General features: G+C 40.6%; 1 protein-coding gene, 1 non-coding gene and 1 pseudogene across 2 annotated transcripts; 2 read left to right on the plus strand and 1 right to left on the minus strand.

The window, feature by feature from the left end:
- The first annotated feature begins 4188 nt into the window (after positions 1 to 4188).
- LOC127133232 (small nucleolar RNA R71) lies at positions 4189 to 4295 on the plus strand. The gene has a single exon (XR_007807221.1). It is a non-coding gene; the product is annotated as a small nucleolar RNA R71 (small nucleolar RNA).
- A 9474-nt stretch (positions 4296 to 13769) lies between these two features.
- Positions 13770 to 22492, plus strand: LOC127130292 (ribonuclease TUDOR 2-like; annotated as a pseudogene).
- Positions 22493 to 22569: 77 nt separating this feature from the next.
- Positions 22570 to 60181, minus strand: LOC127130293 (uncharacterized). Its single transcript, XM_051059330.1, has 2 exons — positions 57347 to 60181; positions 22570 to 22623 (listed from the first exon to the last, which is right to left on the minus strand). The coding sequence occupies exons 1-2, from the start codon at positions 60179 to 60181 to the stop codon at positions 22570 to 22572; spliced, it is 2889 nt and encodes a 962-aa protein (XP_050915287.1).
- Between the last annotated feature and the right edge of the window lie 11908 nt (positions 60182 to 72089).

Here is a 72089-nt window from a genome sequence, read left to right on the forward strand (position 1 = left end):
CTTGGCCACTAGTTTGTGGGTGGTATGGTGTTACTACTCTATGCCTAACACCATATTTTCTTAAAATTTTGTCAAATATTCTCGATATAAAGTGTGATCCTCCATCGCTTATGACTAAACGTGGTGTTCCAAATCTAGGGAATACATAGTTTTTAAATAGTTTGATTACTACCCTAGTGTCGTTTGTGGGTGCAGCTATAGCTTCAATCCACTTAGACACATAGCCTACAGCTACTAAGATATACATGTTTCCTAAGGATGGTGGAAAAGGTCCCATGAAATCTATACCCCATACGTCAAAGAGTTCTACTTCCTGAATGTTTCTTAGAGGCATTTCATCTCGTCTTGAAATGTTTCCAGTGCATTGGCATCTATCACATTTGACAATGCAAGCATAGACATCGCGCCACATGTTAGGCCAGAATAGGCCAGCTTGAAGAATCTTGGCGTATGTCTTAGAGGTGCTCGCATGTCCACCATATGGTGCAGAATCACAATGCTCGATAATACTATTTACCTCTTCTTCTGGAACGCAACGGCGAAAAATGCCATCTTTACCCCTTTTGAAAAGGAGCGGTTCGTCCCAATAGAAGTTTCTCACATCGTGGAAGACTTTCTTCTTGCGGTGGTAGTCAAGATCAGGGGGTACTATATCAACAGCTAGGTAATTAACAAAATCTGCATATCAGGGTACGTTACTTATTGCTAAGGAATTTTGGGAATGCTCATGAGCATCTAGATTATTATCTTCAATGGTTTCTACCCTAGCGATCAGTCTATCATAGGCGAAATCATCATTTATGGGTACTAGTTCAGGTTTTAGATGTTCTAGCCTAGAAAGGTGATCGGCTACTACATTTTCAGTGCCTCTTTTATCTCTTATATCTAAATCAAACTCTTGTAGTAATAGAATCCATCGGAGTAATCTGGGCTTGGCATCTTTTTTACTTAATAGGTAACGAATGGCAGCATGATCAGTGTAAACAATAATTTTTGCTCCTACTAGATAAGATCTATATTTGTCTATAGCAAAAACTACAGCGGGTAATTCTTTTTCAATTGTTGCGTAGTTAAGTTGGGCAGCATCTAGGGTTCTACTGGCATAATAAATGGCATGTAATTTTTTATCCTTCCTTTGTACTAGAACGGCTCCAACTGCATAATCACTAGCATCGCACATTATCTCAAAAGGTTCTGACCAATCAGGTGGTTTCATAATGGGTGCAGATACTAATGCTTGCTTTAAAAGATTAAATGCGTCATTACATTTTTCGTCGAAAATGAATTCAGCATCTTTCATCAAAAGTCCGGTTAACGGTTTGGTTATTTTGGAGAAGTCCTTAATAAAACGCCGATAGAATCCAGCGTGTCCAAGAAAGCTTCGGACTTCTCTGATGGTTTTTGGGGGTTTTAGGTTTTCTATAACTTCTATTTTAGCTTTATCTACCTCTATACCTTTTTCGGAAACTATATGTCCTAAAACTATTCCTTCGGTCACCATGAAATGACATTTTTCCCAGTTTAGCACGAGGTTCACCTCCACGCATCTCTCTAGGATTCTCTCGAGGTTAGCAAGGCAATTGTGGAAATCAAATCCGCAAACCGAGAAATCATCCATAAACACTTCCATGATACCATCTAGGTAATCTGCAAAGATTGACATCATGCAGCGTTGGAAAGTAGTTGGGGCATTACAGAGGCCGAAAGGCATTCGTCTGTAGGCAAAAGTTCCATAAGGGAATGTAAAGGTAGTTTTTTCTTGATCTTCAGGGTGGATAGGTATTTGGAAGAATCCATAGTATCCATCTAGATAGCAGAAGTAAGAGCGTCTGGCTAGATGCTCCAACATCTGGTCTATAAATGGTAAAGGGAAATGATCCTTCCTAGTTGCTTTATTTAATTTTCTATAGTCTATACACATCCGCCATCCTCCTTCTAAACGTTTTGCTACATGTTCGCCTTTATCGTTTTGCACGGCTGTGATGCCTCCCTTTTTAGGTACTACATGCGCAGGGCTCACCCACTTACTATCCGAGATCTGGTAGATTATACCTTCCTCAAGTAACTTAAGAACTTCCTTTTTAACAACATCACTCATTATAGGGTTTATCCTTCTCTGATGTTCCCTTGAGGGTTTTGAATCTTCTTCGAGCGAAATCCGATGCATCCATACGGATGGGCTTATACCTTTCAGGTCAGAGATATTATATCCTAAGGCTGAGGGATGTCTTCGTAAAAAGTCTAAAAGTTGGTTCGTTTCCTCTTGGCTCAAGGTAGCACTGACTATAACTGGACGGTTCATCTTTTCATCGAGGAACTCATATTTCAGGTTCTTAGGCAGTTCCTTAGGTTCTAAGGTTGGTTTCTTAGGGCATGGCATAGGATCTGGGGTAAGGGATAAACATTCATAAAGGTTATCATCGATGTAAGGTTCTTTAAAGTCATCATCTTCCTTTACGGGGGTTGATGGTAACTTAATTGTTTTTATAATTTCTTTTTGTTCTAATTCTCTAACACATTCATCAATGATATCTAAGGCATAACACGAGTCTCCCATCACAGGTGCCATAAGAAATTTCGAAAGTATAAATTCTATTTTCTCGTCACCTACCTCAAATGTCAACTTTCCTTTCTTGACATCTATTATGGCTCCTGCAGTCGATAAGAATGGTCTACCTAGAAGGATTGGTATATCATTGTCCTCTTTGATGTCCATGACGACAAAATCAGTAGGGATAAATAACTGACCTATCCTAACAGGAATATCTTCTAGGATGCCTATTGGATATTTGACATACCTATCGGTTAACTGAAGTGACATCTTAGTGGGTTGTAATTCTCCTAAGTTTAACCTCTCACAAACCGCTAAAGGCATTAAGCTCACACTAGCTCCTAAGTCTAGAAAAGCTTTTTCGATGACATGATTACCCAAAAGGCAAGGAATGTAGAAATTTCCAGGATCTTTATCTTTCTTTGCTAATTTGTTCTCAGAAATAGCATTACATTCCAAAGGCTTCGGATCGTCAAGTCTACGTTTGTTGGTAAGGATGTCTTTGAGAAACTTTGCATAAGAAGGTATTTGGGTGATGGCTTCTATGAAAGGGATTTCTACATGAAGTTTTTCTATAACTTTCATAAATTTTTTATACTGTTTATTGATTTGGGTTTGTTTGAGTCTTTGCGGATATGGTATAGGTGGTTTATATGGCGGGGGTGGTACGTAAATTTTATCTTTAGGTTCTTCTCCTTTCTCTCGACCATCCTGGTTTTTGGATTCCTCTTGTTCCTTTACTTTGTCCAGGGGTTTGGTACATTCCTTAGATGTTTCGGGTTCACTCAATCTTGGGTTTGGTGGCTCATCATAAGCGTTCCCACTTCGTAGGGTAATGGCATTGGCTTGTCCTCTCGGATTTTGTTGAGGTTGTCCATGGAATTGTCCTCCAGGTGTAGTCTGAGGGGCTTGGTTTAAAGCTACCTGAGATATCTGGGTTTCAAACATCTTGGTATGAGTAACTATTTGGTCAACCTTGGTACCTAACTGAGTAATCAATTCGTTGACATGAATGTTTTGGTTCATGAACTCCTTGTTTTATTGGGTTTGAGCGGTGATAAAATTTTCCATAATTTTCTCAAGGCTCGGCTTTGGTGGTACAGGTTGCATAGATTAATTTGATCTAGGGGCTTGATAACTAGGCCTCGGAGGTGCATTATTTTGGATAGGGTTATTGTTTTTATAGGAGAAGTTCGGGTGATTCCTCCATCCAGGGTTATAGGTATTTGAATATGGGTTCCCTTGGGTGTAGTTCACTTGCTCGGAGTGGGTTTCGTTCAATAGACTGCATTCTGCGGATTGGTGTCCTTTGGTTCCACATATCTCATAAACCGACGAAACTGCGGCTATAGTATTCGGGTTTGTGTACATATGCTCGACCTTGAGGGCTAATGCGTCCATTTTATCTTGCATCATGTCTATAAAGCTTAGTTCATGCACTTCTCCTTGGGCTTCCTTCTTCTCAACTTTCTCGTTCGACTCCCTATGATTGATGGTTTTGAGCCATATCTTCGATGAAGGCACTAGCTTCAGGATAAGGTTTGTTCATCAGAGCACCGCCTGCGGCAGCATCGATGGTCATCTTCGTGTTATAGTGAAGTCCATTATAAAAGGTTTGAATGATTAACCAATTTTCAAAACCATGATGTGGGCATGCTCGTAACAACTCTTTATATCTCTCCCAAGCTTCGAACAACGATTCTCCTTGGTTTTGGGTAAATCTAGTTATATGGTTTCGAAGAACGGCGGTCTTACTCGGGGGTAAGTATCTAGCAAGAAAGACTCTTCTAAGGTTATCCCAAGTCGTAATGGAATTGGGTGGAAGGGAATCTAACCACGATAGGGCTTTATCTCTGAGGGAAAAAGGGAATAATCTTAAACGTATTGCCTCAGGAGAAGCTCCATTAGTTTTAAAAGTATCTGCTAATTGAAGAAATATTTTTAAATGTTGGTTTGGGTTCTCAGTAGCGAGACCTGCGAATTGTCTCTGTTGCACTAGTTGCAACAGGGATGATTTAAGTTCAAAATTATTAGCTGGGATAGTTGGGTTTACTATACTAGAACTAGGTTCTTCATTTGATGGTTGAGCGAAGTCCTTAAGAGGTCTTTTGTTTTGATCTTCGGTCATAGCTCTCTTAATTCTATGAAAGAATAAACGTGCGCGAGCGTAACGTTCGGGTTCCGCTAAAGGGTATACTAAACTTAAACTTCCGGTTGCTGCGAGTTCTTCGCATTGACCGGTGGGAAATAACCTAAGTCTAAACGATACAACAACAGGAAAATGAAATTTGACGAAATTGGTCCCCGGCAACGGCGCCAAAAACTTGATGCGTTGTTTTTCGCAAGTATACGAACGCGTCAGAGTAATATAAAAGATTATCGAATCCACAGAGACCAAGTGTCAATCTATTGTTATCTGTTGTTATGGTGTTTATCAAAGGCAATTAAAATAGGTGTTTTTAGAGTGTGCAATGAAAAGTAAAGTGTTGAATAAAGATTAATTAATAAAGACAGGATCAAATGTAATTCACGTAATCAATTAATAATCCAAGTACTTGCTAATAGAACTACTTATGGGCAACGTTTACTACTTTGAAAAGAACTAATTTAATGGGAACGGTCGCTTTCGCGTATTCAAAACCGAGTTGTACTCCGTAATCAAACCCTCTTATTGTCACTTATAAAAAGGTGCGCATTGCGTTAGAGTAGTAAACCTATTTTTAAGAAATATAGTATCTTGACTAAGTTGAAAAGTATTATAACCTGGATTTCTTAACCAAAAGAGGTTCTTACGAACCAGACTCTAAACTTATAAACGCGTCCGAAAATAGTTTAAAAATCTCTTTTCTTCTTAAGTTAAAAACTCCTAATGAACTAGACAAAGCGCTTTTGCTGTTTTTGAAATAGTTAAAAACAATTAAGTTTATAAATACGTTGGACGGCTTTCGATCTTACCCAATGGAATTGAAGTACGGGAAAACTTAAGTTGAAAGTTAAAATAGCCCTTAAGTGTTTCTACGAAGAATTGTACGGATTATCGGTTTAATTACGATCCTTACATTCTAACCTTTTAGATTTAGTTAGACATGGTAAAGTAAAAGTGCATTAATTTAAATAAAAGTAGTGCGAGTGCGGAAAGTAAATAAAAGTAGTGCGAGTGCGGGAAATAAATAATTTAAAGCGAGTGCGAGAAATAAATGATTTAAAGCGAGTGCGGGAAATAAAATGAAAGTAAAGCGAGTGCAGGAAATAAACAAAATAAAGCGAGTGCGGGAAATAAACAAAATAAAGCGAGTGCGGGAAATTAAATAAGATAAAGACAAGTAATAAAAACCTGCTCCAATCGGAGGGCTGAGTAAATTGCAATGCGGAAATGAAAATGGCGGCAGGATTAACTTCCTTCCAAAGTGCTCCAAACTCGATTACAGACTCTACCACAGACTCAATTACACAATTGTGGTAACACTCCAATGCGAAGCAGTTACCACTTTAAAATACTGAATATATGCCTAAGTGAAACAATGTTGCTTCTGAGTTTGCCTCTTCTCTATGTTTGGATGATTGTAAAAGTGAATTCGCGTTTCTATTTATAAGCAAGTAAAAAGATGGAAATGACTTGGATGCCATTCAACTTGAAAATAGGAGGGAACCGTTTTTCCTCTTGTGGCGCCCGCCACAAGGCCATGGCACCCGCCACAAGCACAATATGGGGTGCCTTAGTGGAAGTAGTGGGGAAACGTGGAAGTTGATGGAAGTTGAGTTTGACACGTCATGGCAGGGTCTATGGCGCCAGCCATGGGGTAGGCCACAAGAACAAAATGCTGAATTTTAGGGTTTTTAGCCCTTTTTCACTCCTTTTCTCGATCGGGGCTCCGATTAAAGTAAAAACCTAAAAACAAAGGAAAACACAGTAATAACACAACAAAATAATAATAAAACAACTAGAATGCATGTGAAATCGGAGTCGAAAATACGTAAATTTTAGTGTTATCAGTCTCCTATAATGAGATCTTTAGGATGATCCTTCTGAATTCTGATAAAGGGTCCCTTATTAATTTTATCAGCTTCAGGTTCCAGCTTGAGTGGACTCACTCTCATTACTTTTGTCCAGGAGGTCAGTTGGACCATCATTCAGAAATGTTTCAACATCGTCTGTGACATCAGTCTCTTGATCATCAACAACAACATTGATAGATTCCATCATAACTTTTGTTCTGGAATTAAAAACTCTAAACGCTCTGCTGTTTGTTGAGTAGCCCAGAAATATTCCTTCATCACTCTTGGGGTCCATTTTCCTTCTTTGTTCACGATCAGCCAGGATATAACATTTACTACCAAACACATGGAAGTATTTGACAGTAGGTCTTCTTCCCTTCCAGACTTCATATAAAGTGGTTGGGGTCCCTTTATTCAAGGTTACTGTGTTGTGAACATAGCAGGTTGTGTTCATAGCTTCAACCCAGAAGTGGTAAGGCAACTTCTTAGCATGAATCATAGCTCTAGAAGATTCTTGGAGAGTTCTATTTTTCCTTTCTACCACACCATTCTGCTGAGGGGTAATGGGAGAGGAGAACTCATGACCAATTCCTTCAGATGAACAGAATTCAGCAAATTTACTGTTCTCAAATTCTTTCCCATGATCACTTCTGATTCTGATAACATGACTCTCTCTTTCTCTTTAAAGTCTTAGGAAAAGATCTTTGAACACATCAAACACATCAGATTTTTCCCTTATAAAACTTACCCAGGTATATCTGGAGAAGTTCCAGCACTCTAGATGTGGTGTCATGTTTGATCTTCTGATGTGACATCTTTGTCTGCTTTCCAATCTGACAATCACCACAAAATCTTCCTTCATCAATCTTTAATTTTGGGATTCCTCTAAGAGCTTCAACAAATATAATCCCCTTCATTCCTTTAAGATGCAGATGGCCCAGTTTTTGATGCCATAGTTTCACTTCTTCTTCTTTAGCTAGAGTACACATTGATGAATAGCTAGTTTCTTGAGAATTCCACATATAGCAGTTGTCCTTAGACCTGACTCCTTTCATGATCACCTCTTTTTTTTCATTAGTAATCAAGCATTCAGTTTTTGTGAAGTTCACATTTAGACCTTGGTCGCATAGTTGACTGATACTGATCAGGTTTGCAGTCAATCCTTTAGCAAGAAGCACATTATCAAGATTAGGGACTCCAGGACAGTTCATCTTTCCAATCCCCTTGATTTCACCCTTTGCTTCATCACCAAAAGTTACATTGCTGGTGGCATGAGGTTGGAGGTTAATTAGTGGGTTTTTGCTTCCAGACATGTGTCTAGAGCATCCACTGTCAAAGTACCAGTCTTCTTTGGCTGAAACTCTGAAGGAAGTGTGAGCTATCAAGTTAGTACCACCAGCCCTAGGAATCCACTATTTTCTGTTAACAGGGATGTGTTGTTTGGGTCTAGGTTGATGATGAGTAGGATAACCATAAAACTTAAAGTAGAATGGTTTTATGTGGCCAAATTTCTCACAGTAATGACATCTCAATCTTTGGTGTTTTCCTTTATGTTGTCTTTCCTTGTGATGTTGAGACACCTGATGTGACATCTTTCGTTTGCTACCAGTGGGACTACACTCAGGAGAGGATTCATTGAACCCAAGGCCAGTCATGTCTCCTACCATCTTTCCAGTTTGGAGGATTTTGTCTAAGGTGTCAGATCCATTATTTAGAATTCTGACATACTTCGTCATCTCATCCAGTTTGGAGTTTAGGAACTCGGCTTCGATCTTCAACTTAGAAATGATTTCTAAGTGTTCTGTCTTCTCATCCTCTAGTAGGGTTATCAATTTTTTCTAATTCTCCACTTGTTGACACACTTCTTCACTTCTGAAACACAACTTCCTGTAGGTAGTATCTAATTCATCAAAGGTTACTTCATCATCACTGGAGTCTTCATCAGAATCCCATCTTCCAGTCAAGGCAGTCACAAGATTGGCAGACTCTCCTTCTGTTTCACTTTCATCAAACCAAGTAGCAGCAAGACTCTTCTTCTATTTCTTGAGATACGTCCCACATTCAGCTCTAATGTGTCCATACGTTTCACATTCACGGCACTGAATTCCTTTGCCCCGTTTGGATTTTTCCTCAGATTTTGTTCTTCTTCCAGCATCATTGGACCTACTAATGTCAAATGATTTGTTCTTGACATTAGACTTTGACCTTACATCCATCCTCTTCATGAGTTTGTTGAATTGTCTCCCAAGTAATGCTACATCATTTGCTAGATCTTCATCAGTATCCTGACTACTGTCTTCCTCTTTCTCTTCAGTGTTTGACATAAAGGCTATGCTTTTGACTTTCTTTTCAGATCCATCACTCATTCCCAACTCGAATGTTTGGGGGGATCCAATTAACTCATCCATTCTCATCTTGCAGATATCTTGAGATTCTTCTATGGTTGTCACTTTCATGGCAAATCTCTTGGGAAGTGACCTGAGAATTTTCCTCACAAGATTTTCATCTGACATCTTCTTACCCAGGGCTCCTGAGGTATTAGCAATTTCAAGGATATTCATATGGAAGTCATGAATACTTTCATCTTCTTTCATCCTCAAATTCTCAAACTTAGTAGTAAGCAGCTGCAATCTAGACATCTTCACTCTAGAGGTACCTTCATGAGTGGTTTTGAGAATATTCCAAGAATCTTTAGCCACCTCACAGTTGTTCACCAGTCTGAAGATGTTCTTATCAACTCCATTGAATATAGAATTTAATGCTTTAGGGTTTCCAAGAGCTAGTTCATCCTCCTCCTTGGTCCATTCTTCCTCATCCTTCTTATCAGTTGTAACTTCTCCTTCCATAGTAATGAAGGGATGTTCCCAGCCTGTTAGAACAGCCTTCCAAGCCTTATTATCCAAAGATTTCAAGAAGGCTACCATTCTAGGTTTCCAGTAGTCATAGTTAGATCCATCCAGAATTGGTGGTCTGTGTACAGATCCTCCGTCTCTATCCATAGTACCAGAAAGTAACGTCCCAAGATCTCACCCAGAACCAGAGCAGGATGCCTGCTCTGATACCAATTGAAATTCTAGTATCAGATATGAGATGTCGAAGGTAATGTCACGACACTAATATTTGAACAACAACTAACATATAAACATGATAAAAAACAAAGAAACAATTGAACAAGTGACACAAGCAATTGTTAATCGAGTTCGGTGCAAACTCACCTACATCTGGGGGCTACCAAGCCAGGAAGGAAATCCACTAAACAGAATTAGTTCAAAGACTCTCAGTAAACAACTTCAAGTTACAGTCTTTTCACCTAATCTCTACCTGTGTGACTTCTATCTAAGAACTCTTAGATATGAGACTCTACTCACTCCCCCTCAATCACAACAATGATATAAAAACAAATATTACAAAGAAAGAAGACACTCTTCAAGGACATATACTTGATCTTGCTTAAAAGCTTCAACCAAGTAAACATACACTAGTGCTTCAAAGCTTAGAATGGACAAGTTACAACATAAAAGTCAGTCCAATTCAAACATCAATAAGATAAATGAATGGCTCATAATACACAAGCTCACACAAGACTAAAACCCTAAAACTCTCTCACTCTTTCGTTCGTTTCTTTTGTGTTTAAACCAAGTTTTACATGGTCTTTAAAAAGAAGCTTTTGAATGGGCCTGGGCAGCATAAAACCCTAATTCTATTTTCCTTGCATATCTTCTAAGTAACGACAGCTAATCATCCCTTATTGGAAAATAGATCATTTTGGTTTCAAATCAAATTACTCCTTGAATAGCGCATTCAATCTCCATATCATCACACACAGATTTGCATGAAAAGCGCAATATTAAAATACATAACATTCAGACTGAATGTTTTGTATACACATGTCTTAATATTGGGGCTGACATCTTAGCTAAATCCTGCACAACTATATTTAAACATCCTGCAGGAAGCTGATATCACATGTCAAGACAACTCACGTGACAACTTGTGATAACTCTAAGTTTTACCAAAATTGATGCCAACACATAGAACCAATAGGATAAAATTAGCACTTTCCTTGCATGGGTGCATGGGCGCATGGGAAATCATTTGGGCCTTAAGAGTGATGCAATCCACTTCCACATCGTGTACAAAGTCTGCTGAAACCATCATGTGCAAGCATGTAAATGGAAATGATCATGTGAAGTTCAATCTTGCCAAAACACTTCCCATAATGAAGCCATGTGAAAGTTCCTCAAATTTAGTCCAAATGAGATGATCTTGGATATTTTAGAAAGGTGAGATCAAAGGGAAAATAATTTATCTTGAACACTTTTTCATTTGAAGCTTGGATCATGACGAATTTTGAGGTGGAAGTTTGGGAAATCAAACATATTTGAAAAATTTCTAAGTCCCAAGTCAAATTTTCACTTCTTCCACCTTGAATAACTTTTTATATGGACTTCAAATGAGAAATGTTCCTTTATAAAAGTTGTAGCAATTTCAAACCTCTTCAATTTTGTCACCAATTTTACCTCATTTGAATTTGGCACGAAGGAGTTATGCATTTTAGAAGTTGAGGGAAATCACTTGTTCAATGGTAATGGTCCAAAATGACATATATAATTCCTCTTGGCACATGAATTTGCAAGTTGAATTTGAAATTTATCCAAACATAAAAGTTGAAAGGCATCTTGAATTTATCATGCAATTTGAATGGCTTTCATCTCATAAACATTTAGCAAGTTAATGTCATGGGAAGTTGACCTCCAAACTAGGGTTTAGACAAAATGACTTATAATCTTTCACCATAAAAAATGACTTTCCAAGAAAACTTAGCTCTTGACCTCAACATGAAAGTTTTTTGGAATGTCATTTATAGTAAATTTTATCTTGGAATAAGTTTCATATGACAAATATTGTAGGAGAGAGGGTCTAGGGAACCCCAGTTTTAACTAGTTGACTTTCTTTGGTCAACCACCATGAACCAACTTGCTAGCTTGACATTCTCTTGACTTTTGGTATTCATGGAGGATAATATGTGCATAATATGATATAATGTGCAGCATTCAGTGAAATATTTGATCAATTGTTGAAAAAACTTGTTGAAGAAGTCACACAAGATACCCAGATAAATTAGGGTTTCAAAGGCTAACAAACTCCAAACTCTTGATGATTTCTTGATCAAAATAACATGTGAGGGTCATGGGGATCCATATATGATACTTAGAGCCATAGTAAACCAATTCTTGATTGAGCTCTTTGCATTGAGGGTCTCAACCCCTAGATATGAGCTTGCTAGAGCATAGGTGAGCATACATACTACCTACAAAAGAATTAAACTAACAATGGCATATTTTTGGTATTTTGGTTAGTAAATAATGAAAAATGAAGTATTATACAATAAAATGTGCTTGGTGATCTCTCCCAATCTAAACCCAATGAATGAGGGGTAAGGAGGATACCAAGGTGTGATCCCAATGCTAATGCTTATTATGGGAATAACATGAGGGATCTTAGGGTCAAAATTGGGGTCTTACACAAGGGAGTAGCATCAAACAATGGATCGTGTTAATAAAGTCTTGGGTTCAACAAGTGTGCGCTTAGGATTAATTCAATCGGGTGAAAGTCTTAAGACAAGGAGGTCATGCAAGGAAGCAACAACAACAGGTGAATTGAAGCGGAATTGTTGGTGTCTTAATCAATCTTTGATCAAAGTTTTTGGAGGTGCTAGAGTTAAGAATAAATTTGGGGTTTGTGGTATTTGATCTCTCATCTCTTGTATACATACATTTGCAAATTAAGATTTATAATAAGAATATCTCAATTCCAATTTGAATTGAGGGCAGACGTACCCATAGAGAGGTCGATTGGAGAACTGCCTAAACAAATCCTCGTGTACTCTCTCTCTCTCTCTCTCTCTCTCTCTCTCTCTCTCTTTCTCTCTCTCTCTCTCTCTCTCTCTCTCTCTCTCTCTCTCTCTCTCTCTCGTTCTCTCCCTCTCTCTCTCTCTCTCTCTTTTTATTTTTTTATTCGCAAATTATCGATTGATATGATCACCGGATCAACATACTTTGGATCATAATTTTGATTGCATTTTGAATCTTGTGTTTGTTGTATTGATCACTAATCATTTGGTTGTGATTGGATTTGTTAGAACAACAAACACAATATAAAATTACAAACTTTTTTTTCGCACACCAAGTGTTCGACAAATTGTTTTACTTAGTTTTTTTGTGTGTGGATATCATTGGAGATAGACTTTTACTAATGTAGAGTATTCAATTAGTTGTGTTTAATTGTTCTTGATTGACTAGTGGATTATTATCATAACGTTGACCCCTTTACGCATACCCAGGCTATTCATTAGTAGGTTCGGTTAGACGATTTTTAATTCGAGAAATATTTTAAACTTGCTTATGCAGTATAAATTTTTCTAAGTCAAATTTTCGGATAAATTTTTAACTTAGGATATAGTCACCCCCTCTAGATCTAAGCCTATCGTCTAACAAGTGGCATCAGGAGCTCTAGTTGTTTCGGGTCTTAAGGTTTGATTATTATATAATTACTACCTAACCTAAAGGAGCGTATGATAAAGCACCTATTTTTATCGGAGAGTATTATGGCTATTGGAAAGCTCGTATGTGTATCCATGTCAACTCCGTTGACAAGGGTATATGGGATGCAATCATCAATGGTCCAAATGAAATTATAATGATCAATGATGAAGGTATCACCATACCAAAATCGGAAAGTCAATGGAATGATAATGATAAGAGGTTATGGTCAAGTGATTAGAAAGCAAAAAGTATTCTCATATGCTCTTTAGGTGTTGACGAGTATTATTGTGTTTGTCAATATTGTACCACCAAAGCTATGTGTGATGCATTAGAAGTTTCCCATGAGGGAATTAATAAGGTAAAACAAGCTAGAATAAATACATTAAAACAAGAGTTTGAACTCTTTCGCAAGAAGCATGGTGAAACCATTTCTGACATGCAAAAGAGATTCACACATCTTATTAATATAAGGGATGCTCTTGGTAATCATATCTTCAATTTTATTGCTACTAACAAGGTTTTAAGATGTCTTAATAGGGAATGGAAACCCAAGGTCACCACGATTAAAGAGTCGAATGATCTTAAAGCACTTGATCTCACTACCTTGTTTGGAAAATTGAAAGAACATGAGCAAGAACTCACTTTCTTGGAAAACATGAAAAGACTATGAAAAGAAGATGAAGAAAGAGATAGGTAAAGACAAGGTGGAAGAGAAGAAGTCCATTTCTCTAAAGACTTCTAGTTTAAAGTCCTCAATGAATGAGCTTAGTTATTGTGAAAATAAAGATGATAAAGATTCCAATAAAGAAGATATGGGATTGTTCATCAAGAGGTACACTAAGTATATGTGGGAATAAGAAAATGAGTACCCTGAAAAGGATGATTACAACAAATCCAGAAGGTTGTCAAATTCCTCAAAGGAAGATGAGAAAAAGAAAAGTAAAGGTAGAAGTACATGCTCTAATTGTGGCAAAGAAGGTCACATTAGTCTGAAGTGTCCTAAGATCATGAAAGTAAAGGAGAGAGGTCATCACAAAAGGTCCAATAAGTCTAGAAGGGCTTATATTGCTTGGGAAAGCGAAAGTGGTTCTTCAAGTGGAGAAAGTTCAAACTCAAGCGACAAATCGACAAAGATGTGTTACATGGCCAACAAAGGAAAGAAAAAGAATGTAAGTCACTCTAAGCCTAAATTTATGTATGACTTATCTTATTCTCAATTGCAAGAATCCTTTGAAAATCTACAAAGACAAGCCATATAAGCTTTCAAATATCTAACTTCAAATATTTTTTTTTCTCTCATTTGCAAATTATGTTATTTATGTTCATTTGGAAATAATGAATTCAAGTTGTCTTTCGATTCATATATTATTGGAACTGGTTCACTTATGGGTTAGGATAATCTATATTTGTTGGGCACCGTAGCTACCTACGATGCATCCTTAAGTTTGGAATCACGTGGTACTAAGCGTAAAATTGACAATAACAATTCAGGAACATTATGGCATGAGTGTCTAGGTTACATATCTAAAATATAGTTGAGCGACTAGTGTAAGGTGGAATTTTAGATTCTGTTGACTTCACAAACTTTGATGTTTGTGTTGAATGTGTTAAAGGTAAACAAACCAAAACAAGGAAGTTTGGTGCATATAGAACTATAATTTTTTTAGAGTTGATGTAGCGGGGTATTCGTTACCATTAGACATATTGATTAAATCCAAGGTAAACCATACAATTCGAGTCGCCACCGCACTTCTATTTATCCAAAGGAATGGTTAGAAAGCGAACAAAAACCTAATAGTTTTATCAAGCCGAAAACTAGTAAAAATGTTAGAGATCGGGGTAAGGGGGTTGGTTATGCAATAGGAAGGTTTTAAGCACCCAAAACATCCTAGGTACTCCTAGGGAGCCCTTTTCACACTTGTTGTAAGGTTGGCATTTTGTGAAAAAAAAATTGTGCAAACATGATTGAAGAGATGAGAAGAGAATATACAAGTTATTTACAATTTTGTGTTTGGATGGATAAACCCATTGCCTATGTACCATCTTAAAAAAGATTAGGATCAAAACCTCGTAGTTCGGGGTAAAAATTTCAAAACAAGTTGGTGAATTGATTGGTCCAAAAGCCTTAAGGTCTTTTGTTATCCAAGGGAGAAAACTCAACCTAAAACCACAAATCCACCATGTGAGGATATCTTCAACATGCTAGTGAGGGGTTAACCCTATAATAAGCATGGAAGACTCATTGTCCATCACTTAGGATATAGGTGAGTATTACATCTATCTCAAGGATAACTCAAACCTAATAGCTAAAGGTTATGAAAAGTTTTTGATAAGAAGTGGCCATTGAAACCACAAAAAGGTATTTGAATGAGTTATATTTACCAATGAAAAGTATTTACAAAATATGGTCAAAGTTGACTTAAAGATTCAATTCAAAATAAGTGTTATGAAAAGAAAGTTTGAAAATTAAAAGCATAAGGCTTAGGTTTCTAATGTTTGAAGACAAGTGTTAAATGTTTGCACAAAAGTTTTGGCTTGGGTTAGAGTGGAGGGAAGAAGAAGAATGACTAAGGTCCTAATCATACAAGAGATGAAGGATAAGAAACAACACCACAAATGGAGTTCCTCTCTTGAGATCATATTGATGATCCAAGTAGCTCCCATCCTTTGGAATATGCAAGCAAGTAAGTAAAAGCTCAAGCAATCAAATCAATCAAGCAATCTCTTAGAAGATCCCCAATGGCTCTTGCATCTTTCTCTTTTGAAGCACAAGTTAATGGTTCTTCAATTTTTGCTCAAATAGGATTCCCTAGCACAAAAGCACAAACATCAAAGAGTTCCATGAAGTAAATCAAGAATGGATAAGAATGAGTTTAGAGACTTGGTCCTTTTAATCCATCTTCAACATTAAGGCTTTTTTACTCCATTTTTGCATAGGGAAAGTCCTAGAATCTAAGTCCGTTTGTCCATTTTTGCATTTGGTCCACAACAATCAAAACAAAAACACAAGCACAATAATATATATACAATTATGTGCTCAAGTGAGCAAAAGGCAAATTGCATTAACATAAACATGTGCTCAAATGAGCAAAGGAAAAAGCAAATGAATAATATGTACAAGAATAGTAAATTGCATAAATGTAAAGAGCAAGAATTAAATGTTAATGGTTAATGGTTAGTGTTAGAGTTAGTGTGCTATAAGGCAATTTAGCGCTATGTTAAGCAATCGTAATTGGAATTATGTAGAAGTCACAACTATCTGAGGTCGGACAACAATAATGTAGGCAACAACACAAGTGAATCAAACTCCTACAACTTGACATGCCAAAAAGAAGATGAGAAATGATCTAGTATTGATTTAGGTTCTTTGCTTGATTAGAAAGCAACCTATCCTTAATGCAAAGCCATTCACTTGATCTTTGATCAAGATGAATTAGATTTGAATCAAGGAAGGTTAAACCTCCCATGTATCAAGGCTAACCACCAATCTTTAACTCATTGATCAAAAAAAAGTAAAGAAGAAGAAGAAGAAGATGAATATTAAAGTACATTAATGGAAATGGAATGAGATAATCAACAAGCATTGACCAAAGATATATGAGATCAAAGTCAAACAATAGAAAACAGAAGCAAAATGAAGATTAGAAGTCAAGAAATAACTAAAATATTTTTGGTATTTTTCAATATTAAAATAAAACTTGAATTAAAATAATAAAGAAAGGTCAAACTTCAAACTCACTTCAAATCAACTTTGAAAAGTCCAAGTGAATTATCCCAAGTTCAACAAGGTCAAACAAAGTTTGACAAAAAATTTCAGCATTTTTAGAAGTCACAAACTATTTTTAATCAATTAAAAATGCATAAAAATAACCTAATTGAATTAAAATCTCAATTAAATCTCAAGTCAATTAATAAATTGATGAGAATATTTTTCATAGATCTATCATCATTCAAATAGGTTAAAAAAATATTTTTGTATTTTTGGAATATCAAAAACTATTTAAAATGAATTAAAAATAAGCAGAAAAGAAACAATTCTTAAAAAATATCAAATGATAAAATAAAAAATATTAAAAATCAATTTTATAAACTAGAAATTAAAAGGAGAAAAATGCAATTGGTCTCATATTTTTTGGACCAAAAATGAAGGAGATATGAATTTTTAAAATGAAATGGAATTAAAAGAAATAAAAGAAAATAGAAATGAGAAATTAAAATGATGAAAATGTGTGGACCGTCTGATGAGACCTCATTAAATGACGTGGATCATCACGCGGCTAGGAAGCGCGCGCTCACCATGCTCTCCTGTCAACTGAAATGCACATGGCCTTTAAAATAGTCATGACAATGAATGGACTAGATTACATCTGGAAAAATAAATGGAAGGCTCAGATTTAATCTGGAGACCAGACGGTGGCCAGCGCCACCGTCTTCTCCGGCCAAGCTCCAAGTTGTAGAGAAACAAATGTTCATGAAAAGCCACGATCCAGATACCAATCAAAAGCTGGGGTGATGTACATTACCCCTGTACCAACCAAATCCACTCTAGGTTTCTACATTGAATTTTAATGGTGTTCAACTGAACTTGCTAGATTTTAAAATTTCAAAGCTCAAGAATGTTTCCTCTATGCAGAGGACTTCAGATCACACAACAACAACAAGAAACAACCAGTATATTAGTTGATTCGAAGAAATTAAAATGTGAAGTGAACCTCTGATTTGCAGAGCTTGGAGTCACAATTCCTTGCTATGGATTCTTGCAGCTTGTTCCTTGGATCAAAGGGAAGAAGGCTAAGGAACTTTAGATCCAAGAAAATAATCGAGGTAATTGAATTCTAGATCTGAAAATTGAGAGAAAAATGAGTGAGTTCCTTTGGTGTGAGGGTGAGGATTCAATTGCACAACATTTAGGGCGCCTTCAGGTTGGTGAAATGAAGAGCATTGGCATTGAATTTATAGGAGAAGCATGGCTGAAATGCATGAACATTCCCTTGCATGAATGGAAAGGGCCTCCATGCATGGGCCTGTACAGGCGCATGGAGGGCCCAATTCCACTTGGATTTGGCAGCTGATCATCACCATGTGCAAACTGGACATGCAAATTGTGCATAATCATCTCATGCAATGCAAATTTTATGAATTTCCAAAATCGTACCATAATGTCTAGGTCTTCGAAAATGCCATGTCCAAAATAGAAACACCACCTCATGAGTAATGGTTGGAAAGATTTTTGCATAAGGATCATTTGTTATGTTTATCAAAACTCCATTTGAGCCTTGGAAATTCATGAAAAGTGGTCATGAAGTGTAGGGTGCAAAACATGTACATGTGAGATTTTCAAAAATGGCCAAAGTTCAAGCCCTTATGTTTCAATGATGCAAGCTCCAAATGACACAATCTTCAACATCAAAGTTGTATATCTTTTCAAGACAATCAATTTGGACTTAAATTTTTCATCATTTGTATTTTTGATGAAGAATTTATGGGCACTTGAAGTTGGACTTTTTCACAATTCAATGCATTTGGTCCAAAGTGACCTATAATGTTTTGCATTATCACATGTATTTATTTTACGATTTTGAACTTTTTCTCAACATAACATCTGAATTATACATCTTAATATTTCCAATGAATTTGATCCCACCTTAAAATCATGAAAAATGAAGGAGTTATGTCCTTGGGAAGTTGACCCAAAATTAGGGTTTCAGTCAAAATGACCTATAATGTCTTGGAATGGAGGATGACCTTCCAAGCTTCAAATAAATTTTTGATGAACATGAAATTTGTTCATATGGTTCTTAAGAACATTTTTTCTCTTGGGGTCATCTCCATTTGACAAACATATCAAAAGTTAGGTCTCAGTGTAATTCAAAATAGCCAGATGAAATGACTGATCAACTTCTCAAGTCCATGCCTCATATCTTGATGAATTGATGATTGAGGACACTCAATTAAGTTCAAATATGCATGAAATGATGAATTAAAGAACTTCCCTTGATTGCAATTAACTATGGGTTGAGGTTGCTTCATGAGCAAGGCACAGTTGATGAACAGATGAATTAGGGTTTCCTTGGGAAACAAGCCTCAAGCCCTTTGGTTTGCTTTGATCAGAATGATGAATTCAGATACTTAGGAGGCATATTTGAAGGATTGGAGCTTTGGTAACCATTGCCATGCTTGCTTTCATCTTCCCTTGACCATATCAATGCACATAGGATCTCCTAGAAGCTTTGGATCTTGTGACTGCTCAAGCTACAAACAAAAGATGTTAGTGACATATTTTTGTGCTTTTGGTTAGTAAATAAAATGATAAAAGCAATAATATACAATTCAATCATGCTTGGTGATCTCAAACCAACTCACAAAAGATCCCACCCAAAGGTAAGGAGCCAAGATGCTATGATCCTTGAGGCAAGATGCAAAAATGCAATGTTATGATGCCATGAGGGATCTTAGGGTCAAAATTAGGGTCTTACAGATTCCCCTTATATATCTTTGTGGACCATTTCCTACACCTTCTTAGAATGCTCAATATTATTTTGTATCATTCATAGACGATTATTGCAGATATGCATACATATTTCTTATACATGAAAAGTCTCAATCATTGGATGTGTTCAAATCATTTAAGGTTGAAGTTGAGAGTTAACTCAACAAAAGAAATAAAAGTGTCAAATCTAATTGTGGCGGTGAATATTCCGAGATATATAACAGTTCAGGTGAACAATGTCCAGGGCCTTTTGTCAAATACCTAGAGGAATGTGGAATTATCCCACAGTACACCTTGTCAGGGTCACCTAGCATGAATGGTGTAGCTGAAAGACAAAACCAGAATCTTAAGGATATGACAAGGAGTATGATTTGTCATTCCTTCTTGTCAAAGTCATTCTAGTCGGAGACACTAAAGATTACAACTTACATTCTACATATAGCACCGACAAAGGCAGCTGCCAAAACACCTTATGAGCTTTGGATTGGGCAAAAGCCTAGTTTGAGCCATTTTTCACGTATGGGGATGTCCAGTTAAGGCAAGGCCTTATAGGAAAAATTAAAAGAAATTCGACTCCCGAATAGTGAGAAACTTCTTTATTATTTATTCTGAAAGATCTAGGAGATACAAATTTTACGATCCCAAATTAAAATCTATTTTTGAGACGGGAGTTGTTGTACCCCAAAATTTTCCCTCCCTTTTTTCTTCTAACCTATAACCTGAGATCCATCTATACCCATCCATGTCTCATTCATATCCATCATTCATTCATGATTAAGAATTTGCCAATGAGTATCATAGATTCAAGGTTTGTGGTCCTCATCATCATATGGGTTAAAGCTCTGAATGTTTGTTTCTTTGGGACCTTAACTCCTGGGGTCTATGCCATGACATTCATCTATACACCCAACCCTAATTCTTGATCTTGAGGGATCTCATTGATTGATCTTCTAAGCCTTAAGTTGACTTATATACCCTAATGATGGGTCCATGGCTTGATATGAGGAGCTTTGGATGTGGTTTGAAACCATAATCAAGGATAGTTGGTGCATGAGTGCCATGTTGGTTGACTTTTGGACTTGGGATTCATCAAAATCCTAGCATTGATCTTTCAGGTTCATGAATCATGTGACGTGCATTGAGGCGTTGGAAACCCTAAGTAGGGTCATTGCATTGACAAACTGTTGGTGTGAACTGTTTCTTGGTTTGAGTTCTTGGTTGTTGCTTAACTTAGAATTGTGACTATTAAACCTTATGTCATGTTTTGTTTCAATGGTCCTTCGATTCCTGCTTGCATTTAGTGCATTGGTATTTTGGTCTTTGGTTTACCTTTGGTCCATTGAAATTCTTAACTCATTTTAGGTCATTCATTAGTGGTTCATCCGTTCATGGTAATCCATTAAGTCAAGGTTAATTTGTTGTTTCTTAGCATTTAGACATAAACCAATGTTTCATTCAGACCAAGTCTTAATTCATTCAAAATAACTTTCATTACATTCACACATATCATGTTACAATGTCATAAAAATTGATTTTTTACTTATGGTTCACTTTGGTCAACTATTGAATTTTTGGTCAACCAGTTGACCAAAGTCAACTCAATCTAGTTCATTCCTAATTCTAGCTTCCATGTTTGAATCTTCATTAATCGCACAGACATTTGGATTTCATGATCAAGTTGCTTCATTTGCAAGTTAAATTTTGTTTTTCTAAATTTTGACCATGGGCCTTAATGATGCCCTTATGCCTTGATCCACATGCCAAGCCTATTTCATATCTAACTCATCTTTTTCATCCAAAGCATTTTAACCATCACATGTTCATCCAATTTGACCATTGATTTTATCTCAATTTCCATTCAATTTAGTACACAATCTTTGAACCATTATTCTCACTACAACCTTAAGTGCATTTCAAACCAAATTCAAATCATAATGTTTCTATTCGATCCATAGTTCATTCCATTAAAAAGCCATTACATGACATACAAACTTTCCAATTTATTCCATTTCATAATTGCAACCTTCCATTCAATTCACATACATTTTGCATCAATCGCTCAAAATTCCATCACAAGCATAAGCCATTTCAATTTCCAAATTATAATACAATAGTTCATTCAAACCAATACATTTTCAAGCCATATCATACAATCCAACAGTTCAATACATAACATTCACTTCATTCACATTATAAACTAACACCGAGCATCATAGCAGGCTAGGTGCATAGCTCACATACCAATATAACAATGCAAACAGTCCATCTATCACCATAAAACAATCATAACAACAGAAAGGCCTAAATCAATGGAGCAAGACTCCTAGCGCCGCTGAGGCATCTATCATAAACCTGCCACCATCAGCCATCGATGACCATGGTAACTTAAATGCAATGGGTTTATTATCTGCAAACAAGGGAAGGCCCATGGAAGGAATTGTTGAGCAGGTTCATGATGGCAGTACCATTCTCGTCTACCTGCTGTCAGAGTTTCAGTTTGTCCAAGTTTTTGTTGCCGAAATTTTGTCTCCACAAATGGGAAAGAGAGTTTCACCCGGAAGTATTGTCGAACCTGAAGTGAAGGTTGGTGAGACTAATTGAGGTGTTAGCGGAGAACCTCGAGCCTCACTCGTAGTTGCCCAAAGACTTGCAGTTTCAACATCTTCTGAAACAGTTGTTGATCCTTCTGCTCTTGAAGTTAAGTTCTTCACTGAGATGAAAGTATTGAATCGATATGGTCGAATTATCCTAGAAGGTGTTGATAAGTCCAGCAACTTGATTGGGTCAGTGTATTATCCTGGTGGTGAATCGGCAAAGGACCTGGCACTAGAGCTTGTGGAAAATGGTTATGCCAAATATGATTGGAGTGCAAATATGTTGGAAGAACAGAAAAACAAAGTGAAATCATAACTACTAATTGATATGTGAATTCAACCACATTTTAACCAACCTAACTAACCCAAAACAGAAAAACAAAGTCTTGCAATTCAAAATGAATTTGAGAAGAATTTCAAGGGCATTTCAAAATCCATACTCACTAACTATTCAAAACAAAATTTGAAATTTTAAACTACATTATGAAGAAAGTTCATTTGAATTTTCATTTGGATTTCACATCCAACTAACAAACTGTAGCGGTAAATTCATGATCATCGAGATATGGATAAGCAAGACATCAAAAAACAAGAGTCACCACCGCGCTTTGATTGTTTCCAAGGGAAAAGGGAAAAGTACGAACAAAACTCATAAATAATAATTTTTTAAATCAAAAATAATAAAATGCCAAAGATTATAGGTAAGGGGGTTGGTTACACAGAGGGAAGATGTTAGCACTCAAAGTGTCCTAGGTACTCCTAGGGAGCCCTTTCTTGTGTGCATATGTGTTTTTGTACAAATGATGTTTGGAAGCAAATAGAATGGGGGGATGAGAAAAGAATTCACTAATTATATTTTTGTGTTTGACAAGACCTTCGGACTTGTGCCTACGTACCAACATAAAGATGAGGGATCAAAACCTCGTAGTTCGTGGTATAAATTTCAAAGTGGATGCATTGCTTTTACCAAAAATTTGGTTTGAAAGGAACAAAGGCCTAAAATGGTTTAAATGAGTGTTAGTTCTTTTTGGCTTTTGAAAATTTTAAGTAAAATATATTTAAGTTTATTTACAAGTTTGATAAAGAAAAGAATGTTGAAAATGCAATGGCATAAGGCCAAAGCTTCTAATTTGCAATATGGTCTTAGCTTAGAAAACAAGCACAAGTAAATAAGTTTTTTTTGAAAGGAGAGAGAGATTTTGAAATTTAAGAAATGGGGAGGAGATGAAGAGACTAATCATAAGCATAAATTTAAAAGTTAAGAGTTGAAAAGATCTGACCAATGGGTTGCAATCCAATAGACAAGAATGTTATGTAGAAACCCAAATTCCCTTGGAATTTAGAATCAAGCAACAAACAATGCACAAAATATCAACTTGAAGAGCAAGGCATCAAATAAAGATAGTCACATCCAAGATTAGCAACTCCATGATCTTCTTCAAATTTGCCCAAGTAGCAGATGAATCTCAAGATGCCATAAGTCACAAGTTCAAAATAACAACTTCATAATGATCATGTTGCGGATGAACTCAAATGGATCTTTAATGATGTATCAGATGAAGTTTTAAACTACAAGCACTTGGTTACATGAAAATTGGCATTGGCCAAGTCCTTTGCATAGGGAGTCTTGCCTAAATTCTAAGTCCAATTGTCTCAGATCAAACCAACAGTCCACACAAGAAGTTTTTTAGGGTTTTTATTCTTATTATGTACATTAGTAGTCAAAGACCACACAAACAAACAAAAAAAATATATCACAAAATATGGTCCAAGTGGACAAAGTGAAAATGACATTAACATAAAAAATTAGAATGGTATGAATAATGGCAAATGAATAAGGCTTAAAAATAAAGTGCATTAAAAGTAAATGACTTGAAATTAAATGTTAGTTGTTAATGAGTTAGAAGTTAATATTGCTTTTGCTTTTTTAAGTCATTCTTTGGAGAACACTCAACCCACTTATCACAAGCATGTATCCTTGAGCCAAGACATCTTCCAAAGGAAGGAAAAAAGGCCAAGTTTCTACACAATATTGTAGCACCTCAAATTTGCACCTACCTTTTGTACATTCATTTCATTTTAGGTCATTAACATAACAAAGTCCATTGCATAGCATTGCATGGCCATTTGCCCAAGTGCAAGTTCCTCAGACAAATTAGGTCAAACTCGTCAAGAGATCAGGTCAAACAAGCAAGCAAGTGCCATTTTCATGGAGACAAGGCCCTAGGGTTGGTTTATCAAGTTCACATGGTCTAAGGATCATTTTGAAGTGGTTTGGCCAAAGATTGGATGATCAAAGCTCAACAGTCAAGCTGAATTGCATCAGAAACCCTAGAAAGTCAACTGTGGTCAACTGTGGTCAACTGTGTCTGATTTTATGGATTGGAAGGTGTGAGATGGGTTGAAAGGCCTCATTCATGTCCATATAAGTCTCATTTGACATTTCAAAGATCAAGGTTGAAGAATTTGAGGTCAGATAAAAAGTTTCCAAAAATAGCAGGTGACCTGTAATTTCAAACTGCCCAAAATGGAAAGTTCTTCTCCTCAAAATTACTTCATCATACAAGCTTCAAATGGAATTTTGTCCAACATGAAAGTTGAAGATCTTGTTCTAACCTTTCCAAAAAGTCCAAGAACATGAAATTCTCATGTGTGGTTGGCAAGTTATGATCAAATCATTTTCAGAAAATGTTGAACTTCAAGGGACCATATCTCATGAACCATTTGGCCAAATTGGGTGATTCTTTTTTGATCAAGTCACATTTGACATGTACTATCACATTGCATCATTACATTTCCTCAAAAATCAACACATCAAAATGGCATTTTTCAAGTGGACTAATTTGTATTTTGGTGGGAAAAAAGGTGATTTTGAGAAATACATGGCATTTGCACTCCAAACCAGTTCTAACACATCATAAACATCATTTTGGACTTGCTTGAATGGTTCTTGCACTGTTACATTGGCTGCATTGGCAAAAGGGCATTTTGGCCAAGTTACTTGAAAATGGCATTTCATTAATCCACTCATATTTGCCTAATCTTGATTAACAAGTTGATTAGCACATGGTATAAAGTTCATAATCATAACTGTTTCTCCTAATCACATTCACTTTTTCAGATCCAAACACAAAAAATCACAAAATTCTCTCAAATCCTCAAGAACTTTTCTTCAACTTTTTGCTTCGAACCTTGATTCTTCTTGTAGGTACTCTATTCCAATCACCAATTCATGCACAAGTGATGATCTGTTGAAGCATTTTTCGAGCAAAATCAGTGGAAATTGCAACTGTTGGAACTTGAAGATTCACAAAACAGTTGGAGATTTCGTGGAACTGGAGCATAATTGAACCATGATCTTCACTTCATTCATCCATTGAAGCATTGATGAACTTCTGTTTTCACCTGTAAAGCTCTGAAGCTGAAGATTCCATTGCTGCTGTTCTTCAAAGGTCAGATTTCGACCATTACATTTCATGCAATTAGTAGGTGCATCTTGTAGATCTCTTCATGACATGAACACTGAGCTTTGAACCTATCGATTTCATGCAATACTCAATTAGTTATGCTGTTTTGAATTTTGACCTAGAAACTTTCTTGTGCTCGATCTGGTTGATAGGAGTAGAATTAGGTTAATTGAAGATTGGATATGTGATGTGTGATGTGTGATGATTCCATTGGTATGCTTTTCTTGAATTTCTGTGAAGTTTCGTTCATCACCTGGAAAAACCTGAAGAACACGATGAACAATTTGAAAAAATCCATTCCAGATCGTGTTTAATCTTGATTGCATGGCCTTGGCACGGTTTGGTTGTTTGTGGCTCATGTAGCCTATCACGCGCTGACACATCACTTAGTGAAACGCAGCGTTTCACTAAGTGGCGCTTTATATTGGTTTTGGACACGGTTCGATTCCGTGTGATGTATTTGTTTTGCATTATTTTCCTTCACATGTCCATATGTTCATCGCCTTTGTTTCATCTTTTTTTTTATTTTCTCTCCATGATTAAAAATCCATAACTCCTTCAATTTTGATCCAAATTTGATGCAATTTTTTGTGCCATTCTCCTTATCATGTGCTGGATTTTATGGTTATTTTTAATAATTTTGTGCACGTGTGGATTTTGAAAATGCCTAGGGTTTGTTTGAATGTGTCCTTTTGTGCATCATGCTCACTCTTTTGTTCATGAAATGATGAGATTTCATTAGAAAGTTTTGAAACTCTGCAATCATGTTCTAGACATCTTAAGGAGCATTTTGATATGTGGTTTGTAATTTTTGAGTTCCTGGATTGAGAGATATGACATGATATTTGAAGGTGTTACACTTTATGCCATGCCATTCATTGTGCAACTTCATGATTTTATTTGCCATGCTTATGGACTTTGGATTAAGCTGGATTTTTGCATGATGGATCATATGGATGTTGAGAATACATGTGAAATTTCTGGATTTATTGAGTTCATTTTCAATTTGTTTGGTAATTTCTCCCCTGTTTGACCAATTGTTGACTTTTTGTGAGTCATGTTTTCATTTGATTTGGGAAATCCTTATGGTTTATTGGATAAACTTGAAATTTGGCATGTGAATTCTAGACATCTTGTAGATTGCCATGGCTTTGATCGCATTCATTTATCATGTTTTGTCACTTTTTTATGATTGGTTGAAGTTGATGCATGTTTTGATGCTTTGTATGAGCTTGCTTGAACTTGCCTTGACTTTTTAAATTTCATTGACCTACTTCCCTTGATCCAAATGAGCTGAAATTTGGTATGCTTATCATGCTGTGGATGATGTTTGATCATGATTTATTTTAGGATTTATTGAAATGTTTGTGATTGGATTTGAGTTGAGCCATTCTGTTGACTTCTTTGAGGTTCTAGATTGCATGTTTGGTGCTATTTTGTTCATGAAATGATATTGATGAATGATATGAACATGAGACCAATTGGATTTGATTCTTAATTGTTTGATCTTGATTTTTGATAAGTTTCATGTTCTGTTTTGTTGATTTGATCTCATTTTGGCCCTAGTCTTGGACTAGTGGTTTGTGCTCTCACTTTTGAGTTGTGTTTCAGGTTAATAGCACAAGTGCTTATGCTTGATGGTGTGCCTCATTTGGAGTTGCTTTCTTGTTTGTTTATGACTAATCATTGGTTTGTTTTGTAGGTTCTAAAACTCGTCCTTGTGCCCCAGGGCTTGCACCTTTGTGCATTGTGATTGTGTTTGACTGTACAGATTAACTGTTAACCTTTTGCTGTTTAATGTTGGTTTGTCTAAGTACTGATTATATTGGATTGATTTCAGGTACCTTAGTTGCTTTAGTTCTATTGAGAACTTGCTTTGCTTTGCTTGATAGCATTAGCATTTGAGGTATAATGACTTCTTCTCCATGTAGTCTGGAAGACCTGGTCTGTTACTTGGCCAGGCACCTGTCTGAAGTCCTCCTTAAGAGGCAATGCTTGTGCTTGTTTATTTTTGTCCCCAAGCAGGAAAAGTCCTTTGATAAGGCAATTGGCAGAACCCAAGGGATGTGCAATCCATCCCCTGCTATTCTGTTGAGTCATCCCTCTGCTCACACCACTGTGTTGATGCATTGGGATACTAACCCAAGATCTTGTACAGTGTACAGTTGAGTCAGTGTCTAAGTGTAGAAGGGTTCCCACTTTCTGAACCCACACTTCATTGTCTGAAGCTCTCCCTGGCCAGGTATAAGAGCTGTGAAGTCTTATCTTCACTCACCTTTCATCTGCTTCACCCTGACTCTCAATGTCAATGGTTAAGAGCAAAACTCACCCTGTACAGTTGGCTTGCTCTTGCAGCCTCACCCTTGTTTGAGCCTCACTTGTGTGCATATAGTGTGTGCTATTTGTGATTGTTTGCTTTGCTGTTTACCTGTGCTGAATAGGATAGGCTTGCTCCCTGTGCAAGTTAGCTAGAAACCTTGACTTAGGGCTGATTAGCATGATAACATCTAGGCTCGAGTCGTAGTCTCCCTAGTTGTGTCTCCCTTTGTTATCTGGTTAGGCTAGTCCTTTTTCCCTGCGTAGGGGAACTACGTCGCCCTGATCCTCATACCAGATGAGGTACGTAGGCAGGAGATTGAGTTGATCTCTCCGGGCAACCTTTGTGTCTTTTGTTTTGTCTCCTTTTGTGTGAGTTGTTGTGTGCTTGGAAGCTGATGTAAGTCCAGTGATTGGCATTCGGGTTCCAGTGTGGGTTTGTTGGTTCGGGCGTCGATATAAGTCCAGTGATTGGCATTCGTGTTCCACGTTTGCCTCTTTGTGTGTGTTTTGGTTCGGGCGCTGATATAAGTCCAGTGATTGGCATTCGGGTCCCATGTTTGCCCGTGTTTGTGTTGTTTTGTTTGGCGTGGGTGAGCCGAGCTACGAATGCTCTGATTCTTCTTCGTCCAAGAAGATACGTATGCATGGGATGCGACATCCTAGCGAGCATGTGTTTTCCCCAGTCCGAACTACTTCGACTCTGATGTCTATGCTTGATAGACTAAGTAGGCCCAGGACGCGATATCCTACCGAGTCAGTCTCATTTGTTTTCTTGTGTCTCTTCCAGCCAGTATGTGTGTGTGAGCAGTGTTTTAGCAACCATTTTCCTTCCTATTATGCGTGGATCCCGTCGAGTACGACGGATGCGTAGGGGTGCTAATACCTTCCCTTCGCATAACCGACTCCCGATCCCATTCTCTTTGGTCGCGAGACCATGTCTTTTCCAGGTTTACTTCGAGCGTTTCCTTTCTCTCTTTTGGGATAAATAACGCACGGTGGCGGCTCTGTTGTTTTCGTTTCCCGCCGGTTTTTCGCGTAATGCAACAGCTGGCGACTCTGTTGGGGACTAGAGAAGTTGACCTCTTGCTGGTCCATCTTCCCTAAGCGAGTCTCTCCTAGCGCTCTCTAGGTTAGGGCTTTGGTTGCTTTGTGCTGTTATTTATTGCATTCATTTCATTTATTTTTTGCATTTAATGTGTGCATTAATGTTTGCATTCATTCATATTCATTTGCTGGTTGTGCTGCGTCTCTCTGATTGGGGGTGGGAGTTACTCGAGGTAAAAGGCCCAATACCCAGGCTATGAGTGAAATCTAGGAAACCTAGGAATAGAGTGATTCATGAGAAGCGGGTGGTATGCGCCACTTAGCGGAACATTGATATCACGAGCAGTTCAGACCCTGGTGGAATGTTATCGTTACATACTTCGGGTGTGTATATGATGATATTCTGCGAAAGGTTATTTATGTTGCGTTTCTTTCGACCTTACCCTGGCTTAGATGACACCCGTGAGTGGGGAGGGAATGATCATTTTAACAGGTACAGATGGTGACTGTTGGTGACCGGTAGGTGACTTGATGGTGACTCAGGGTTCTGTTGGTGACTCAGTTTCTCAGATTGGGTTCAGATGACAGTTGATCAGTTGACTTTGGGTTTCAGAAGATTGTGATCAGAGTTCAAGCCGAAGTTTCGATCCTGTGTTCAGAGATGCACAGCTTGCCAGTCGTGTCTGCATCATGTGCATCATAGCATATTTATTTTTCAAAAGAAATGCAAAAAAAAATTAGTTAAAAAAGAGAAAAAAGGAAAAAGACTAATCCCTGCATGCATATCATTTCTCAGGTACATTCCAGAGCTTGGTTCACTGATAGAGATGGCAACAGTCCCAGAGCTGAAGCGGAAGACCTGTTCCTACAGCTTTCACCGAGAGCCTCTGACGTCTCTGATTGAGTTGAGCAGTCTTGTGACCAGTGATCATCAGAAGAGGTTCGTCGATCAGTATGGGGATCTGTTGACTCGGTTGAAGATGGTAGTCGATCCAGTGTCGTTGCAGACTCTTCTTCAGTTTTACGACCCGGAGCTTAGATGTTTCACTTTTCAGGACTATCAGTTGGCGCCTACTCTCGAGGAGTACTCCATTCTGTTGTGCATCCCGATCCGGCATCAGATTCCTTTCTTGGACGTCCCAAAGGAAGTTGACTTCAGGGTTATTGCTAGAGCTCTTCATCTGAGTATCAGAGAGATCAATGATAGTTGGAAGACCAGTGGGGATACTGTGGGTCTACCTTTGAAGTTTCTGCTGAGAGTTGCTAGAGGAGAAGCAGAGAAGGGGAATTGGGAAGCTTTTCAGGCCCAACTTGCTGTTATGATCTATGGGATCGTTCTGTTTCCGAGTATGCCCAACTTTGTTGACTATGCAGCAGTTTGCATCTTCATTGGAGGGAATCCAGTTCCTACTCTGCTAGCCGACACTTATTATGTTATCCACAGTAGGCATGGTAAGGGTGGTGCTATCAGGTGTTGTCTTCCACTTTTGCTCAGATGGTTCATGTCTCTCCTGCCAGTCAGTGGGCCGTTTGTGGATGCTCAGAGCACTTATAGGTGGACTCAGAGAGTGATGTCTCTTACCTCATATGACATTAGATGGCAGTCATATCGGATGGATGTGCGAGATGTTATTATGAGTTGTGGAGAATTCCGGAACGTGCCACTTGTGGGGACTAGGGGTTGTATCAATTACAACCCAGTTCTTTCTCTTCGCCAGTTAGGGTTTGTGATGAGTGGAAGACCACTTGAAGCTGAGATAGCTGAGAGTGTGTATTTTGAGAAGCGTACTGACCCTGTTAGATTGGAGCAGATTGGAAGAGCTTGGAAGTCCATTGGTGTCAGAAATGGATCTGCCTTAGGGAAGAAGTTTGCCATTGCCATGCCCGATTACATTGATTGGGTGAAGAAGAGAGTGGAAACTTTGTTGCTACCCTATGATAGGATGAGTCCGTTGCAAGTGCAACCACCCTTGATTCTTGCTGAGACTGTGCCTGCTGAGCAGTACAAGCAAGCTCTGATGGAGAATCGTCGCCTGAAGGGGAAGGAGCAGGATGCCCAGATGGAGTTGTATCAAGTCAAAGCTGATAGGTTAAACCTGACTCATCAACTCAGAGGTGCCCAGAGTGCAGATGTTGGTGGAGTGAGGAGCAAGAAGAGATCTTATTCAGATATGGAGACCTTGCTAGATGCAGAGCACAGAGAGTGTTTGAGATTAAAGAGATCTGAGGCCAGTTATCTGAAGAAGATCAGAGACTTGGAGAAACAACTCAGAGACAAAGATATCCAATTGAAGAAGGAAGTCGACCAGAGACATACATCAGAGACCCAACTGGGGGCAGAAGTTGTCGAGCTTAGAAGACAGTTGAAGGAGAAGATCATTCCCTTGCTAGAATGTTCAGAGTGTGAACTATTGATAGACCAGTGTCACTACTTGAAGACGCTCATTCCTGGAAGTCACTTGTCTTAGCTTGTACTTCCTGATGTTTATGTTGAGAATCACCCCTAGGCATGTTGGGTGGGATTCATTTGTTGTACTTTGTTGGATATTTGGATCTTTGTTGTATGATCCAGATTGCTCATTTATAGATGAGATTGTTGTTTCACTCTGTACTCATTGTTCTGTTGTATGCTGTTTCTGTATCTCCCTGTTGCTTTTGTGTTGTTGCAGGTTGCCATCTTTCGAGGATGAATCAGACTCTTTGAATGCCTGAGGAATGATCATTATCATGTGCATCATATGCATTAGCATCATACTCATAACATTTGCATAACAGGTGTTCTTGTGCCCGACTTCTCACTCTGGTTCCTGTGTCAGACAGGATAGCTGATCCAAGACCGCACCTGTATTCTACCAGACTTAATCAGCGACGAAGCATGGATCAGGTTCAGAATGAATTGGCTGAGATGAGGGCGAACATGGCCCAGTTCATGACGATGATGCAAGGGGTTGCTCAGGGTCAGGAGGAGCTCCGTGCTTTAGTGCAGAGACAAGAGACGGTTATTCAGGCGTCTAACCGTGGTTCACCTGTTGTTGCACCTGCTCATGAGAATGTGAATGTTGCTGCCACTCCCGTCCATGGTTATGCTATGGGAGATGAACTCAGGGGTATAAGAGTAGATGGACAGCCTCTTGCTGCAGAGGTCAATGTCAGAGCTACCCGGGCTCCGGTGCGTCATCCAGCTCCTATTGTCGACAGACAAGAGGACATGTTCACAATGCTGAGTGAGGATGATGAGGTAGTCAGAATGGAAGATAGGGATCGTAAGGTTGATGCCCTGGCTGAGAAAATTCGTGCGATGGAATGCCAAAACTCCCTTGGGTTCGATGTCACTAATATGGGGTTGGTTGAAGGTCTGAGAATCCCTCATAAATTCGAAGCGCCCACCTTTGATAAGTACAACGGTACTTCTTGCCCTCGCACTCATGTGCAGGCATATTATCGAAAGATCTCTGCGTATACAGACGACGAGAAGATGTGGATGTACTTTTTCCAAGATAGTCTATCTGGGGCTTCTTTGGATTGGTATATGGAATTGAAGAGAGATTCTATCCGATGCTGGAGAGACTTGGGGGAGGCCTTCCTAAGGCAATATAAGCACAACATGGATATGGCGCCTAGCCGGACTCAGCTGCAGAGTCTGTGTTAAAAATCCAATGAAAGCTTTAAAGAGTACGCCCAGAGGTGGCGGGAACTTGCTGCGAGAGTTCAACCCCCTATGCTGGAGAGGGAGTTGACTGATATGTTCATCGGCACACTTCAGGGAGTGTTTATGGACCGAATGGGGAGTTGCCCATTTGGAAGCTTTTCCGATGTGGTGATCTGTGGTGAAAGGACGGAGAGTTTGATCAAGGCCGGAAAGATCAGTGATGCTGGTTCCTCTTCATCAAAGAAACCTTTCTCTGGGGCACCTCGCCGTAGAGAAGGTGAAACCAATGCTGTTCAGCACCGCCGAGGTCCGAACAGAAATCAAAATCAATACAGACAGGTTGCTGCAGTGACCATTCCTGCACCTCAACAATGTCAACCTCCGCAACAACCGAGACAACAACAACAACAGCAGCAACGTCCTTATCAGCCGAGGCAGAGGCTTCCTGATAGACGGTTTGACCCATTGCCCATGACCTACGCTGAGTTACTGCCTGAGTTGCTCAGACTAGGTTTTGTTGAGTTGAGGACAATGGCTCCACCAACAGTTTTGCCTCCGGGATATGATGCCAATGTCCGGTGTGATTTCCGTTCTGGGGCACCCGGGCATAATATTGAGAAGTGTCGGGCTTTCCAGCACAAAGTCCAGGATTTGATCGATGCCAAGACGATCAACTTTGCTCCAGTGCCTAATATTGTGAATAATCCCATGCTTGCGCATGGTGCTCACCGGGTAAATTGTGTTGAGAGTGAAGCTGAAGATCTGGTTGTCAGGGTTGACGAGATTCAGACTTCACTGCTGGTGGTTAAAGACCGTTTGCTGAATGGTGATGTTCATCCGGGCTGTGATGAAGACTGTTTGGGCTGTGTAGAGGCTGAGAATGGTTGTGAACTGTTGAGGGCTGGTCTTCAAAGTCTAATTGATGAGGGCTGTGTGCAGTTTGGCCGGGCTGATAACAGAGATCGTGGGGCAGTGTCTACTGTCACGATATTCTTCAAACCGTCTGAAGGACGTGCGCCTACAACAAGTGGTAATCCAGTTACCATCTCTGCACCAGTTTCTGCCAATAATTCAACGATGATCGTTGCTCTGGTAAGAAGGGCTGTGGATAGTAAAGATGTGCCTTGGAAGTACGACAATGCTTACCGAAGCAACAGAAGGGCTGAAAATAGGGTCAAGCCCTTAAATCAAGCGCCCGTGACTATTGGTGTGCCTGTCAGTAAAACTCCTGCGGTTGTGAGTCCCTTTGTGGACAATGTTGGTGGACCAGGAGGTTTTACTCGCAGTGGTCGGCTGTTTGCGCCTCAACCGTTGAGGGATGCCAATGCTGAGGCATCTGCTAGAGCTAAGGGCAAACAGGCCGTGGTTGACGAAGCGCCTGCTCAAACGAATGTGCCTGGTGGCTCGTTTGAAAAGGACGTGGAGGAGTTTATGCGTATAATTAAGAAGAGTGATTACAAGATTGTGGATCAACTCAACCAGACTCCCTCCAAGATCTCTATTCTTTCTTTGTTGTTGTGCTCTGAGGCACATCGCAACGCCTTGCTGAAGATGTTGAATTTGGCATATGTACGTCAAGAGATCTCCGTCAACCAACTGGAAGGCGTTATTGCCAATGTGAGCACTAGGCACGGCGTGGGGTTCACTGATCTTGATTTGACACCTGAGGGTCAAAACCATAACAAGGCCTTGCACATCACGATGGAGTGCAAGGGGGCTGTTTTGTCACACGTGTTGGTGGACACCGGGTCTTCGTTGAATGTGCTGCCGAAGCAAATATTGAAGAAGATACATGTTGAAGGGGTTGTGCTTACGCCTAGTGACCTGATTGTTCGTGCTTTTGACGGATCCAAACGTTCTGTGTTTGGGGAAGTCACTTTGCCTGTGAAGATAGGTCCTGAGGAGTTTGACATCATCTTCTATGTCATGGACATCCAGCCTGCCTACAGTTGTTTGTTAGGGCGTCCATGGATACATGCAGCAGGGGCAGTCTCGTCGACTCTCCACCAGAAACTCAAGTACGTCTGGAACGGTCAGATTGTGACCGTATGTGGTGAAGAAGATATCCTGGTGAGTCATTTATCCTCGTTCAAGTATGTCGAGGTGGATGGCGAGATCCACGAAACTTTGTGCCAGGCGTTTGAGACCGTGGCTCTTGAGAAGGTGGCGTACGCTGATAAGAGGAAGCCAGGTGCTTCGATTGCTTCTTACAAGCAGGCCAAGGAGGTGGTTGACTCCGGTAGAGCTGAGGGTTGGGGCAAGATGGTAGACTTGCCTGTCAAAGAAGACAAATTTGGCATTGGTTATGAGCCTCTCCGAGCAGAGCAGGGTGCAACAGGTCCTAGTACCTTTACCAGCGCTAGGCTGATGAATCACGGTGACGTCTTTGCAGCTGATGTTGAAGATGTTGACAGTGATTGTGATCTCGACTGCTGGGTTCGCCCGAGTGCACCAGGGGAAGTGATCAACAACTGGACTGCGGAGGATATAGTCCAAGTTACTCTTCAGACAGAGTAATTTTCTTTTGTTTTTTTCATTCTGCACAAAACCCTACGTTCTGCCCAAGGCGTAGTGGTTCATTGTAGGGCCTCATGTTTTCAATGATTATCATTAATAAAGGACGTTTTGCAAACAATTTTGTGATCCCTGTCTTTCTATTTTTTGTTTTTCATTTTTCAAAAAATGGCAATGTTTTTGTTTTTTGTGACTTTCTTGAACTCTTTTTCTAAAATAAAGCATTAAACATGCAGAAGTGATCTTATGGCATCCACTATGAACAAATCTGTTATGGCTCAGTATGATTTCAATAATCTCATCTACCAAGCTGAAGAGGAGAGTGAGGAAGACAGTGAACTCCCGAAAGAATTGGCTAGATTGTTGAAGCAGGAGGAAAGGGTCATCCAACCTCATCAGGAGGAGTTGGAGATTGTGAATCTTGGTACTGAGGACGCCAGAAGGGATATCAAGATCGGGGCTGCTTTGAAACCTAAGGTCAAGAGCAGGTTGATTGAGATGCTGAGAGAGTATATGGAGATATTCGCCTGGTCTTATCAAGATATGCCTGGGCTGAATACTGATATTGTGGTTCATAGACTACCTCTCAGAGATGATTGTCCTTCGGTCAAACAGAAGCTTCGTAGAACGAGTCCTGATATGGCAGTGAAAATCAAGGAAGAGGTTCAGAAGCAGTTCGATGCTGGTTTCTTGTCAGTAACAACTTACTCACCGTGGGTAGCCAACATCGTTCCCGTGCCGAAGAAGGATGGCAAAGTCAGAATGTGTGTCGATTACCGGGATTTGAACAGGGCGAGTCCGAAAGATGATTTCCCATTACCTCACATCGATGTATTAGTGGATAATACGGCTCAATCCTCGGTATTCTCTTTCATGGATGGTTTCTCGGGCTATAATCAGATTAAGATGGCGCCAGAGGACATGGAAAAGACGACATTCATTACACCTTGGGGCACGTTCTGCTATAAGGTGATGCCATTTGGGCTGAAGAATGCCGGTGCTACCTATCAGAGGGCTATGACGACTCTCTTTCATGACATGATGCACAAAGAGATTGAAGTGTACGTGGATGACATGATTACGAAGTCGCAGACGGAAGAGGAGCACCTGGTTAATTTGCAGAAGTTGTTTGACAGATTGGTCAAGTTCAAATTGAGGCTGAATCCAAACAAGTGTACGTTTGGTGTGAGATCAGGGAAGCTGTTAGGCTTCATTGTCAGTGAGAAAGGGATTGAGGTTGATCCAGCGAAAGTCAAAGCTATTCAAGAGATGCCTGAACCGAAAACAGAGAAGCAAGTCCGTGGGTTTTTAGGGAGATTGAATTACATTGCAAGGTTTGTATCTCACCTAACTGCCACGTGTGAACCAATATTCAAATTGCTGAGAAAGAATCAGGCAATCAGGTGGAATGATGATTGTCAGAAAGCTTTTGACAAAATCAAAGAGTATTTACAGAAACCTCCAATCCTGATCCCTCCAGTTCCAGGGAGACCATTGATAATGTACCTGTCAGTGACCGAGAATTCGATGGGGTGTGTATTGGGACAGCATGACGAGTCTGGTCGAAAAGAGCATGCCATATACTACCTTAGCAAAAAGTTTACCGACTATGAAATCAAATATTCACAGCTTGAGAAAACTTGTTGTGCTTTGGCCTGGGCTGCTCGCCGACTGAGGCAGTATATGTTGAACCATACTACCTTGTTGATTTCTAAGATGGATCCAGTGAAATACATCTTTGAGAAGCCGGCTCTCACCGGATGTGTTGCCCGTTGGCAGATGATTTTGACAGAGTATGATATCCAGTACACGTCGCAGAAGGCTATCAAAGGTAGTGTTTTGTCAGACTATCTCGCCGAACAACCGATTGATGACTATCAGCCTATGATGTTTGAATTCCCTGATGAAGACATCATGTATCTTAAGATGAAAGATTGTGAAGAACCTCTTGTCGAGGAAGGACCAGATCCTGATGACAAGTGGACATTGATGTTTGATAAGGCTGTGAATGTGAATGGTAATGGTGTTAGTGCAGTGCTGATCAATCCTAAAGGTGCTCATATGCCTTTTTCTGCCAGATTGACGTTTGATGTCACCAACAATGAAGCTGAGTATGAGGCTTGTATCATGGGGATAGAAGAAGCCATTGATTTGAGGATCAAGACTCTTGACATTTTTGGAGATTCTGCTCTAGTGATCAATCAGGTCAATGGAGATTGGAATACGAACCAGCCGCATTTGATTCCTTATAGAGATTACACCCGAAGAGTACTGACGTTCTTCAAAAAAGTGAAGTTGTACCACGTCCCCCGGGACGAGAATCAGATGGCATGCCTTGGCTACTTTATCCTCTATGATTAAGGTTCATTGGTGGAATCATGTGCCACATGTTGCAGTGAATCGACTCGAGAGGCCTGCGTATGTGTTTGCAGCCGAGTCTGTTGCGATTGATGAGAAACCATGGTACTATGATATCAAGAACTTCCTCAAGACTCAGGAGTATCCTGAAGGTGCATCGAAGAATGATAAGAAAACCCTGAGAAGGCTAGCTGGAAGCTTTTATCTGAATCAGGATGATGTGTTGTATAAAAGAAACTTTGACATGGTCTTGCTCAGATGCGTGGATAGACACGAAGCAGACATGTTGATGCAAGAGGTGCACGAGGGTTCGTTTGGTACCCATGCTGGTGGTCATGCAATGTCGAAGAAATTGTTGAGAGCCGGTTATTACTGGATGACTATGGAATCCGATTGTTTCAAATACGCTCGGAAATGCCATAAGTGTCAAATTTATGCTGATAAGGTGCATGTACCACCAAGCCCGTTGAATGTCATGAACTCGCCTTGGCCGTTCGCCATGTGGGGCATTGACATGATTAGGAAGATTGAACCTACTGCTTCGAATGGACATCGCTTCATCTTGGTTGCGATTGACTACTTCACCAAGTGGGTGGAAGCAGCTTCCTATGCTAGTGTTACCAAACAAGTGGTTGCCCGGTTCATCAAGAAAGAAATCATCTGTCGTTATGGAGTTCCTGAGAGAATCATCACTGACAATGGTTCGAATCTCAACAACAAGATGATGAAAGAGCTTTGCAGAGATTTCAAGATTGAACATCACAATTCTTCTCCTTACAGACCAAAGATGAACGGTGCTGTAGAGGCAGCGAACAAGAATATCAAGAAGATTGTGCAGAAGATGGTCGTGACGTATAAGGATTGGCATGAGATGCTGCCTTTCGCTTTGCATGGGTATCGTACCTCAGTACGTACGTCGAACGGGGCAACCCCGTACTCCCTTGTGTATGGTATGGAAGCAGTCCTACCTGTTGAAGTGGAGATCCCTTCTCTGAGGGTATTGTTGGATGTCAAGCTGGACGAAGCCGAGTGGATTCGTACAAGGTTTAATGAGTTAAGCCTTATCGAAGAGAGACGGCTAGCAGCTGTGTGCCATGGGCAGTTATATCAGAGAAGGATGAAGCGAGCCTTTGATCAGAAAGTGCATCCTCGGACGTTTCAGACTGGTGATCTAGTTCTGAAGAGGATCCTTCCTCCCGGTACAGATAACACGGGCAAGTGGACTCCTAACTACGAAGGTCCATATGTTGTTAAGAAGGTCTTCTCCGGTGGAGCCTTGATGCTTACAACTATGGATGGTGAAGATTTTCCGTCCCCTGTTAACTCAGATGTAGTCAAAAAATACTTTGCGTAAATTGACCCACTGGACAAAAAGAATAAAAGAGTCCAGGCAAAAAAGGGCATCCCGGCGAACCAAAAAAAACAGAAAGAAAAGGTTCGGGCAAAAATTAGGGATGTAAAATGAAAAGAATTTGTACGCCCGGTAAGTCGAAAACCCGCAAGGGCGGCTTAGATAAAAATGGGTATCCCGATGGATTGAAAACCCGAAAGGGCGATCCAGCCAAAAGAGGGATTAAAGCGAAGACTACGATCTGAGTTATCTGTACTTCATCGCGCTTCGTCAGCTGCCATCTTGAAAGAGGTGATCGGTCCAGTCATTCTTCTCAGAAAGCAAGGAGTTGGGAGGAAAATTGATGATCTGTGAGTTATAACAGAATTGGGAAATAGTGGATGCCGTATTCACATTGCCATTAGGATAGATTTTTTCCTTTTGTGCGCAATTACCTCTTTCTAGGAATTGCTTCCCAATGTACTTGCCTTTTCAGGCACATTTTCAATCAATAAAGGTCGTTATTCAGATAAATAGCTCTCTTGTTTTTATTTTACTGTTTTGTTTGCGAAAACGTCCGAATTTTTGGTAAACATTGCATATAATAAAACATGAAGGCTAAACAATAACTTGCAGGAAGATAAAACATTTGAAAATCACTTTGAATGTTGAGGACACTTGAGCGTGTCTTGTCCATGTACCCCTGGGGCATTGTGTTGTGCTGTTTTGCAGGTCGTCATCTGTAAGCGCTCCCCAGCAGATACTTTTCCTAAGCAAGTTTGGGAGCTGTCAGAGCTAGGTTCCCCTGCAGAGGTGTCTATGGATAGTACCTTCTTTCCTCAGCAGATTTGAGGATTGCTTATCCCCAGCAGGTCTGTGTTTGCAGAGTTCCCCAGTTGAGGTCCCCGCTGAGTGCCTGGCAAGTGTTTTCCCCAAGAGGGTTTCCCCAGCGGAGTTTGTCAATGGAATGTTGTTCCTCAGCAGTCGGGTTTGTGATACTGTTATCCCCAGCGTGGCCGTGAGCGCTCATCCTCAGCAGAGTTGTGGATGTTTCCCCCCAGCACAGGGTCTGATGTAGTGGTTTCCCCACCAGAGTGTTGCTCTTCCTCAGCAGAGAGGTGTGGTATCCCCAGCAGGGTGGATTTCCCTAGCAGATCTCCCGAGTAGAGATTGGTGTTGATTTTCCTCAGCAAGCTCTCCGAGTGGAACGGGTTTCAAAGAAATATTTCTCCAGCAGAGTTCATCCTACCAGTGGATTGGATGAGTGTCCCTAGCAGATTGATATTTGCATCTCCAGCTGAATCTATCCTACTTGGGGATTGCGTGGGTCATCCCCAACGGAGTAGCAGTTATTCCCCAAAGCAGAGTTTATCCTACCTGAGGTTTGGATGGGTCTTCCCCAGTGAAGTCGCTTTATCATTCCCCGGTAAAGTCGTCTTGTTACTCCTCAGCGAGTATTTTCACCAGAGATTGGCCTGGTTTACTGTCCCCGGTGGAACAGTGTTGATTAATCCCCAGAGAGGAGTTGCCTGGTTTATCTTCCCCAGCGGGGTATTGATTGCTTCCCAAGCGGAGTCCCCGAGTGGATTAGATTTGGAAGAGGTTGTCCCCGGTGGAGTCTATTCTTTCCCTGGCAACAATTTTGTTTCTCCAGCATGAGTGAGAAGTCGGTGCTTTCTCGGCAAAGCATTCCCCAATAAGGCTCTTCCCGCAGAGTATTCTTCAAGCAGAGTCTCCCCACAAAGTTGGAGTATCTGATCTTTTGGCTCCCTAGCCAGTGTTGCATTTTTGCATATAGTGATCATTGCATCCTCAAATCGCGTAGCATTTCCATTTGAAATGGAGCATTACGCCATGGGAAAGTTCAAACATATGCATTCATGTGTTCGAAACTTATCAGACCGTATCCCCCGCAGAAGCGGATCTTTGTTCAACCTGTACAGCACGTTGCTACAGTCGCTCCGGTCAACATTTGATGATTGACAATCCCCACAGAGGTTTATTTCCTCATCCGTTAGTGAAAGGAAAGCCTGTTTCTCCCCAGTGAGACCCCCTGCAAGTGTTTAGCCTTGCCCTGTCATCTTGTAGATGTTAGTATCCCGTCAGCACCCGCGTGTGTTGTTTCTTTGGTGTCGGTAAACACCATCTTTCGGTGATTTCCCAGTCATGCGTAAGTGTCTGGTATTCATTGGTGTCGGTAAACACCATCTTTCGGTGATTTCCCAGTCATGCGTAAGTGTCTGGTCTTCTTCGGTGTCAGTAAACACCATCTTTCGGTGATTTCCCAGTCATGCGTAAGTGTCTGGTCTTCTTCGGTGTCAGTAAACACCATCTTTCGGTGCTTTCCCAGTCATGCGTAAGTGTCTGGTCTTCTTTTGATGTCTGTAAACATCATCTTTCGATGTTCGTAACGTCGTCCTCCTTCCCTAGTGAAGTTGATTCTCCTCTCCGTTGGTGTCGATAAACGTCGAGTTTTTCCCGATCATCCGTTGATGATTTGGTTGTGTTCATTATCCCCAGAAGATATCCTCCTCTCCGTTGGTTTCGATAAACGTCGAGTTTTTCCTGTGCGTCCGATGACGCATAGTTGCTTATTCCTCACAGATCATTTGGTAATACCAGATGATTCCCCTCAGAGTTTCCTCCCCTCCGTTGGTGTCGATAAACGTCGAGTTTTTCCTATTCGTCCGATGACGTCTAGTTGTATCCTTTCCCACGCGGATTTACCTCTCCGTTGGTTTCGATAAACGTCGAGTTTTTCTCAGTCGTCCATTGACGTCTGATTGTACACCCTATTCGTAGTCATTTATTAATGTCTGGTCGACTCCCAGCCAGAATCCCCAATAGACGTCCTATTCGGTTTCCGGTTGTGGTCTCCCTTTCGTCCGTTGACGCCTGGTCGAGTTTTCCTGGTCGTCCCCAGTTGATTCTCCTTCTCCGTTGGTGTCGATAAACGTCGAGCTTCTCCCTTTCGTCCGATGACGTCTGGTCGAGTTTTCCTGGTCGTCCCCAGTTGATTCTCCTTCTCCGTTGGTGTCGATAAACGTCGAGCTTCTCCCTTTCGTCCGTTGACGTCTTGTCGAATCTTCCCATTCATCCGTTGATGTCTGGCTACCTCTCCGTTGGTCTTGGTAAACGTAGAGTTTTTCCTGGTCGTCCCCAGTAGAGTCCTTCCTGGTCGTCCCCAGTTGATTTACCTCTCTGTTGTTCTTGGTAAACGTTGAGTTTTTCCTAGTTGTCCGTCGGCATCTAGTTGAGATTTTTGATCCCATTCGTCGTGTGTCGATGTATGGATGTGATCGTACCTCTGAAAAGAAAGAAAACATAAAAATTCCCAGCAGTGCAAATTTCTACGGTTCTTGGTATTCAATCCCTGTTTACCCTGAAAGTCTGACAGCCGTTGCTCTCATCCGTTCGGGTTCCCAGTTGATTGAATAGGGGCAGCTGTAGCACCTCAAATTTGCACCTACCTTTTGTACATTCATTTCATTTTAGGTCATTAACATAACAAAGTCCATTGCATAGCATTGCATGGCCATTTGCCCAAGTGCAAGTTCCTCAGACAAATTAGGTCAAACTGGTCAGGAGATCAGGTCAAACAAGCAAGCAAGTGCCATTTCCATGGAGACAAGGCCCTAGGGTTGGTTTATCAAGTTCACATGGTCTAAGGATCATTTTGAAGTGGTTTGGCCAAAGATTGGATGATCAAAGCTCAACGGTCAAGCTGAATTGCATCAGAAACCCTAGAAAGTCAACTATGGTCAACTGTGGTCAACTGTGTCTGATTTTATGGATTGGAAGGTGTGATATGGGTTGAAAGGCCTCATTCATGTCCATATAAGTCTCATTTGACATTTCAAAGATCAAGGTTGAAGAATTTGAGGTCAGATAAAAAGTTTCCAAAAATAGCAGGTGACCTGTAATTTCAAACTGCCCAAAATGGAAAGTTCTTCTCCTCAAAATTACTTCATCATACAAGCTTCAAATGGAATTTTGTCCAACATGAAAGTTGAAGATCTTGTTCTCACCTTTCCAAAAAGTCCAAGAACATGAAATTCTCATGTGTGGTTGGCAAGTTATGATCAAATCATTTTCAGAAAATGTTGAACTTCAAGGGACCATATCTCATGAACCATTTGGCCAAATTGGGTGATTCTTTTTTGAGCAAGTCACATTTGACATGTACTATCACATTGCATCATTATATTTCCTCAAAAATCAACACATCAAAATGGCATTTTTCAAGTGGACTAATTTGTATTTTGGTGGGAAAAAAGGTGATTTTGAGAAATACATGGCATTTGCACTCCAAACCAGTTCTAACACATCATAAACATCATTTTGGACTTGCTTGAATGGTTCTTGCACTGTTACATTGGCTGCATTGGCAAAAGGGCATTTTGGCCAAGTTACTTGAAAATGGCATTTCATTAATCCACTCATATTTGCCTAATCTTGATTAACAAGTTGATTAGCACATGGTATAAAGTTCATAATCATAACTGTTTCTCCTAATCACATTCACTTTTTCAGATCCAAACACAAAAAATCACAAAATTCTCTCAAATCCTCAAGAACTTTTCTTCAACTTTTTGCTTCGAACCTTGATTCTTCTTGTAGGTACTCTATTCCAATCACCAATTCATGCACAAGTGATGATCTGTTGAAGCATTTTTCGAGCAAAATCAGTGGAAATTGCAACTGTTGGAACTTGAAGATTCACAAAACAGTTGGAGATTTCGTGGAACTGGAGCATAATTGAGCCATGATCTTCACTTCATTCATCCATTGAAGCATTGATGAACTTCTGTTTTCACCTGTAAAGCTCTGAAGCTGAAGATTCCATTGTTGCTGTTCTTCAAAGGTCAGATTTCGACCATTACATTTCATGCAATTAGTAGGTGCATCTTGTAGATCTCTTCATGACATGAACACTGAGCTTTGAACCTATCGATTTCATGCAATATTCAATTAGTTATGTTGTTTTGAATTTTGACCTAGAAACTTTCTTGTGCTCGATCTGGTTGATAGGAGTAGAATTAGGTTAATTGAAGATTGGATATGTGATGTGTGATGTGTGATGATTCCATTGGTATGCTTTTCTTGAATTTCTGTGAAGTTTCGTTCATCACCTGGAAAAACCTGAAGAACACGATGAACAATTTGAAAAAATCCATTCCAGATCGTGTTTAATCTTGATTGCATGGCCTTGGCACGGTTTGGTTGTTTGTGGCTCATGAAGCCTATCACGCGCTGACACATCACTTAGTGAAACGCAGTGTTTCACTAAGTGGCGCTTTATATTGGTTTTGGACACGGTTCGATTCCGTGTGATGTATTTGTTTTGCATTATTTTCCTTCACATGTCCATATCTTCATCACCTTTGTTTCATCTTTTTTTTATTTTCTCTCCATGATTAAAAATCCATAACTCCTTCAATTTTGATCCAAATTTGATGCAATTTTTTGTGCCATTCTCCTTGTCATGTGCTGGATTTTATGGTTATTTTTAATAATTTTGTGCACGTGTGGATTTTGAAAATGCCTAGGGTTTGTTTGAATGTGTCCTTTTGTGCACCATGCTCACTCTTTTCTTCATGAAATGATGAGATTTCATTAGAAATTTTTGAAACTTTGCAAGCATGTTCTAGACATCTTAAGGAGAATTTTGATATGTGGTTTGTAATTTTTGAGTTCATGGATTGAGAGATATGACATGATCTTTGAAGGTGTTACACTTTATGCCATGCCATTCATTGTGCAACTTCATGATTTTATTTGCCATGCTTGTGGACTTTGGATTAAGCTGTATTTTTGCATGATGGATCATATGGATGTTGAGAATACATGTGAATTTTTCTGGATTTATTGACTTCATTTTCAATTTGTTTGGTAATTTCTCCCCTGTTTGACCAATTGTTGACTTTTTGTGAGTCATGTTTTCATTTGATTTGGGAAATCCTTATGGTTTATTGGATCAACTTGAAATTTGGCATGTCAATTCTAGACATCTTGTAGGTTGCCATGGCTTTGATCTCATTCATAGCTCATGTTTTGTCACTGTTTTATGATTGGTTGAAGTTGATGCATGTTTTGAAGCTTTGTATGAGCTTGCTTGAACTTGCCTTGACTTTTTGAATTTCATTGACCTACTTCCCTTGATCAAAATAAGCTGAAATTTGGTATGCTTATCATGCTGTGGATGATGTTTGATCATGATTTATTTGTGGATTTATTGAAATGTTTGTGATTGGATTTGAGTTGAGCCATTTTGTTGACTTCTTTGAGGTTCTAGATTGCATGTTTGGTGCTATTTTGTTCATGAAATGATATTGATGAATGATATGAACATGAGACCAATTGGATTTGATTCTTAATTGTTTGATCTTGATTTTTGATAAGTTTCATGTTCTGTTTTGATGATTTGATCTCATTTTGGCCCTAGTCTTGGACTAGTGGTTTGTGCTCTCACTTTTGAGTTGTGTTTCAGGTTAATAGCACAAGTGCTTATGCTTGATGGTGTGCCTCATTTGGAGTTGCTTTCTTGTTTGTTTATGACTAATCATTGGTTTGTTTTGTAGGTTCTAAAACTCGTCCTTGTGCCCCAGGGCTTGCACCTTTGTGCATTGTGATTGTGTTTGACTGTACAGATTAACTGTTAACCTTTTGCTGTTTAATGTTGGTTTGTCTGAGTACTGATTATATTGGATTGATTTCAGGTACCTTAGTTGCTTTAGTTCTATTGAGAACTTGCTTTGCTTTGCTTGATAGCATTAGCATTTGAGGTATAATGACTTCTTCTCCATGTAGTCTGGAAGACCTGGTCTGTTACATGGCCAGGCACCTGTCTGAAGTCCTCCTTAAGAGGCAATGCTTGTGCTTGTTTATTTTTGTCCCCAAGCAGGAAAAGTCCTTTGATAAGGCAATTGGCAGAACCCAAGGGATGTGCAATCCATCCCCTGCTATTCTGTTGAGTCATCCCTCTGCTCACACCACTGTGTTGATGCATTGGGATACTAACCCAAGATCTTGTACAGTGTACAGTTGAGTCAGTGTCTAAGTGTAGAAGGGTTCCCACTTTCTGAACCCACACTTCATTGTCTGAAGCTCTCCCTGGCCAGGGATAAGAGCTGTGAAGTCTTATCTTCACTCACCTTTCATCTGCTTCACCCTGACTCTCAATGTCAGTGGTTAAGAGCAAAACTCACCCTGTACAGTTGGCTTGCTCTTGCAGCCTCACCCTTGTTTGAGCCTCACTTGTGTGCATATAGTGTGTGCTATTTGTGATTGTTTGCTTTGCTGTTTACCTGTGTTGAATAGGATAGGCTTGCTCCCTGTGCAAGTTAGCTAGAAACCTTGACTTAGGGCTGATTTGCATGATAACATCTAGGCTCGAGTCGTAGTCTCCCTAGTTGTGTCTCCCTTTGTTATCTGGTTAGGCTAGTCCTTTTTCCCTGCGCAGGGGAACTACGTCGCCCTGATCCTCATACCAGATGAGGTACGTAGGCAGGAGATTGAGTTGATCTCTCCGGGCAACCTTTGTGTCTTTTGTTTTGTCTCCTTTTGTGTGAGTTGTTGTGTGCTTGGAAGCTGATGTAAATCCAGTGATTGGCATTCGGGTTCCAGTGTGGGTTTGTTGGTTCGGGCGTCGATATAAGTCCAGTGATTGGCATTCGTGTCCCACGTTTGCCTCTTTGTGTGTGTTTTGGTTCGGGCGCTGATATAAGTCCAGTGATTGGCATTCGGGTCCCATGTTTGCCCGTGTTTGTGTTGTTTTGTTTGGCGTGCGTGAGCCGAGCTACGAGTGCTCTGATTCTTCTTCGTCCAAGAAGATACGTATGCATAGGATGCGACATCCTAGTGAGCATGTGTTTTCCCCAGTCCGAACTACTTCGACTCTGATGTCTATGCTTGATAGACTAAGTAGGCCCACGATGCGATATCCTGCCGAGTCAGTCTCGTTTGTTTTCTTGTGTCTCTTCCAGCCAGTATGTGTGTGTGAGCAGTGTTTTAGCAACCATTTTCCTTCCTATTATGCGTGGATCCCGTCGAGTACGACGGATGCGTAGGGGTGCTAATACCTTCCCTTCGCATAACCGACTCCCGATCCCATTCTCTTTGGTCGCGAGACCATGTCTTTTCCAGGTTTACTTCGAGCGTTTCCTTTCTCTCTTTTGGGATAAATAACGCACGGTGGCGGCTCTGTTGTTTTCGTTTCCCGCCGGTTTTTCGCGTAATGCGACAGCTGGCGACTCTGCTGGGGACTAGAGAAGTTGACCTCTTGCTGGTCCATCTTCCCTAAGCGAGTCTCTCCTAGCGCTCTCTAGGTTAGGGCTTTGGTTGCTTTGTGCTGTTATTTATTGCATTCATTTCATTTATTGTTTGCATTTAATGTGTGCATTAATGTTTGCATTCATTCATATTCATTTGCTGGTTGTGCTGCGTCTCTCTGATTGGGGGTGGGAGTTACTCGAGGTAAAAGGCCCAATACCCAGGCTATGAGTGAAATCTAGGAAACCTAGGAATAGAGTGATTCATGAGAAGCGGGTGGTATGCGCCACTTAGCGGAACATTGATATCACGAGCAGTTCAGACCCTGGTGGAATGTTATCGTTACATACTTCGGGTGTGTATATGATGATATTCTGCGAAAGGTTATTTATGTTGCGTTTCTTTCGACCTTACCCTGGCTTAGATGACACCCGTGAGTGGGGAGGGAATGATCATTTTAACAGGTACAGATGGTGACTGTTGGTGACCGGTAGGTGACTTGATGGTGACTCAGGGTTCTGTTGGTGACTCAGTTTCTCAGATTGGGTTCAGATGACAGTTGATCAGTTGACTTTGGGTTTCAGAAGATTGTGATCAGAGTTCAAGCCGAAGTTTCGATCCTGTGTTCAGAGATGCACAGCTTGCCAGTCGTGTCTGCATCATGTGCATCATAGCATATTTATTTTTCAAAAGAAATGCAAAAAAAAATTAGTTAAAAAAGAGAAAAAAGGAAAAAGACTAATCCCTGCATGCATATCATTTCTCAGGTACATTCCAGAGCTTGGTTCACTGATAGAGATGGCAACAGTCCCAGAGCTGAAGTGTGTCACGGCGGGATTTTTCACGAGATTAAGTATTGATTGAACTTAACCCGTTTGAAAAATATTTTAAATGCAAGAGTCGCCACCGTCTTTTATTTTATCCAAAAAGAGGAAGGGAAAAATAACGATAAATCCCTTTAGAGTTACGGGTTCGGGGGTTGGTTATGCAAAGGGAAGGTATTAGCACCCTCTACATCTGTGGTACTCCACAGGAACCTTTTTGCTTATGTTTATGTGAATGCTTTGCTTTTTTCGCTTTGATCGTTTGATTGGGGAGATGAGAAAAGAACTTGATTTTATTGCTTTTGGACTCGATAAAGTCGTAGACTTCATGCCTACGTATCTCCAAGGCGCAATGGAGAAATCAGAATCCACGTAGTTCTCCCAAAAGAAAAGGGGAAAGTCTGTTTTGTTGATTTTAGATTTGAACGAGCCTAAACCCTAAAGAAATAAATAAATGGGCTCATTACAGGAAAGCCCAAGAGTAAGCTTATGAGTGTGTGAAAAAGGGTTTCTTAAACGGCGACCGTTGGAATCGCATCGGGTTTCTCTTTTTTTGGATTTTTTAACATAAAACGTGAACAATACGATTAAACACAGAATACAGAAAATAAAAAATGCGAGAAAGTAAATTATTACAACACAGTTAGCTATGAATAGTTAGTATTACGAATAGTTAGTGGAGTTAATCGAGCTGAAACTTGTGTGAAGAGGATGAACTTCTGATCGTCCAAATGATCGACCGAAAGCTGGAAACCGTCATCGACGCAGTGCTGGCTGCCTTCGTGAGTACCTGACTTCAACGTCGCTTTTGATCGGTGAAACGACGCCGGAATGAAATGAACCTTGGATATTTGTGACCTGGACTCAACGAACTTCAAAGATATGAAATCGGTTTTGTGTTTCGGTGAATAATCGGGACGATTTTGGGTTACCGAAAATGAAGAACAAGTGAAATACGGTAATGCTTTTGGAAAAATATTTCTTTTCAATTCTCTGTTTCTCTCACCACCCGTTTTTTCCTTACTGATCCACCTTTTTTCTTTTCTTACTAACAACATCTATATATATATATATTTAGATTACTTAAACAATAGGAAACCTAAAAAATATCTAACATAAATTAATAATATATATTTAGATTACTTAAACAATAGGAAACCTAAAAAATATCTAACATAAATTAATAATATATATTTAGATTACTTAAACAATAGGAAACCTAAAAAAATATCTAACATAAATTAATAATATAATTTATATATTATATAATAATAATAATAAACTAATATAATATTAATCCTAATTAAATAAACTAATTAACAACTAAACACAATTAATATTAAGCACAAATAATATTAAACGGCACACGATTAAAATACGATAAAATCGAGCGACACGAACGCGATAAAAACGATGACAATTTGCACAGCAAAACAGACAAATTGATAAAACCAGTAAACCGGTAAACCAGTAAAATCAACAACACGACTCAAACAGACTCGATTAAATCACACGGCACAACACGTAATTAAATAAACAACCCTAGGCAATAATAAAATCAACACGACATCACGAAAACGCTGACAAACACAATCACAAATAATCGGACAATACGAAAACTCTAATATATTCGAAATACAGTCAAAATACCGACAAACAAACAATTAAAAAAACGCACAAAACCTAATCGAAGCGATGCCACGCACAAAAGAGATAAGCGAGATAAATACGAGGCAACGATATCGGCCAGGTTTTGCTAAAACAACGAAATACAACACGGTAAGCAACGAAAACACACAAAACCTAATCAAACCTGTTGTCACGCGAAGTTTAAGAAATTGAGATGAATACGAGACAACGAGATTAATCAAGATGTGGTCATCAAAGCCAAAGTCAAATTTTGGGGTGCGACAGATGCCCCTATTTAATTAACTTAGGCCAGATAGCCGGAGGCTATCGAATGGCGTAAGGTAATTAAATATGACAAACGCCCCCAAAATTTGGTTCACTATGCATGATGCAAAAGACAGACAGACACAGAGACACAGGAGTGCAAACTCTACTAGGGAAGGACATACACCGACTCAATGAATGAAGGTAAACACTGAGAATACTCAGCTGGGGAAGATTCACTACCTATTCATAGATGGAAAATAGGAGGAAAAGAGATATCGACTCAATGTTGACGATACATCACTATCTCATAGATGAAAGTGGGAAAAGATCAATATAACAAGAGTGCTGATGTGACAGTACATTACCAACTCAAAGATGGAGGTAACAGAAAAGATGAATACCAACTCAAGGATGAAGGTATAACAAGGGTATAAGAATCGAACTGCGTTAACTCATGGTTGACAGCTCACTACCCACTCATTGATGAGGTAAACAGGACATGCCAACTCAAAGTTGAAGGCAAGCTTCAAAAGATTGATAATAACACTGCTAGGGAAATCAAATTCCAACTCATTGATGATGGTGTAGATGAAGAATCAGATCTAAGGATCATTGTGCAGACTTACAGTTGAATGCACACTACCAACTCATTGATGAGGTAGACAGAGAAATGCCGACTCAAAGTTGAAGGCAACCACCGATTCATTGACAAAGGTGTTTAAAAGAATTTAGAACATATTCTCCTGGAGATGTTTATCATTACCGACTCAAAGATGACGGTGGAAGGACAAAATGTACCTAACTCATAGATGAAGGTACTCCATCAACTCAAAGACGAAGATGGAATCAGAAGTCATATGTGCAGACTCAAAGATGAAAGCACACTATCAGTTCAACAAGGATCAAACATACCCTACTCATAGATGAAGGTACTCCATCAACTCAAAGACGAAGATGGAATCACAGGAAAATATGCGAACTCAAAGATGAATGCATACTACCAGCTCATAGATGAGGGCTCACTATGTACCTAAATCATAGATGAAGGTACTCCATCAACTCAAAGACGGAGATGGAAACATAAGAAAATTGTGCTGACTCAAAGACGAAAGCACGTTACCAGCTCAAAGATGAAGGTAACAGGATAAAGTGTACCTAACTCATAGATGAAGGCATTCCATCAACTCAAAGACGAAGATGGAATCAAAAGAAACCTGTGCAAGCTCAAAGATGAATGCACACTACCAGCTCATAGATGACGGTACTTCACCAACTCAAAGACGAAGGTGGAATCAAAAGAAATCTTGCTAACTCAAAGATGAATGCATATTACCAGCTCAAAGTTGCAGGTACTTCACCAACTCAAAGACGAAGGTGGAATCAAAAGGAATCTGTGCTAAACTCAAAGACGAAAGCACGCTACCAGCTCAAAGTTGCAGGTAGAACCATGGAACTTTCTGTGAGGATGTTATCAACTCATAGATGGAGATAGTAATTAATTTATCCGAGGGATAACAAAGGTTACCACTCATGGATGTAGGTAACTCAAGTTTGTAATGGGTACCAACTCAAAGATGAAGGTATAAAGGACTTGGACACAATATCTGTCATGTCTGTTTTACTGAATGAGAGTCACAAAGACTATATTGTTGCCTTCTTTTACTGGCAATTTCTGAGCTTTATCTGGAGACACGAGGTTCAAACTAGGATAGAACTAGAATGAAACGGTCAAACAAGACTTCAACTGAAGAGGAATGAACTCATCAGGATTTACAACTGAAACAACCATCTTCCACGAGGCATAGATCTCTGTGGGGAACATGACCAATAAAAGGTATTTTGCTGCTTATGAGGATACTCTATATGGAGAGATTGACTCAACCCACAATATAAACAAGGAAACAAGGTGCATATGAATGCAAGCATGATATGTCATAGATATGCATGAATATTTAGTAATGAATGCATGATGGACAGACAAAACTAGGAATAACTAAAATGTTAACAGCTGCATAAGGACTTGCTGGAGATTTGCACTGAGACTCGCTAGGGAGTAGTACAAAGACTTGCTGGGGAATTGGTACAAGAGCACCATATCCAGGTTTCTTTAAAAGTCTGTCTCTGCTGAGGATTCCGTAGAAGAATGGAGATGCCTTCTACTTTAAAAATGCAGGAGATTCCCTGTGGTTCTTGAATTTGTGAGGTATATGAGGATTGGACCTTTTTGAGGACTCCGCTGGGGATACAAGGCGTTATCCTCTGGAAATAAGATGATATTGTAAGAGAAGTCCTGCAATTCTTGAATTTGCTGATAATGCAGAAGGGATTATTCTTCTGGAAGACTCCGCTGGGGATAAAGTCCGCTGGGGATAGGTGGTATCTTTCCAGGGAATAAGAATATAGGGGAAATCTATCCTTGATTTTTTTTGCTTTAATTATCATGGAGACTTTCTGTATCTGAAGACTCTGCAGGGGATTATGGTGTCTGATATCTGGTTACGAGATCTTTCCTCTAGGAGACTCTGCCGGGGAACAGTGATGTCTGACCTTTGAATATAAATGAGAATTCAGGAGAAATCCTGCAATTCTTGAATTTGCTTAAAATGCATAACACACTCTTCTTTTACTACAAAACATTACTGAGGAGGAGACATATCCTTCTATTGAATGGATAGAGAACAACAGGAGATTCCCTGTAGTTTTTGAATATCAACTTTCTTCACTCGCTGAGGGATGGAGACCTCTGTATTACTCCTGCTCAGGGAAATCAAATCTTCCTTCTCATCCTCTGCTGGGGACATTGCTGATCCCGCCTTAATAAATTACTAGGGAAATACCTGTAGTAATACCATAGGCCAAATCTGTAACTTAAAACCTGGATCAAAGTCTTCATGATCAATTAACCGGGGAGTCTTCATGATCAATTAAACTGGGGAGTCTTCATGATCAATTAACTGGGGAGTCTTCATGCCCCAAGTGAAGGGAATAAACTTCTTGAAATATTTCTTGCATGATCTCTTGAGGAAAACTAGGAAGCATAGCTGGGGATATCCAGAATCACAACCTCTGCTGGAGAAATATTACTGCCAAGACACCTGTGGAGAGTTTTTCATCATATACATATAAGGATAGTAATATGAACATGTCTAGTTGGAATCACATGATTTCAGAATTACTGGGACCACATGTCTCAATCCTTTTATTGATGTCCACAAATCAAAATAAATAATCTTTATATTTTTCAAAAACTGTTTTTAATTCAAAACTTTTGTTTCAAAACATATCTGTCAAAGTAAAAGAACTTTCGTAAATTGAAATGAAAATTAAGAGTGCCAAGAAATATAGAAAGGCTCAAATTGATTTGATAGGATGGTAATCAGCCAACAGCGTGATTCCATAGATCTTTACATATTGGAAAATGGTAATTTCGTGGAAAAAGGGTACGTTGAACTACAATGACATCATTCTCTCATCCACTTTTGACCTGTATTGCAGCCTTGAGAAAGTTGGAGAACTGTTGAAAATATTCTGATACTTCAATGATCTTATCTCTGTTATGCAGTTACTTGCCTGAAATCCCTAACTTTTGCCTAGATTGCCCTTTCGGGTTTTCAATCTACCGGGATAATATTCTCTTTGTTTTTTTATGTCTCTAATTTCTGCTTGGACCGCCCTTTCAGGTTTTCAGTCCACCGAGACGCTCATTTTTGCCTAAGCCGCCCTTTCGGTTTTTCAACTTAGCGAGCTGTTCTTTTCATTTTTTAGGCAAAGTATTTCTTGACTGCATCTGTATTCACGGGACGTGGAAGCTCTTCACCATCCATGTTTGTAAGAATTAAAGCACCGCCTGAGAAGGCTTTCTTGACAACATAGGGTCCTTCATAGTTAGGAGTCCACTTGCCCCTAGAATCATTGTGAAATAGTATCATCTTCTTGAGCACAAGGTCACCCTCTTTGAATTCCCTCGGCTTAACCTTCCTATCAAATGTCTGCTTCATTCTCTTTTGATATAACTGTCCATGGCACAAGGCAGTCATTCTTTTTTCTTCAATCAAATTCAACTGATCGTATCTGCTTTGACACCATTTAGCCTCTGACAACTGAGTTTCCATTAGTATCCTCATTGATGGAATTTCAACCTCTATCAGTAACACAGCTTCCATACCGTATACAAGTGAAAATGGGGTTGCCCCAGTTGAAGTACGGACTGATGTTCTATATCCGTGTAGTGCAAAAGGCAGCATTTCATGCCAATCTTTGTAGGTAACAACCATCTTTTGAATGATCTTCTTGATATTCTTATTTGCAGCTTCAACTGCCCCATTCATCTTGGGACGGTAAGGAGAAGAGTTGTGATGCTCGATCCTGAAACTTTCACATAATTCATCCATCATTTTGTTGTTCAGATTGGAGCCATTGTCAGTGATGATCTTGTTTGGAATGCCATATCGGCAAATGAGATTATTTTTGATGAATCTGACCACCACTTGCTTTGTCACCTTTGCATACGAAGCTGCTTCCACCCATTTGGTGAAGTAATCAATTGCCACGAGAATGAAACGGTGTCCGTTGGAAGCTTTGGGTTCAATCATACCGATCATGTCAATGCCCCACATTGAGAATGGCCAAGGAGCAGAAATCACATTCAAAAAGGTTGGTGGTACATGAACCTTATCAGCGTAGATCTGACATTTGTGACACTTCTTTACAAATTTGCAGCAATCTGATTCCATGGTCAACCAGTAGTAACCAGCTCTCAACATCTTTCTTGACATAGAGTGGCCGTTTGCATGAGTACCAAAGGACCCTTCGTGAACTTCTTTCATCAATATTTCTGCTTCCTTTTTGTCAACACATCTGAGTAAGACCATGTCATAATTCCTCTTATAGAGCACATTCTGATTAAGGAAGAAACTGCCTGACAATCTTCTCAAAGTCTTTTTATCTTTTTCTGTTGCTCCAAGAGGATACTCCTGAGTCTGAAGGAAATGCTTGATATCGTGGTACCATGGTTTATCATCAAAACTGGCCTCAGCTGTAAACACATGTGCTGGTCTATCAAGTCGCTTGATCACAATTCTGGGTACTTCGTTTGGAAAACCCACTTGATACATTGAAGACAACGTAGCTAGAGCATCCGCCATATGATTCTCATCCCGAGGAATGTGATGCAATTCAACCTTGGTGAAGAAAGTCAACAATCTTCTTGCATAGTCTTTGTATGGGATCAAGCCAGGGTGGCGTGTTTCCCATTCTCCTTTGATCTGATTGATAACTAACGCTGAGTCACCATAAACAGTAAGATTTTTGATGCGGAGGTCAATGGCTTCTTCAAGACCCATGATACAGGCTTCATATTCAGCAATGTTGTTTGTACATCCAAAGCAAATTCTTGTCGTGAAAGGAATATGAGAACCTTCTGGAGTGATAATGACTGCACCTACTCCATGTCCATAAACGTTGGAAGCTCCATCAAATACTAAACCCCATTGAGAATCTGGTTCAGGTCCTTCTTCAAGAAGTGGCTCTTTACAATCTCTGGATTTTAGGAACATGACATCTTCATCAGGAAACTCATCCTCATTATCATCGTGATCTTCAACGGGTTGGTGAGCAAGGTACTCAGCCAACACACTGCTCTTGATAGCTTTCTGGGTATGATACTCAATGTCGTATTCTGATAACAGCATCTGCCATCTGGCAATCTTACCAGTGAGTGCAGGCTTCTCAAAAATGTACTTGATTGGATCCATTTTGGATATCAACCAAGTGGTGTGACTTAACATATACTGCCTCAATCTCTTAGCAGCCCAAGCCAATGCACAACATGTCTTCTCGAGTAAGGAGTATCGTGATTCACAATCAGTAAATTTCTTGCTTAAGTAGTAAATGGCATGCTCTTTCTTTCCAGTTTCATCTTGTTGACCCAGAATACAGCCCATAGAATTCTCAAGCACTGTCAAATACATAACCAACGGTCTTCCAGCAACAGGTGGTAACAAGATAGGAGGCTCCATGAGGTACTCTTTGATACTGTCAAATGCTTTCTGACAATCCTCTGTCCAAACACAATTCTGACTCTTTCTCAGCAATTTGAAGATAGGTTCACAAGTGGCAGTCATGTGAGAAATAAACCGGGATATGTAATTCAATCGTCCTAGAAAACCTCTCACTTGCCTTTCTATTTTTGTTGCGGGCATCTCTTGGATAGCTTTTACTTTATCTGGATCAACTTCAATGCCTTTTTGGCTGACAATGAAGCCCAAGAGTTTACCTGACCTGACGCCAAATGTGCATTTGTTCGGATTGAGGCGAAGACGGAACTTCCTCAATCATTGAAACAGCTTCAATAGATCTACTAAGTGACCTTCTTCTGAACGAGACTTCGCGATCATGTCATCCACATAAACCTCAATCTCTTTGTGCATCATGTCGTGAAAGAGCGTTGTCATGGCTCGCTGGTAAGTAGCACCTGCGTTCTTCAACCCAAACGGCATCACTTGATAACAGAATGTTCCCCATGGTGTTATGAATGTAGTTTTTTCCATGTCTTCGGGAGCCATTTTGATCTGGTTATACCCGAAGAATCCGTCCATGAAGGAGAATATGTCAAACTTTGTTGTATTGTCTACCAACATGTCAATGTGAGGCAGGGGGAAATCATCCTTTGGGCTTGCTCTATTTAAGTCACGATAGTCGACACACATTCGTACCTTCCCGTCCTTCTTAGGAACTGGCACAATATTTGCTATCCACTCTGGATACACTGAAGTGGCAAGAAAACCAGCATCTATTTGCTTCAGAACTTCTTCTTTAATTTTGACGGCCATATCTGGATGTGTTCTTCTTAATTTCTGTTTGACCGGTGGACATCCTGGCTTCAAAGGTAGCTTGTGCTCTACGATGTCAGTGTCGAGACCAGGCATATCTTGATAAGACCAAGCAAACACATCTACATACTCTTTCAACAGGCTGATCAATTGCTCCTTGACCTGTGGGGATAACAATGCTCCAATTTTGACTTCTTTCATATTTTCTTCCGAACCCAAGTTGACTGTTTCCAAAGGCTCCTTGTATGGCTGAATAGTGTCTTCTTCATTTTCAAGCTGGCGGGCGACCTCTTCTGGAATCTCATCCCACTCTTCCTCTTCAGCTTCGAATACAGAATGTTCAAAGTTGGGAGAGGGCATGATGTCATTATGTTCAACGGGTTTAAGTAACCTGTACAAACAATTGTTTTTAGAGGACTGACCATGACATGCAAAAATGTGTTCTTTTTAAGGTTTTTTTGTGTTACCATTTTCCGAAAAAGCTGAAAAGATAAAAGGACACAAGTGTATAGGAACACAAAAGATCTTTTTCATGGATAGTACGTTTTTGACAAAAGTGCCCATTTTACAAAATTAATGCTTCGCGCTTTGGGCTAAAGCGGAAGATTTTTGAAAACTGAAAAGCTTAATTACTTTGATATGTGGACACAATGTGGGATGTCAACTACGGTCCAGTTCTTCATAACTACTCCTGGTGTCACAAATCTGGGGCCTTCGTCTTCTGTCTTTCCCTCAAAAGTATCCTCCTCAACTGCTACCATGTTGATAAACCCACCGCTGTGAAAGATATCTTTGAAAGGTCGCACCACTGAAGTCTGCACCTGTTTTCCATCAACAAAGCCTAATCCTGCATGGTTAACGTTTTCTGGCAACTCTATCACCTTGCCCCACATTTCTGTAGGACCTGTCTTGACAATCTGTTGGGCGTCTTTGAATGACGCGATTGAACCTTCACTTTTCTTGTAATTATCGATGGTCAGGGCCTGAAATGGAGTTTGAACAGCCGTCTCGTCTACTTCTATCACACTAAACGATGAAAGGTGGCTAATCAGCATAGCCTGCTCCCCATTAACCGTCACTATTTGCCCATTCTTGACAAACTTTAACTTTTGGTGTAACGTGGATGTAATGGCACCCGCCTCGTGAATCCATGGGCGTCCGAGCAGACAGCTATAAGCTGGGACTATGTCCATAACCTGGAAAGTGATCTGGAATACGTGTGGTCCAATACCAATAGGCAAATCAACTTCTCCAATGACTATTTTTCTTGATCCATCGAACGCTTTCACAATAATTCCACTGTGCCGCATTTGCCCCCCTTTGTACTTTAGCTTCAACAAGGTAGACTTGGGCATGACATTCAGAGATGAACCGGTGTCAATTAGGATATTAGACAAAGAATCCCCTTGACAATTGGCTGAGATATGGAGAGCAAAGTTGTGATTTTTTCCTTCTTCTGGCAGTTCTTCATCACAAAAGCCTAAGCCATTGCACGAAGTGATGCTGCCTACAACATTGTTGAACTGCTCTGCTGTTATATCCTGTTCTACGAAGGCTTGATCAAGCACCTTCAGTAGTGCTTCTCTGTGGACAGCTGAGTTCAATAATAAGGACAGGATCGATATTTTTGACGGTGTCTGTAGCAACTGATCTACCACTTTGTAGTCACTGAGCTTGATAATTCTGAGTAGTTCATCTGTTTCTTTGTCAAGGGTTGAATTACTTGTTTGCCCTTCTGCTTCTCTTGTCACTGGTACCACGACTACTGGATCTTTCTCAACATTTCTACTTGGGATAACCGGCGGAGCGAACATGCGGCCATTGCGCGTCATTCGGCTATTTGATGCGATATTGGTAACTGAGGCTAAGGTTTTAATCTCGACCTCTTTACCGTTCTCAATAATAGTTGCTGCATAGCGGTAGGGGACCGCTTTATCTGAAGTGTAAGGCATTGGGCCCGGAGGGCAAATCACCACTGGCTCCCTCGGATGATAAGCTATATCTACTTTCTCTGGAATGTTGAAGCAAGGAATGATGACATTCACCTCTTGTTCTTGTGATTCTGGAGAACTCACTTGTCTAGAAATCTGAATCAAACCCTGATCAAGGACGCCTTGCAAATCATCTTGAATCTTTCTACAACCTCTTGAATTGACTGAACATGTACCACAGATCTGGTGGTCATGTTGGAATAGACCATGAGCATATAAAACAGAATGAATTTCAACCAAAGACCGCCGAATCTCCTCTATCTTCGTAACACGTTGTTCATTGAGACAAACTTCTATATTGTTCACTGATGAGGGACCATGACTTGGCGTTGGATTGTCCTTCACATTGGGACCCATGTTCTTGAAGGTCAGGATACCTGCTCTTGTCAACTTCTGTACTTCCAACTTTAAAGCAAAACAGTTGTCTAAGTCATGACCTGGAGCATTCTGATGAAAGGGACAAGATACCTCTGGCTTGTACCACCAAGGTAGCACTTCTGGTACAAGAGGTCGTGGTCGTGGTTGCACAAGGTTTTTAGTGATCAAAGCTGGATACAATTCTGCATATGACATTGGAATTGGATCAAAATTGGTTCTTCTTTGCTGCTGTGGTGGACGTTGTTGTAACTGATGTTGATGTTGTTGAGGTTGATGTTGTTGCTGATACTGAGTATTCTGTTGGAAGCGGTTGGTACGCTGCTGAGGGTATTGGACTTGAACTAGAGCGGAAGTGATTACTGGAGTCACGGCTGCTATATGTTGGTGTTGGGAATGGTAGGGATAATTGATCCTTCTTGGATGATTATAGGACACAGCATTAGTTTCTTGTTCCTTCTTTTTCATAAAACTGTCGTACCTCTTTGCCCTGCTTGAAGATGAACTTCCTTCTCTGACTAGACGCCCTTCTCGAACTGCTTCCTCTAAACGGACTCCCATGTTTACCATGTCAGTAAAGTCTGTAGGAGCGCTTGCAATCATCCTCTCGTAATAAAAAGTATCAAGAGTCTTTAAGAACACTTTCGTCATCTCCTTTTCTTCCATAGGTGGAACAACCTGTGCTGCAATTTCGCGCCACCTCTGCGCGTATTCACGGAATGTCTCCTTTTCTCTTTGTTGCATGGACCTCAACTGATCTCGGTCTGGCACATTATCCAGGTTGTATTTGTAATGTTTGATAAAGGCCTCGCCTAAATCGTTGAAAGTCTTGATCTGAGAACTGTCTAATCCCATATACCAGCGTAAAGCTGCACCGGTAAGGCTGTCTTGAAAACAATGAATGAGCATCCTTTGGTCGTTGGTGTACATTGACATCTTTCGCACGTACATAACCAAATGGGTCTGTGGACAAGAACTTCCTTTGTACTTTTCAAATTCTGGTAGTTTAAATTTTGCTGGCATCCTTATGTCTGGAACCAAACACATATCATTTACATCTCTGCCAAACAGTTCTTTCCCACGAAGAGCTTTTATCTCTTTTTGTAATTCCGCAAACTGATCCTGGAATTCATCCATTCTATCATTGAGACCAGGATCCTCACTCGGGGTAGGGCTGTGATAGACAGGTTCTCCTAGGTGAGGAGTATAGTGAACAACGGGAGGCACATTAGTGAAGACAGGAGCATTTGGTGGAACGAACTCTTGTTGATATCTATCTTGATTAAGATCCCTGGGTATTTCCCAAGGACGGGATGCTGTGATGGTAACAGAAGTGACTGGGACAGCGTTGATTTCTGAAGCGATGACTGTAGTGACGGGTGTTGCTGTTGTCTGATTCTGAATTTGAGGTTGATTCTGTGCCGAAGTCTGTCCTGAATTATGAACTTGAGCCCTAGCCTGGGCTTCCTCTGCTTGTAGACGGGCGGTTAACATTTGGTTGTGCATCTCTGCTGCCTGTGCTTGCGCCTGGATCTGTGCATCTTGTGCTTCAGCAACCTGAGCTTGTGCTGTTTGAAGTTGAGCAGCTTGGGCTGCTTGGTTTGCTATCAATGTCTCGACCATAGCAGAAAGGCGGTCAACCTGAGCTTTCAATTCTCGGTTCTCGTTATCTGTTATCTCCATTCTTCTTTTGTAGTTGGCTCTTGTGTGTAATTATGCGTCAGCTTGAAATGGATCTGCTGGCGGGAAGCAACTGTTAGAAGACTGGACCAAGACAGACAACCTGTATGCACGTGATGCATGGATATGCAAAATGAATGATTTTCCAAGGAACTCTAAGTGAAGGGAAAGATAGAATTGCAAACATTTTTAATAACAAAACAAAATTTTCCATTTTAAGCATTTTTATCAAAATATACAAAGTTATCAACCCAAAATACAACCAAGAAAACCATTTAAGGACATGTGTCATCAGGACGAGCATAAACAAGTAGGAGTTGTCCTTCAAGTCTCTCAATTCTTTCTTCATAGGCCTTCTGCATAAAAGCTTTCTCCTTCACCAAACTGTCTACAAGACCTTTCCATGCACCTGAGGATGGTGGAATCTGGGAGTAATCTGTTGTGCCTGAGGAAAATAAATCCTCTTGCACCCTTGGACGTTTACCTGCACGATCTTCTCCACTCTGCTCCTTTAACTGTCTCTGAAGTTCTTCATTTTCCATTTCGAGCACCTGGGCCTTATCCTTCCAAGCGTCTCTCTCTTTCTCGACCCTCTCCAAGGTGGCTTGGAGTTCTTCTTTGTCATCTAGCGGAAGGTAGGGGGTCTTCAACGGAGCGGTTTTGATAGGATCATGATGTGGGTATGGCATTTTCAAATGTATAGCTCTGGCTCTGATCCACTGGAGGTACGGCTCATAGGAGGTACAATCTTTCTTACCCAATTCAAGTCTCCCTTTGCGACAAACACGATGCCAAGCTCTTACTACTCTCTCTTTCATGGTAGGGTCCTCCTCGTTATCCCTCAAGAAAATACCTTCTAAAAGAATGTTAGGAGGCTTGTCCTTCATAGGGTAACCGAGTTGTCTCCTAGCAAGTACTAGATTATAAGAAATGATTCCCTTTGTGCCCATGAGGGGCACATTGGGGAACTCCCCGCAACTATCAATGATCTTCACATCGTCTAAAACTCTACTATACCATGCAATATCCGACTGGGTAAGAGACATAATCCTCTGTGACCACTGAAGTCCTGACTTGCGATCCCAAAAAGTAGCTGACTTAGGAAGATGAGAGACAAACCATTTGTAGAGTAACGGTATACAGCAGACTATGGTTCCTCCTCCTTTCAAAGTACGGTAATGGATGGAATGATAGGTGTCTCCGAGCAAAGTTGGAACAGGATTACCACTTAGGAAGATGTGTATAGCATATGAATCCACAAAACCTTCAATATTAGGAAATAGTAACAAACCGTAGATCAACAAGGCGAACAGATGCTCCACAATAATATCACAACCTTGACTGGCAAAATAAGAAACCTTCCCCATTAAGAACTTGGCAGTGAAACCTGGAAGTCCTCCTTTGGTGGTGAAGTTATTCTTGAATTCTGACTTCTTCATGTACAACACTTTTGCAAGAGAACTGTGCTCGGGTAACTTTTCTGAACCAGAGAAAGGTACTGTATCAGCAACTGGGATGTGAAGCAATTGGGCATACTCTTCCAATGTAGGCATGAGTTGATAGTCTGGGAATGTGAAACAGTGATAGACTGGATCATAGAACTGTACTAATGTCTGCAATAACCCTTCTTCCATCCTAAGTGTCAATAAAGATATAAGTGCCCCATATCTGTCTCTGAAACCAATAGGATATGCGATCGAAGAAACCAGTTTCTTTAGTTCATCTATCTTTGGATTGATGAGATTGTACTTTTTCACACTTCTCTGTCCAAAATCCATGTTTCCTGCAATATTTGCAATCCTCACTTTAAGTTCCTTGGAAAAAGGTTGAAATGATGGGAATGAATGCATGTCATGCATGAATGCAACAAACACAAACATGGTCAAACAATACAAGGCTCAAAGTTCATCACCAGCATGGAGTTTAGGACAAAGCCCCAAGATAAGTTCTAAGGTTCACCTGCCAAACGGGTTCTAAAAGTTCCCAAGGTTATGGATCCTTCTTCGGATAATACCGGGTTAAGCAACTGCTCGCTTTCCAATATTATTCTCAAAAGAATCTCGCTTGAGTGTGATATCGCGTATCAACCAAACCAGACTTTTGGTCCGAAGTGGTCACCGCATCACATCCTAAGTAAGGCCAAGATGGGGTAAAGGTAAACTAAGGTCCTTGGCTTCACGGGCCCGTCGAAAGCAACAATGCCTCACAAATGACTTGTTTAGCACTATCACCCTCAAAGAGGCCTCCACCAAGCGGACAAAGGCTCAAGTCAACTCGGTAAGGATTGTCTCCTATCAAGTCAACCTGAATTATCATCCATCCTATCTCAAATGTGCCCCAAATCCGGGTATAGGATTTATCACAAGTATCCCCCAAAACCCAAAATAACAAACATTACAAACAATACAATTTAGCAAATATTCACAAAGCAAACATATAAACAAGCAAAGATAGGCTAAACCCTCAAATAAGTTTAATCATGTTATCCCCAGCAGAGTCGCCATTCTGTCGCGGCGGGATTTTTCACGAGATTAAGTATTGATTGAACTTAACCCATTTGAAAAATATTTTAAATGCAAGAGTCGCCACCGTCTTTTATTTTATCCAAAAAGAGTAAGGGAAAAATAACGATAAATCCCTTTAGAGTTACGGATTCGGGGGTTGGTTATGCAAAGGGAAGGTATTAGCACCCTCTACATCTGTGGTACTCCACAGGAACCTTTTTGCTTATGTTTATGTGAATGCTTTGCTTTTTTCGCTTTGATCGTTTGATTGGGGAGATGAGAAAAGAACTTGATTTTATTGCTTTTGGACTCGATAAAGTCGTAGACTTCATGCCTACGTATCTCCAAGGCGCAATGGAGAAATCAGAATCCACGTAGTTCTCCCAAAAGAAAAGGGGAAAGTCTGTTTTGTTGATTTTAGATTTGAACGAGCCTAAACCCTAAAGAAATAAATAAATGGGCTCATTACAGGAAAGCCCAAGAGTAAGCTTATGAGTGTGTGAAAAAGGGTTTCTTAAACGGCGACCGTTGGAATCGCATCGGGTTTCTCTTTTTTTGGATTTTTTAACATAAAACGTGAACAATACGATTAAACACACAATACAGAAAATAAAAAATGCGAGAAAGTAAATTATTACAACACAGTTAGCTATGAATAGTTAGTATTACGAATAGTTAGTGGAGTTAATCGAGCTGAAACTTGTGTGAAGAGGATGAACTTCTGATCGTCCAAATGATCGACCGAAAGCTAGAAACCGTCACCGACGCAGTGCTGGCTGCCTTCGTGAGTACCTGACTTCAACGTCGCTTTTGATCGGTGAAACGACGCCGGAATGAAATGAACCTTGGATATTTGTGACCTGGACTCAACGAACTTCAAAGATATGAAATCGGTTTTGTGTTTCGGTGAATAATCGGGACGATTTTGGGTTACCGAAAATGAAGAACAAGTGAAATACGGTAATGCTTTTGGAAAAATATTTCTTTTCAATTCTCTGTTTCTCTCACCACCCGTTTTTTCCTTACTGATCCACCTTTTTTCTTTTCTTACTAACAACATCTATATATATATATATTTAGATTACTTAAACAATAGGAAACCTAAAAAATATCTAACATAAATTAATAATATATATTTAGATTACTTAAACAATAGGAAACCTAAAAAAATATCTAACATAAATTAATAATATATATTTAGATTACTTAAACAATAGGAAACCTAAAAAAATATCTAACATAAATTAATAATATAATTTATATATTATATAATAATAATAATAAACTAATATAATATTAATCCTAATAAATAAACTAATTAACAACTAAACACAATTAATATTAAGCACAAATAATATTAAACGGCACACGATTAAAATACGATAAAATCGAGCGACACGAACGCGATAAAAACGATGACAATTTGCACAGCAAAACAGACAAATTGATAAAACCAATAAACCAGTAAATCGGTAAACCAGTAAAATCAACAACACGACTCAAACAGACTCGATTAAATCACACGGCACAACACGTAATTAAATAAACAACCCTAGGCAATAATAAAATCAACACGACATCACGAAATCGCTGACAAACACAATCACAAATAATCGGACAATACGAAAACTCTAATATATTCGAAATACAGTCAAAATACCGACAAACAAACAATTAAAAAAACGCACAAAACCTAATCGAAGCGATGCCACGCACAAAAGAGATAAGCGAGATAAATACGAGGCAACGATATCGGCCAGGTTTTGCTAAAACAACGAAATACAACACGGTAAGCAACGAAAACACACAAAACCTAATCAAACCAGTTGTCACGCGAAGTTTAAGAAATTGAGATGAATACGAGACAACGAGATTAATCAAGATGTGGTCAACAAAGCCAAAGTCAAATTTTGGGGTGCGACAAAGCGGAAGACCTGTTCCTACAGCTTTCACCGAGAGCCTCTGACGTCTCTGATTGAGTTGAGCAGTCTTGTGACCAGTGATCATCAGAAGAGGTTCGTCGATCAGTATGGGGATCTGTTGACTCTGTTGAAGATGGTAGTCGATCCAGTGCCGTTGCAGACTCTTCTTCAGTTTTATGACCCGGAGCTTAGATGTTTCACTTTTCAGGACTATCAGTTGGCGCCTACTCTCGAGGAGTACTCCATTCTGTTGTGCGTCCTGATCCGGCATCAGATTCCTTTCTTGGACGTCCCAAAGGAAGTTGACTTCAGGGTTATTGCTAGAGCTCTTCATCTGAGTATCAGAGAGATCAGTGATAGTTGGAAGACCAGTGGGGATACTGTGGGTCTACCTTTGAAGTTTCTGCTGAGAGTTGCTAGAGGAGAAGCAGAGAAGGGGAAGCTTTTCAAGCCCAGCTTGCTGTTATGATCTATGGGATCGTTCTGTTTCCGAGTATGCCCAACTTTGTTGACTATGCAGCAGTTTGCATCTTCATTGGAGGGAATCCAGTTCCTACTCTGCTAGCCGACACTTATTATGTTATCCACAGTAGGCATGGTAAGGGTGGTGCTATCAGGTGTTGTCTTCCACTTTTGCTCAGATGGTTCATGTCTCTCCTGCCAGTCAGTGGGTCGTTTGTGGATGCTCAGAGCACTTATAGATGGACTCAGAGAGTGATGTCTCTTACCTCATATGACATTAGATGGCAGTCATATCGGATGGATGTGCGAGATGTTATTATGAGTTGTGGAGAATTCCGGAACGTGCCACTTGTGGGGACTAGGGGTTGTATCAATTACAACCCAGTTCTTTCTCTTCGCCAGTTAGGGTTTGTGATGAGTGGAAGACCACTTGAAGCTGAGATAGCTGAGAGTGTGTATTTTGAGAAGCGTACTGACCCTGTTAGATTGGAGCAGATTGGAAGAGCTTGGAAGTCCATTGGTGTCAGAAATGGATCTGCCTTAGGGAAGAAGTTTGCCATTGCCATGCCCGATTACATTGATTGGGTGAAGAAGAGAGTGGAAACTTTGCTGCTACCCTATGATAGGATGAGTCCGTTGCAAGTGCAACCACCCTTGATTCTTGCTGAGACTGTGCCTGCTGAGCAGTACAAGCAAGCTCTGATGGGGAATCGTCGCCTGAAGGGGAAGGAGCAGGATGCCCAGATGGAGTTGTATCAAGTCAAAGCTGATAGGTTGAACCTGACTCATCAACTCAGAGGTGCCCAGAGTGCAGATGTTGGTGGAGTGAGAAGCAAGAAGAGATCTTATTCAGAGATGGAGACCTTGCTAGATGCAGAGCACAGAGAGTGTTTGAGATTGCAGAGATCTGAGGCCAGTTATCTGAAGAAGATCAGAGACTTGGAGAAACAACTCAGAGACAAAGATATCCAGTTGAAGAAGGAAGTCGACCAGAGACATACATCAGAGACCCAGCTGGGGGCAGAAGTTGTCGAGCTTAGAAGACAGTTGAAGGAGAAGATCATTCCCTTGCCATAATGTTCAGAGTGTGAACTGTTGATAGACCAGTGTCACTACTTGAAGACGCTCATTCCTGGAAGTCACTTGTCTTAGCTTGTACTTCCTGATGTTTATGTTGAGAATCACCCCCAGGCATGTTGGGTGGGATTCATTTGTTGTACTTTGTTGGATATTTGGATCTTTGTTGTATAATCCAGATTGCTCATTTATAGATGAGATTGTTGTTTCACTCTGTACTCATTGTTCTGTTGTATGCTGTTTCTGTATCTCCCTGTTGCTTTTGTGTTGTTGCAGGTTGCCATCTTTCGAGGATGAATCAGACTCTTTGAATGCCTGAGGAATGATCATTACCATGTGCATCATATGCATTAGCATCATACTCATAACATTTGTATAACAGGTGTTCCTGTGCCCGACTTCTCACTCTGTTTCCTGTGTCAGACAGGATAGCTGATCCAAGACCGCACCGGTATTCTACCAGACTTAATCAGCGACGAAGCATGGATCAGGTTCAGAATGAATTGGCTGAGATGAGGGCGAACATGGCCCAGTTCATGACGATGATGCAAGGGGTTGCTCAGGGTCTGGAGGAGCTCCGTGCTTTAGTGCAGAGACAAGAGACGGTTATTCAGGCGTCTAACCGTGGTTCACCTGTTGTTGCACCTGCTCATGAGAATGTGAATGTTGCTGCCGCTCCCGTCCATGGTTATGCTGTGGGAGATGAACTCAGGGGTATAAGAGTAGATGGACAGCCTCTTGCTGCAGAGGTCAATGTCAGAGCTACCCGGGCTCCGGTGCGTCATCCAGCTCCTATTGTCGACAGACAAGAGGACATGTTCACAATGCTGAGTGAGGATGATGAGGTAGTCAGAATGGAAGATAGGGATCGTAAGGTTGATGCCCTGGCTGAGAAAATTCGTGCGATGGAATGCCAAAACTCCCTTGGGTTCGATGTCACTAATATGGGGTTGGTTGAAGGTCTGAGAATCCCTCATAAATTCGAAGCGCCCACCTTTGACAAGTACAACGGTACTTCTTGCCCTCGCACTCATGTGCAGGCATATTATCGGAAGATCTCTGCGTATACAGACGACGAGAAGATGTGGATGTACTTTTTCCAAGATAGTCTATCTGGGGCTTCTTTGGATTGGTATATGGAATTGAAGAGAGATTCTATCCGATGCTGGAGAGACTTGGGGGAGGCCTTCCTAAGGCAATATAAGCACAATATGGATATGGCGCCTAGCCGGACTCAGCTGCAGAGTCTGTGTCAAAAATCCAATGAAAGCTTTAAAGAGTACGCCCAGAGGTGGCGGGAACTTCCTGCGAGAGTTCAACCCCCTATGCTGGAGAGGGAGTTGACTGATATGTTCATCGGCACACTTCAGGGAGTGTTTATGGACCGAATGGGGAGTTGCCCATTTGGAAGCTTTTCCGATGTGGTGATCTGTGGTGAAAGGACGGAGAGTTTGATCAAGGCCAGAAAGATCAGTGATGTTGGTTCCTCTTCATCAAAGAAACCTTTCTCTGGGGCACCTCGCCGTAGAGAAGGTGAAACCAATGCTGTTCAGCACCGCCGAGGTCCGAACAGAAATCAAAATCAATACAGACAGGTTGCTGCAGTGACCATTCCTGCACCTCAACAACGTCAACCTCCGCAACAACCGAGACAACAACAACAACAGCAGCAACGTCCTTATCAGCCGAGGCAGAGGCTTCCTGATAGACGGTTTGACCCATTGCCCATGACCTACGCTGAGTTACTGCCTGAGTTGCTCAGACTAGGTTTTGTTGAGTTGAGGACAATGGCTCCACCAACAGTTTTGCCTCCGGGATATGATGCCAATGTCCGGTGTGATTTCCATTCTGGGGCACCCGGGCATAATATTGAGAAGTGTCGGGCTTTCCAGCACAAAGTCCAGGATTTGATCGATGCCAAGACGATCAACTTTGCTCCAGTGCCTAATGTTGTGAATAATCCCATGCCTGCGCATGGTGCTCACCGGGTAAATTGTGTTGAGAGTGAAGCTGAAGATCTGGTTGTCAGGGTTGACGAGATTCAGACTTCACTGCTGGTGGTTAAAGACCGTTTGCTGAATGGTGATGTTCATCCGGGCTGTGGTGAAGACTGTTTGGGCTGTGTAGAGGCTGAGAATGGTTGTGAACTGTTGAGGGCTGGTCTTCAAAGTCTAATTGATGAGGGCTGTGTGCAGTTTGGCCGGGCTGATAACAGAGATCGTGGGGCAGTGTCTACTGTCACGATATTCTTCAAACCGTCTGAAGGACGTGCGCCTACAACAAGTGGTAATCCAGTTACCATCTCTGCACCAGTTTCTGCCAATAATTCAACGACGATCGTTGCTCCGGTAAGAAGGGCTGTGGACAGTAAAGTTGTGCCTTGGAAGTACGACAATGCTTACCGAAGCAACAGAAGGGCTGAAAATAGGGTTAAGCCCTCAAATCAAGCGCCCGTGACTATTGGTGTGCCTGTCAGTAAAACTCCTGCGGTTGTGAGTCCCGTTGTGGACAATGTTGGTGGACCAGGAGGTTTTACTCGCAGTGGTCGGCTGTTTGCGCCTCAACCGTTGAGGGATGCCAATGCTGAGGCATCTGCTAGAGCTAAGGGCAAACAGGCCGTGGTTGACGAAGCGCCTGCTCAAACGAATGTGCCTGGTGGCTCGTTTGAAAAGGACGTGGAGGAGTTTATGCGCATAATTAAGAAGAGTGATTACAAGATTGTGGATCAACTCAACCAGACTCCATCCAAGATCTCTATTCTTTCTTTGCTGTTGTGCTCTGAGGCACATCGTAACGCCTTGCTGAAGATGTTGAATTTGGCATATGTACCTCAAGAGATCTCCGTCAACCAACTGGAAGGCGTTATTGCCAATGTGAGCACCAGGCACGGCGTGGGGTTCATTGATCTTGATTTGACACCTGAGGGTTGAAACCATAACAAGGCCTTGCACATCACGATGGAGTGCAAGGGGGCTGTTTTGTCACACGTGTTGGTGGACACCGGGTCTTCGTTGAATGTGTTGCCGAAGCAAATATTGAAGAAGATACATGTTGAAGGGGTTGTGCTTACGCCTAGTGACCTGATTGTTCGTGCTTTTGACGGATCCAAACGTTCTGTGTTTGGGGAAGTCACTTTGCCTGTGAAGATAGGTCCTGAGGAGTTTGACATCATCTTCTATGTCATGGACATCCAACCTGCCTACAGTTGTTTGTTAGGGCGTCCATGGATACATGCAGCAGGGGCAGTCTCGTCGACTCTCCACCAGAAACTTAAGTACGTCTGGAACGGTCAGATTGTGACCGTATGTGGTGAAGAAGATATCCTGGTGAGTCATTTATCCTCGTTCAAGTATGTCGAGGTGGATGGCAAGATCCACAAACTTTGTGCCAGGCGTTTGAGACCGTGGCTCTTGAGAAGGTGGCGTACGCTGATCAGAGGAAGCCAGGTGCTTCGATTGCTTCTTACAAGCAGGCCAAGGAGGTGGTTGACTCCGGTAGAGCTGAGGGCTGGGGCAAGATGGTAGACTTTCCTGTCAAAGAAGACAAATTTGGCATTGGTTATGAGCCTCTCCGAGCAGAGCAGGGTGCAACAGGTCCTAGTACCTTTACCAGCGCTGGGCTGATGAATCACGGTGACGTCTTTGCAGCTGATGTTGAAGATGTTGACAGTGATTGTGATCTCGACTGCTGGGTTCGCCCGAGTGCACCAGGGGAAGTGATCAACAACTGGACTGCGGAGGATATAGTCCAAGTTACTCTTCAGACAGAGTAATTTTCTTTTGTTTTTTTCATTCTGCACAAAACCCTACGTTCTGCCCAAGGCGTAGTGGTTCATTGTAGGGCCTCATGTTTTCAATGATTATCATTAATAAAGGAAGTTTTGCAAACAATTTTGTGATCCCTGTCTTTCTATTTTTTGTTTTTCATTTTTCAAAAAATGGCAATGTTTTTGTTTTTTGTGACTCTGTTATGGCTCAGTATGATTTCGACAATCCCATCTACCAAGCTGAAGAGGAGAGTGAGGAAGACAGTGAACTCCCGAAAGAATTGGCTAGATTGTTGAAGCAGGAGGAAAGGGTCATCCAACCTCATCAGGAGGAGTTGGAGATTGTGAATCTTGGTACTGAGGACGCCAGAAGGGATATCAAGATCGGGGCTGCTTTGAAACCTGAGGTCAAGAGCAGGTTGATTGAGATGCTGAGAGAGTATATGGAGATATTCGCCTGGTCTTATCAAGATATGCCTGGGCTGAATACTGATATTGTGGTTCATAGACTACCTCTCAGAGATGATTGTCCTTCGGTCAAACAGAAGCTTCGTAGAACGAGTCCTGATATGGCAGTGAAAATCAAGGAAGAGGTTCAGAAGCAGTTCGATGCTGGTTTCTTGTCAGTAACAACTTACCCACCGTGGGTAGCCAACATCGTTCTCGTGCCGAAGAAGGATGGCAAAGTCAGAATGTGTGTCGATTATCGGGATTTGAACAGGGCGAGTCCGAAAGATGATTTCCCATTACCTCACATCGATGTATTGGTGGATAATACGGCTCAATCCTCGGTATTCTCTTTCATGGATGGTTTCTCGGGCTATAATCAGATTAAGATGGCGCCAGAGGACATGGAAAAGACGACATTCATTACACCTTGGGGCACGTTCTGCTATAAGGTGATGCCATTTGGGCTGAAGAATGCCGGTGCTACCTATCAGAGGGCTATGACGACTCTCTTTCATGACATGATGCACAAAGAGATTGAAGTGTACGTGGATGACATGATTGCGAAGTCGCAGACGGAAGAGGAGCACCTGGTTAATTTGCAGAAGTTGTTTGACAGATTGGTCAAGTTCAAATTGAGGCTGAATCCAAACAAGTGTACGTTTGGTGTGAGATCAGGGAAGCTGTTAGGCTTCATTGTCAGTGAGAAAGGGATTGAGGTTGATCCAGCGAAAGTCAAAGCTATTCAAGAGATGCCTGAACCGAAAACAGAGAAGCAAGTCCGTGGGTTTTTAGGGAGATTGAATTACATTGCAAGGTTTGTATCTCACCTAACTGCCACGTGTGAACCAATATTCAAATTGCTGAGAAAGAATCAGGAAATCAGGTGGAATGATGATTGTCAGAAAGCTTTTGACAAAATCAAAGAGTATTTACAGAAACCTCCAATCCTGATCCCTCCAGTTCCAGGGAGACCATTGATAATGTACCTGTCAGTGACCGAGAATTCGATGGGGTGTGTATTGGGACAGCATGACGAGTCTGGTCGAAAAGAGCATGCCATATACTACCTTAGCAAAAAGTTTACCGACTGTGAAATCAAATATTCACAGCTTGAGAAAACTTGTTGTGCTTTGGCCTGGGCTGCTCGCTGACTGAGGCAGTATATGTTGAACCATACTACCTTG

Source organism: Lathyrus oleraceus, chromosome 3, assembly GCF_024323335.1.
Source record: "Lathyrus oleraceus cultivar Zhongwan6 chromosome 3, CAAS_Psat_ZW6_1.0, whole genome shotgun sequence".
Classification (NCBI taxonomy): Eukaryota; Viridiplantae; Streptophyta; class Magnoliopsida; order Fabales; family Fabaceae; genus Lathyrus; species Lathyrus oleraceus.

Coding starts and splice junctions, on each gene's coding strand:
- LOC127130293 (XM_051059330.1), bottom strand. CDS start 60,181: ATGGATGAATTCCAGGATCAGTTTGCGGAATTACAAAAAGAGATAAAA. Junction 22,624..57,346: donor TAGTTATGAAGAACTGGACC/GTAGTTGACATC, acceptor TGTTTTGAATAG/TTAGTGAGTATGGATTTTGA.